General features: G+C 44.8%; 2 protein-coding genes and 2 pseudogenes across 9 annotated transcripts; 1 reads left to right on the top strand and 3 right to left on the bottom strand.

The window, feature by feature from the left end:
- Positions 1–26,133: 26,133 nt before the first annotated feature.
- On the bottom strand, positions 26,134–30,499 carry LOC135543037 (otolith matrix protein 1). Its single transcript, XM_064970138.1, has 10 exons — positions 30,325–30,499; positions 29,997–30,133; positions 29,673–29,775; positions 29,510–29,588; positions 27,643–27,749; positions 27,365–27,539; positions 26,960–27,027; positions 26,615–26,799; positions 26,294–26,453; positions 26,134–26,217 (listed from the first exon to the last, which is right to left on the bottom strand). The coding sequence occupies exons 1-10, from the start codon at positions 30,401–30,403 to the stop codon at positions 26,207–26,209; spliced, it is 1,104 nt and encodes a 367-aa protein (XP_064826210.1). The 5' UTR covers positions 30,404–30,499; the 3' UTR covers positions 26,134–26,206.
- Positions 30,500–36,061: 5,562 nt separating this feature from the next.
- Positions 36,062–38,183, bottom strand: LOC135543036 (uncharacterized; annotated as a pseudogene).
- A 564-nt stretch (positions 38,184–38,747) lies between these two features.
- On the top strand, positions 38,748–51,721 carry LOC135543428 (activin receptor type-1-like). Of its 8 annotated transcripts, none has more exons than XM_064970681.1 (12): positions 38,748–38,882; positions 39,658–39,741; positions 43,514–43,623; positions 44,117–44,187; positions 44,280–44,534; positions 44,662–44,873; positions 44,962–45,061; positions 46,175–46,321; positions 48,103–48,378; positions 48,566–48,763; positions 48,909–49,039; positions 49,256–51,721. In XM_064970681.1, exons 3-12 carry the CDS (start codon positions 43,601–43,603, stop codon positions 49,385–49,387), a joined length of 1,545 nt encoding a protein of 514 aa, XP_064826753.1. In that variant the 5' UTR covers positions 38,748–38,882; positions 39,658–39,741; positions 43,514–43,600; the 3' UTR covers positions 49,388–51,721. The 8 variants fall into 8 exon arrangements, with proteins under 8 accessions (XP_064826753.1, XP_064826754.1, XP_064826748.1 ...); XM_064970682.1 differs by having other exon boundaries at positions 39,624–39,741; positions 43,514–43,547; XM_064970676.1 differs by having other exon boundaries at positions 39,624–39,741.
- Positions 51,722–54,698: 2,977 nt separating this feature from the next.
- LOC135543427 (D-2-hydroxyglutarate dehydrogenase, mitochondrial-like) lies at positions 54,699–58,357 on the bottom strand (annotated as a pseudogene).
- Positions 58,358–71,896: the final 13,539 nt, after the last annotated feature.

Genomic DNA, 71,896 nt, shown 5'->3' with positions numbered 1-71,896 from the left:
TTTTAACCGTGTGTGTGTGTGTGTGATGAACATCTACTGAGCTCTTCAGCAGATACCACTGCTGTGGTTGAGCCCAGAGGTGAGTGTGGTTTGACCATGAAAACCAAGGCTGCTCAGCTCTGGTCTGAGTCTCTGTGTACGCCGTTGTGTGTATGCACGTGTGTTTGTGTGTGCGAGCATGTGTGTGTGAGTTACCGTTAAGGTATCTGATATAGAAACATTTACACAACATCGGGAAGTAAAGTAAGAACAGTCTAGATTTCAGACCCTTTTTACTTCAGACACTATCCAGTCTATATAACATGGTGTAATGGAACCTAACAGATAAACTATTATCAGTCTCCTCTCACTCTCTCTGTCTCTGCTCTCTCTCTCTCTCTCTCTCTCTGTCTCTGCCTCTCTCTCTCTCTCTGTCTCTGCCTCTCTCTCTCTCTCTGTCTCTGCCTCTCTCTCTCTCTCTGTCTCTGCCTCTCTCTGTCTCTGCCTCTCTCTCTCTCTCTCTCTCTCTCTCTCTCTCTCTCTCTGTCTCTGCCTCTCTCTCTCTCTGTCTCTGCCTCTCTCTGTCTCTGCCTCTCTCTCTCTCTCTCTGTCTCTGCCTCTCTCTGTCTCTGCCTCTCTCTCTCTCTCTCTCTCTCTCTCTGTCTCTGCCTCTCTCTCTCTCTCTCTCTCTCTCTGTCTCTGCCTCTCTCTCTCTCTCTCTCTGTCTCTGCCTCTCTCTCTCTCTCTCTCTCTGTCTCTGCCTCTCTCTCTCTCTCTCTCTCTCTGTCTCTGCCTCTCTCTCTCTCTCTCTCTCTGTCTCTGTCTCTCTCTCTCTCTGTCTCTGCCTCTCTCTCTCTCTCTCTCTCTCTCTCTCTGTCTCTGCCTCTCTCTGTCTCTGCCTCTCTCTCTCTCTCTCTCTGTCTCTGCCTCTCTCTCTCTCTCTCTGTTTTGTGCATTATTAGATGTGTTATAAATGTTCATAGCAGTTTATAGCTCCTTATGCATTACATGCAACCATTCATAGTGCATTCTGCACACTGACTGGAAAGTCATAGAAAGTTCAACCGCCATAACAAAGTCTGTGTCAAAGTTTGACTGGGGAAACGAAGCACACTTGAGGGACTTTTTAATGAAGGCTATTTCTTCTTCCCGATGTGTCTGAAGTCCTGAGAGCTCTGGAGAGTTTTAGAATAATTAGACTTTCTGTGACTTTTTCTGCTCAGGCAAATCTTAAGACCCCTCAAATGGACCCCTCATCACACAATTGACCAATCGGCTTAATTTCACCCTTATCTTCATACAGCCAAGTATTCCCCTCTCATCTCGTTGAAGATCACTATGTCTGAGGGATGGTGCCCCTCCCCCTTCCTTTGTTTCTCTCTCTTTCTGATGTCACTTGATAATAATGTTGTTTGATACAGTTTCTCTTTGAAGTGTGTGTGTGAGTGAGTGAATTTGTTTCTCTTTGATGACAGGCCCAAAAGTTCCATAAAGAGGTCCGTTGTGGGGTTGGTTCTTTGACGTCGCTGTAATGAGGTCTGGACCTTGGAGCCTGGGGGTCTACGGGTCAAGTGGCAGTTTTTTGCCCCCAGGGCAGTGAGCCCAGCCGGGCATGGGAGGCCTGGGAACCCCCCTCTCTCTATGGAGGAGAACAGGCTAGTGCTTTAAGGGCTGAGAGACTGCATGGAGACCACAGAGAACTGATAAGATTGGGTTATAAGAGTAATATGTAGGACTGAGTGTGGGAATGAAAGATTGAAAGGAAGAAGGATTAAGAAAACCTGGTCTATGAGGCAGAGAAATGAGCTATTCAGAGGTTTCATTAAAATACATTCTAATCAGATGATTGGGACATACACTGCGTGTACAAAATATTAAGAACACCTGCTCTTTCCATGACCTAGACTGACCAGGTGAAAGCTATGATCCCTTATTGATGTCACGTGTTAAATCCACTGCAATCAGTGTAGAGGAAGGGGAGGAGACAGGTTAAAGATGGATTGAGGCATGGATTGTGTATGTGTGCCATTCAGAGGGTGAATGGGCAAGACAAAAGGTTTAAGTGCCTTTGAACGGGGTACAGTAGTAGGTGGCAGGCGCACCGGTTTGTGTCAAGAACTGCAGCGCTGCTGAACTTCATCTGGAGCTCTGGGGTGTTTGAAGATGAGAAGAGAGCAGTTTTGTTATTAACTTGTCACTCTTGTCTGGTTTTGCTGTTGCTATCCTGCTATCTGTTGTACTTCTCGCCACCATTCTAATCTATACAGAAATCTTCAGTCAATTCCTCTCTTTCTTTCTTTCTTTCTTTCTTTCTTTCTTTCTTTCTTTCTTTCTTTCTTTCTTTCTTTCTTTCTTTCTTTCTTTCTTTCTTTCTTTCTTTCTTTCTTTCTTTCTTTCACTCTCTCTCTTTCTTTCTCTCTCTCTCTTTCTTTCTTTCCTTCTCTCTCTTTCTTTCTTCAGTCTCACGCGTTCATCCCGTAATCTGTGGAGGGATGTGCTGTTCTTGTCAAAAGGAAGTCATTGTGTGCTGATTTCTGAAGCTGTTTTCTGTTTCGAACGTGGTATTTGGAGTCTGTGACAAAGGGGGGAAAAAAATGTTTTGGAGCAGTTCCCAAAACACTGGTTTTAATGATGAAAATGGACCAAAAGCGTCTTGCATCTCTTTAACCCTGGCTGAAAGACTGTAGATATGATTTAGAATGAGTTGGCTGTTCGTTGAAGAAGGGAATGAAACATTAAACAAAACAATAAATAAAGTTGAATTGACAGAATACAATTGTAAATATAAAGGAGGACAGTTTGATGTTTCGGTCTTTATCTAAAGCATTCTTGCATGCTGGCGTCACCACAAACTATTTCTCCTCTATTTCCCCTCTTTCCTCGACCTCTCTCTCTCCTTCATCTTCCTCCAACATATATCTCTCCCTCCTATCCTCTGTCTCTCTTTCTCTTTCTCACTCTCGCCTCCCCATTAATCTTCTTATCCTATGTTTTCTGGTCACGTCCTTTCTTCTCTACCTCTCCTCTACCTTTTCTCCTCTCTTTCTGCCCTCTCTCTCAGTCAACTCTCCTCCCCACGCGGGCAGCAGAAACACTGCAAATCACCAAGATCTCTTCCTAATCCCTCTCCTTTTGTCCTCCCTCCTCCATCACCACCCCCCCTTCTCCCCCTCTCTCCATCCTCCCCCTCCCTCCATCCTCCCCCTCTCTCCATCCTCCCCCTCTCTCCATCCTCCCCCTCCCTCCCTCTTTCGCTCTCACCCCATCCATCTCTCTCCCTTCCCATCACTTTCTCTCCCCAATCCCTCTCTCTTGCTCCATTTCTCCATGCATTCTCTGTGTCTGATCATGTTTGTGTGTGTGTACTGAACCTGCGCTCCACAGTGGCCATAAGATGCAGTATGTGAGGATCTTCCACAGAACAGTGGAATGGCCGTACTATCAGAGTAGGTTTGCCATGGCAACAGCAGAATTCCAGGACAGCCTGCATGACAGAAGGCACAAACAGAAGCTAAGCCCTGCAAAGTGACAGTGTGTGTGTGTGTGTGTGTGTGTGTGTGTGTGTGTGTGTGTGTGTGTGTGTGTGTGTGTGTGTGTGTGTGTGTGTGTGTGTGTGTGTGTGTGTGTGTGTGTGTGTGTGTGTGTGTGTGTGTGTGAAAAACAGAGGTGCAGCCCTGCCAAGTGACAACATCACAGAGGATGATGACGCCTACATGAATCCAGCCAAACTGCTCCCATCTCACCACCAGGGGCTCAGTCTGATTGAAAGAACAAGTGAGGTGGCGTAATGGTTGAACATTTTATCATGCATGAAAACAGTTGTGATAAAGGCCTGAAATGCAAGCGACAGGCACACACACTCCCTCCAAGTAGGATCACTCATAGACCCTTGTTTTAATAAGCACACACACTCCCTCCATGTAGGGTCACACATAGACCCTTGTTTAATCAGCACACACACTCCCTCCAAGTAGTATCACTCATAGACCCTTGTTTTAATCAGCACACACACTCCCTCCATGTAGGATCACACATAGACACTTGCTTTAATCAGCACACACACTCCCTCCATGTAGGGTCACACATAGACCCTTGTTTTAATCAGCAAACACACTCCCTCCATGTAGGGTCACACATAGACCCTTGTTTTAATCAGCAAACACACTCCCTCCATGTAGGGTCACACATAGACCCTTGTTTTAATCAGCAAACACACTCCCTCCATGTAGGGTCACACATAGACCCTTGTTTTAATCAGCAAACACACTCCCTCCATGTAGGGTCACACATAGACCCTTGTTTTAATCAGCACACACACTCCCTCCATGTAGGGTCACACATAGACCCTTGTTTTAATCAGCAAACACACTCCCTCCATGTAGGGTCACACATAGACCCTTGTTTTAATCAGCAAACACACTCCCTCCATGTAGGGTCACACATAGACCCTTGTTTTAATCAGCAAAAACACTCCCTCCATGTAGGGTCACACATAGACCCTTGTTTTAATCAGCACACAGTTTGGTCCCATGCATCTTTATTATGGTCTTATTATGAACCACCCACTTCATATATGTGTGTGTGTGTGTGTGTGTGTGTGTGTGTGTGTGTGTGTGTGTGTGTGTGTGTGTGTGTGTGTGTGTGTGAGAGAGCCACGTGTAGGCCAGACTACCTCCCATGCATCTTTCTTTTTCTTTATTATAATGAACGATTTGTATAGGACCCCTGTCTCCGTGACAAATGAACACCTTGTTCTCTGTGATCCGCTGTTTGTTGTAATGCACCAGAGCAGTGCTTGAAAAATAGCCCCCTCTGAAATAGGTCTTCTACCTGACCTGGGAGAGTTACTGTATTCACACAGGACTACTCTTATTGTAATCTATTCCTATGGGGTTGAGTAGGAATAAGTTGGTTTATTACATTTTTTATTTAACCTTTTTTTAACTAGGCAAATCAGTTATGAAGAAATTCTTATTTACAGTGATGGCCTACACCGGCCAAACCCGGACAACGCTGGGTCAGTTGTGTGCCTCCCTATGGGACTCCCAATCACGGCCAGTTGTGATACAGCCTGGATTCGAACCAGGGTGTCTGTAGTGATAACTCTAGCACTGAGAAGCAGTGCCTCAGACCACTGTGCCACTTATATAACCTTTAAATGATGCGTTGTCCAAATTAACAATTGGATTGAATCCCCATAGCTTCAGTCACCAGAAAAATAGATAATTGTGTAACGTTGGTTTCCTGACCTATAACCTTCATGTTCTACATAATAAGACATTCTGGTTCCTGTCCATGTAAATGAAAGGTTGTCTTTATAAATAATAACTCAATAATTTCAACTTTATAGTTTGGACCTACTGTGGTCATTGTGGAGAGGGAGGAAGAAAGAAGAGAGAGAGACAAAGAGAGAGAGAGAGAAACGAGACAGAGAGATAGAGATATACAGTTGAAGTCGGAAGTTTACATACACCTTAGTCAAATACATTTAAACTCAATTTTTCACAATTCCTGATGTTTAATCAAAGTCAAAATTCTGTGTCTTATGTCAGTCAGGATCACCACTTTATTTTAAGAATGTGAAATGTCAGAATAATAGTATAGAGGATGATATTTTTCAGGTTTTATTTCTTTCATCACATTCCCAGTGGGTCAGAAGTTTACATACACTCAATTAGTATTTGGTAGCATTGCCTTTAAATTGTTTAACTTGGGTCAAACGTTTCAGGTTGCCTTCCACAGGCTTCCCACAATAAGTTGGGTGAATTTTGGCCCATTCCTCCTGACAGAGCTGGTGTAACTGAGTCAGGTTTGTAGACCTCCTTACTCACACATGCTTTTTTAGTTCTGCCCACAAATTTTCTATGGGATTGAGGTCAGGGCTTTGTGATGGCCACTCCAATACTTTGACTTTGTTGTCCTTGAGCCATTTTGCCACAACTTTGGAAGTATGCTTGGGGTCATTGTCCATTTGGAAGACCCACCTACGACCAAGCTTTAACTTCCTGACTGATGTCTTGAGACGTTGCTTCAATATATCCACATAATTTTCCCACATCATGATGCCATCTATTTTGTGAAGTGCACCAGTCCCACCTGCAGCAAAGGACCCACAACATGATGCTGCCACCCCCGTGCTTCACGGTTGGGATGGTGTTCTTCGGCTTGCAAGCCTCCCCCTTTCTCCTTCAAACATAACGATGGTCATTATGGCCAAACAGTTCTATTTTTTTTCATCAGAAAATAGGAAATTTCTCCAAAAAGTATGATATTTGTCCCCATGTGCAGTTGCAAACCGCAGTCAAGCTTTTTTATGGCGGTTTTGGAGCAGTGGCTTCTTCCTTGCTGAGCCATTCAGGTTATGTCAAAATAGGACTCGTTTGACTGTGGATATAGATACCTTTGTACCTGTTTCCTCCAGAATCTTCACAAGGTCCTTTGCTGTTGTTCTGGGATTGATTTGCACTTTTCACACCAAAGTACGTTCATCTTCAGGATTCAGAACGCGTCTCCTTCCTCAGCGGTATGACGGCTGCGTGGTCACATGGTGTTTATACTTGCGTACTATTGTTTGTACAGATGAACGTGGTACCTTCAGGCGTTTGAAAATTGCTCCCATGGATGAATCAGACTTGTGGAGGTCTACAATTTTTTTCTGAGGTCTTGGCTGATTTCTTTTGATTTTCCCATGATGTCAAGCAAAGAAGCACTGAGTTTGAAGGGATTCCTTGAAATACATCCACAGGTATACCTCCAATTGACTCAAATTATGTCAATTAGCCGATCAGAAGCTTCTAAAGCCATGACATAATTTTCTGGACTTTTCCAAGCTGTTTAAAGGCACAGTCAACTTAGTGTATGTAAACTTCTGACCCACTGGAATTGTGATACAGTGAATTATATGTAAAATAATCTGTTTGTAAACAATTGTTGTAGAAATTATTTGTGTCATGCACTAAGTAATGTCCTAACCGACTTGCCAAAACTATAGTTTGTTTACAATAAATTTGTGGTTGAAAAATGAGTTTTAACGACTCCAACCTAAGTGTATGTAAATTTCCGACTTCAACTGTATAGAGAGAGAGACATTACAGTAGTATTTCCATTCACCATTTAAATACAATATGGTGTACAATTATGGTCTAGATCAGTGGTTCCCAAACTTTTAGTCTCGTACCCCTTCAAACATTCAAGCTTTTGTTTTTTATTTAGCCATCTTACATATAAAACATTATTTGTTCAACATAAATTGTGAATAACTCACCACAGGTTAATGAGGGTGTCCTTGAGGGTTTGCTTGAAAGGATGCACATAACTCTGCAATGTTGGGTTGTACTGGAGAGTCTCAATCTTAAATCATGTTCCACACACAGTCTGTGCCTATATTTAGTTTTTATGCTAGTGAGGGCCGAGAATCCACTTTCACATAGGTACGTGGTTGCAAAGGGCATCAGTGTCTTAACAGCACAAGTTGCCACGGCAAGAAACTCTGAGCGCAACCCTATCCAGAAATCTGCCAGTGACTTCTGATTAAATTCAATTTTCACAGAACCACTTGTTGCAATTTCGATGAGGCTCTCTTATTCAGATATCGGTAAGTGGACTGAAGGCAGGGCACAAAAGGGATAACGAATCCAGTTGTTTGTGTCGTCCGTTTCGGAAAAGTACCTGCGTAATTGTGCACCCAGCTCACTCAGGTGCTTCGCTATATCACATTTGACATTGTCCGTAAGCTTGTTCATTTGCACACACAAAAATCATACAATGATGGAAAGACCTGTTTGTTGTCCTTGTTAATGCAGACAGAAAAGAGCTCCATCTTCTTAATCATAGCCTAAATTTTGTCCCGCACATTGAATATAGTCCCTGTAATCCTAGATTCAGATCATTCAGGCGAGAAAAAACATCACCCAGATTGGACAGTCGTGTGAGTAACATCATGCAAGCGGTCAGACAAGTGAAAATTATGGGCAGTAAAGAAAACTTTAAGCTCGCCTCTCAATTTAAAAAAACGTGTCAATACTTTGCCCCTTGTTAACCAGCGCACTTCTGTATGTTGTAAAACTGTTACATGGTCGCTGCCCATATCATTGCATAATGCAGAAAATGCACAAGAGTTCATGGGCCTTGATTTAACAAAGTTTTCACTGTAGTGTCCAAAACATATTTCAAGCTGTCAGGCATTCCCTTGGCAGCAAGAGCCTCTCGGTGGATGCTGCAGTGTACCCAAGTGGCTACGGGAGCAACTGTTTGCATGTGTGTTACCACTCCACTATGTCTCCCTGTCATGACTTTTGCGCCATCAGTAAAGATACCAACACATCTTGACCACCAAAGTCAATTTGATGTCACAAAGCTGTCCAGTACTTTAACAATATCCTCTCATGCTGTCCTGGTTTCCAGTGGTTTGCAGAAGAGGATGTCTTCCTTAATTTACGTAACGGACATATACCAGGAGCTGTGCCAGGCCCGCCACGTCTGTTGACTCATCCAGCTGTAACGCATATAATTCACTGGCTTACATCTCCTGCCATGTTACTGATGCGTCGTGAAACAGTGTTGTTTGATGAAGTCGTTGTCTGTATAGTTTTTTGGGCCTTTTCCCCCAGAATTGTCCAAGCCATATCGGCGGCAGCAGGAAGAATTAAGTCCTCCACATAGTATGGGGCTTGCCTGTCCTAGCCACTCAGTAGCTCATCTTATAAGACGCTTCTAGCCCCTTCTTATTAATGATATCTGTTGCTTTTATACATTTCTTACTACTCGAAAGTCATCTTTATTCTCGCTCAAAAATCTCCCGTGGCTTATTTTTCAAATGTTCATGTTTCGTTTCTAAATTTTGCGCAAGAGTGAAGGTTTCCCGTGAGAGAGTAATGGTTAATGTGATTGGATGTTAATTATTTGACTACACTACCTGTATTTGACATTGTGTTGTTATTTCGCTGAACACTAGATGGTTTAACTTGATTTTTGGCAGTGAGACGAGGCTACTCAGGTGAGAAAAAACCTCACCCAAATGTATAGCCCCGTTGGAAAATATAAATGTACTGTTTGAAAATGTGAATCACATTTTTATTTGGCGTACCCCCGAAGGCATTGCACCCTGAGGGTACCTGGTCTAGATGGTTTCTGCTAAAGATAATTGTATTGTCATTCATTTCAGAAACATTTATTCTAAGACTTGAATATAGAAATTATATGTAATTTCTCCTGTGTGCAGTTCCACTACCAGCGAATCGGATGGTAGCATTATAATGTATATATTCTATATAGAACCAGTGGCCATTTTAGCATGTAAATCTTGGTGGGGCAAAACAAATAATTGTGGGATGCATGCCAGCAAAGCCACTACACAACACTAAACTAAACAATACATTAATTGCACTATAACGGTAACAAATAGTGCTGTTAGGGCCTACAGTAGAGTCCCAACACCTTACCACCGTTAAATCTGGCTATCAGCGGAGCCTTGTCTGGCAGCCAAACAGTTAATTCAGCCTCATTTACTGCCTTTAAAAAAACATAGCTGATACTTGTTGTTTCTATTGACAATTGGGATGTACAAATTATGGCATAAGGTGACGACAAGCGGATAAGAGGCAATCCGTAATTTCAATTAAAACATTAATGAGCGAGCTTGGATGGACGTAGTCAATATAACTATTTGTTCAGCACTTTTGAAATGTACAGCAACGGAATTCAGGACATGGACCTTTCTTACAGTGTTCTCCCTGTACACCAAGTTAGAACCGTAGGATAAATAAATGGGGCTATATAAATAGACAATGAAAGCTCTTAGAATATTCAATGATTACATTTCTCTTAAACAGGTTATAGGCTATTTGTGCACCACTAAGTTTGAACAGTAGGGGAAATTAGGAGGTGAAAATAGACCAAATTATTAAACACATTGAACGCCGTTTGGGTCTTTGTGTGTCAAAAAGAAACACATCATATAACACTATTTGATGCGTTAAATAATCTTTTAATGTGACATGTCAAATAACACAATTCTATTATAGAATGTTGAGTCTGCTGAATTTACACGTGCAAGCCAAGCACCACAACTACAAACGTTTGTCACGTTCGTTGTATGGATGAGACCAAGGCGCAGCATGATGTGAATACATTCTTCTATTTATTAACGAAGAAATACTAAACAAACTATACAAAACAACTAAACGAACGTGACACTATATATAAACAAGTGCAGACACAGGCAACTAACCATAGACAATAACCCACGAAATACCCAAGGAATATGGCTGCCGAAATATGGTTCCTAATCAGAGACAACGATAAACAGCTGCCTCTAATTGAGAACCAATCTAGGCAACCATAGACATACATAACACCTAGACTAGTAACACCCATAGAGATACAAAACCCCTAGACAGGAACAAAAACACATACATCACCCATGTCACACCCTGACCTAAAGGTGCGGACTCCCGGCCACACACCTAAGCCTATATGGGAGGGTCTGGGTGGGCATAACTCCGAGGTGGAGGTTCTGGCTCAGGACGTGGACCCCGCTCCACTTCTGACTCGTCACACTTACTTAATGTCTCTGGAGCGGGAACCCTCACCGCCGACCACGGACTAGAGGACTCCACTGGACTGATGGTTGAGTCTGGAGTGAGTGGCGCCTCTGGATTGGAGGGAGATTCTGGCGGATCCGGACTGGATGAGATTCTGGCGGATCCGGACTGGAGGGAGACTCTGGCGGATCCGGACTGGAGGGAGACTCTGGCGGATCCGGACTGGAGGGAGACTCTGGCGGATCCGGACTGGAGGGAGACTCTGGCGGATCCGGACTGGAGGGAGACTCTGGCGGATCCGGACTGGAGGGAGACTCTGGCGGATCCGGACTGGAGGGAGACTCTGGCGGATCCGGACTGGAGGGAGACTCTGGCGGATCCGGACTGGAGGGAGACTCTGGCGGATCCGGACTGGAGGGAGACTCTGGCGGATCCAGACTGGAGGGAGACTCTGGCGGATCTGGACTGGAGGGAGACTCTGGCGGATCTGGACTGGAGTGAGACTCTTGCGGATGTATCTATATTCCCTCCGCAAAGCAATCAAACAAGCTAAGCGTCAGTATAGAGACAAAGTAGAGTCGCAATTCAACGGCTCAGACACAAGAGGTATGTGGCAGAGTCTACAGTCAATCACGGATTACAAAAAGAAAACCAGCCCCGTCGCGGACCAGGATGTCTTGCTCCCAGGCAGACTAAATAACATTTTTTACCCGCTTTGAGGGCAATACAGTGCCACTGACACGGCCTGCAACCAAAACCTGCGGACTCTTCTTCACTGCAGCCGACGTGAGTAAAACATTTAAACGTGTTAACCCTCGCAAGGCTGCAGGCCCAGACGGCATCCCCAGCCGTGTCCTCAGAGCATGCGCAGACCCGCTGGCTGGTGTGTTTACGGACATATTCAATCAGTCCTTATCCAAGTCTGCTGTTCCCACATGCTTCAAGAGGGCCACCATTGTTCATGTTCCCAAGAAAGCTAAGGTAACTGAGCTAAACGACTACCACCCCGTAGCACTCACTTCCGTCACCATGAAGTGCTTTGAGAGACTAGTCAAGGACCATATCACCTCCACCCTACCTGACACCCTAGACCCACTCCAATTTGCTTACCGCCCCAATAGATCCACAGACGACGCAATCGCAACCACACTGCACACTGCTCTAACCCATCTGGACAAGAGGAATACCTATGTGAGAATGCTGTTCATCGACTACAGCTCAGCATTTAACACCATAGTACCCTCCAAACTCGTCATCAAGCTCGAGACCCTGGGTCTCGACCCCGCCCTGTGCAACTGGGTACTGGACGTCCTGACGGGCCGCCCCCAGGTGGTGAGGGTAGGTAACAACATCAGCACCCTGCTGATTCTCAACACTGAGGCCCCACAAGGGTGCGTTGTGAGCCCTCTCCTGTACTCCCTGTTCACCCACGACTGCGTGGCCCTGCACGCCTCCAACTCAATCATCAAGTTTGTGGATGACACTACAGTGGTAGGCTTGATTACCAACAACGATGAGACGGCCTACAGGGAGGAGGTGAGGGCCCTCGGAGTGTGGTGTCAGGAAAATAACCTCACTCTACGTCAACAAAACAAAGGAGATGATTGTGGACTTAATGAAACAGCAGAGGGAGCACCCCCCTACATCGACGGGACAGTAGTGGAGAGGGTAGTAAGTTTTAAGTTCCTCGGCGTACACATCACAGACAAACTGAATTGGTCCACCCACACAGACTGCGTTGTGAAGAAGGCGCAGCAGCGCCTCTTCAACCTCAGGAGGCTGAAGAAATTCAGCTTGTCACCAAAAGCACTCACAAACTTCTACAGATGCACAATCGAGAGCATCCTGTTGGCTGTATCACCGCCTGGTACGGCAACTGCTCCACCCACAACCGTAAGGCTCTCCAGAGGGTAGTGAGGTCTGCACAACGCATCACCGGGGGCAAACTACCTGCCCTCCAGGACACCTCCACCACCCGATGTCACAGGAAGGCCATAAAGATCATCAAGGACAACAACAACCCGAGCCACTGCCTGTTCACCCCGCTATCATCCAGAAGGTGAGGTCAGTACAGGTGCATCAAAGCAGGGCCCGAGAGACTGAAAAACAGCTTCTATCTCAAGGCCATCAGACTGTTAAACAGCAACCACTAACATTGAGTGTCTCCTGCCAACATACTGACTTAACTGCAGCCACTTTAATAATGGAAATTGATGGAAATTGATGTAAAGAATGTATCACTAGCCACTTTAAACAATGCTACTTAATATAATGTTTACATACCCTACATTATTCACCTCATATGTATATGTATATACTGTACTCTATATCATCTACTGCATCTTTATGTAATACATGTATCACTAGCCACTTTAAACTATGCCAATTTGTTTAATACCCTACATTACTCATCTCATATGTATATACTGTACTCGATACCATCTACTGCATCTTGCCTATGCGGTTCTGTACCATCACTCATTCATATAACTTTATGTACATATTCTTTATCCCTTTACACTTGTGTGTATAAGGTAGTAGTTGTGGATTTGTTAGGTTAGATTACTCGTTGGTTATTACTGCATTATCGGAACTAGAAGCACAAGCATTTCGCTACACTCGCATTAACATCTGCTAAAATGTGTATGTGACAAATAAAATTTGATTTGATTTGATTTATAATTTCTCTTCATTATTTCTCTTCTTCATATGACAAGGATTAAAAAGGATTTGCCAGTAGATTGTCGACAAGTGATGATGACTGCTAGCTAAGACTTTGAAAGGAAGTTGTTGACAGTCCAATCAAAGCTACTCTAGATATAGCGTGATTTGATGTCATTCTATCTGTTGCCAATCACCTTGAGCCTTCTTGGATGGGCACTTCAAATATAACTATAGCAGAACCCAATTGGGGATGACGTACTGTCCCATGAGTGACAAAACACTGAGCCAATCAGGCACAATGCTCTGTATTTTCTGCTGGCCAGCCCCACCACCACAGAAAGCACTGAGCTGGGCTGAAACGCCTGCATTTTGGAGCTGCTTTACTCAAGAAAGCAAAAAAAGAGACCATGTTTGTATGCGGCTTTACTAAGTCAGTGATTTTTTTAAACATTGTTTGCAAACTGATATGTGACAGGTATTAATGCCTAAATAAAAAGCCAAACAGGCTCTCTATTTTCCCCAACTGCCCTGAATGACAGGTTGCCACTATATAGAACAAAGATAAATAGATGAGGAAATAGTGAGACCAAAGGACAACAAATTGCTAGGTGAAAAGGAGCGAGGAAGGGAGGTAGAGATGGAGGTAGAGATGGAGGAAGAGGGCGGGAAGGGGACAGGGCGCAATACTGAGGGGCGCTGAGGCAGTGAAACAAGTCAGATACACTGAAGTCAAATACAATTTCTTTGACCTGATTTGCTAGTTTGTTTTAGTTTAACTTCGTGAAAATATGTATGTTTTGATTTATATTACGTTATTATAGTTACATTTTTAGACAGTGGGAGGCTAGGAGACATTTGTGTTGAATCGTCTTTTTTGTCATGCCACTTCCTGCCACTGGGGGAAGTAATAGATAAGGTGATGAATCAGGTTATTGGTTTGGTCAGGTTTCAATTTTAAAGTCAATCTTTGTGTGACTTGGATTTAAAAGGAATAACGACAGGTGCAAAACATATGGTGGAGGGAAACTCGATCCAATGCTTTTTAACTGCAGCAGTCACTGATTATTTAGACAGATAATGAATTGGCAGGTGTTAGCATCTTTGGAATTTCAGAAGGGGAGGGGACATTCCGCCTATAGACATGCCCGTAACGTGCAAAGATGGAGGATGGAGGTCCTCGTTCCAGTTCCACTCCTCGTTCTAGCATCTCTTCATCGCTTCTCTTAATATGTATGGACCCAGACGTTAATTGAGCAGCTGACCAATTACGCAAGGATTTCGTCCTGAGTTAACTGAGACTAGCAAAGCATTTATCTGGCGGAACATAATTCATGATGGTTTTTATTTGAGAGTCACAGATAACATTTTCAGTATAGTTTTAGTTTTTCAAACAGGTTTGTTAATTATTTTATTTTGTCTTACAACATATTTTTTTATGATGAGGTTTTTGTTTCAGTTTTAGTTTACTATAATAACCTTGACAGACACACACACACACACACACACACACACACACACACACACACACACACACACACACACACACACACACACACACACACACACACACACACACACTGACACAACACTTTTGTTCAGAGGAAAAAAATTCAGGGTTCAAGGGTTCAAATGATAACAGATAACACACTGTCCTGCTTTTCTTCCTTTCCCTCTCTCTTTTCTCTTTTCTTTCTATCTTTTTCCACCCCTCTTTCCCCCATCTGTGTTTTATCAGTGACCTTGGCCGTAGAGCCACCAGGTATATTAAAACATTTATAGCCAGCAGCCTGGGAGAGTCCTGAGGGGCAAGTAGAGGTTTATAGGCCTAAAGCAGTCCACACACACACACACACACACACACACACACACACACACACACACACACACACACACACACACACACACACACACACACACACACACACACACACACACACACACACACACACACACACACACACACACACACACACACACACAGAGAGACACAGAGAGGCAGACACAGACAAACAGACACACAGACACGCACACACAGCAAACACGGACACACAAACAGACATGCGCGCACACACACACACACACACACACACATACTGTACCAGCATACGAGCATGAGCACTTGGACAGAACAAGGGCCCTCCTCTCACCTCCTCCCCTCTTTCACCTTACCCCTCCTCTCTCTCTCTGCACCTCTCTCTCCCTCTCTCTCTCTCTTTCTGTAAAGGTTATAGTAGCTCTGTGAATAAGCTGTAGATTTATTAACCTGCCAACTCCCAGCAATCACTGTGACCGGGCACACACACAGACACACTCAGAAACACTATGGTAATGAAACCAAAGCGACACTGTGATAGTATGGGGGCCGTATACAACAGCTGAAGGTTATTGATGAGGTACCCGGCTGGTAAAAGACACACAGACACATAGCTGATGAACACTATGATAATGATAATAGTTTATCCTGTGAATATTGACTAAACTATACATACTCACACACTCAGCTCTCCTCACTCCATCTCTCTCCTTTTTCTCACACCTAAAAACTCAGTGGCAGGGAGCCTCCTCACCCCTTCTCCACCTCCCCCTCCCTGTATGTGTACTCCCCCTCCTTGCCACCCCTTAACATTCCTCCTCACCCTCCTCCCCTCACTCCCCCTCCATGGGTGTGTACTCCCCCTACACCCCTCCTCCTCTTCACCCCTCTCCTCTTCTCTTCACCCCTCTCCTCTTCTCTTCACCCCTCCTCCTCTTCACCCTTATCCTCGTCTCTTCACCCCTCTCCTCTTCTCCTCACCCCTCCTCCTCTTCACCCCTCTCCTCTTCTCCCCAACCCCTCCTCAACCCATCTCCTCTTCACCCCCTCTCCTCTTCTCCTCTTCTCCTCCTACCTACCCTCCTCCACTTCACCCTCCTCCTCTTCGCCCCTCTCCTCTTCTCCTCCCCCAGCCTACCCACCCTCCTCCACTTCACCCTCCTCCTCTTCGCCCCTCTCCTCTTCTCCTCCCCCAGCCTACCCACTCCTCCTCCACTTCACCCTCCTCCTCTTCGCCCCTCTCCTCTCCTCCTCCCCCAGCCTACCCACCCTCCTTCTCTTCGCCCCTCTCCTCTTCTCCTCCCCCAGCCTACCCACCCTCCTCCTCTTCGCCCGCCCCTCTCCTCTCCTCCTCCCCCAGTCTACCCACCCTCCTCCTTTTCGCCCCTCTCCTCTCCTCCTCCCCCAGCCTACCCACCCTGCTTCTCTTCGCCCCTCTCCTCTCCTCCTCTCCCAGCCTACCCACCCTCCTTCTCTTTGCCCCTCTCCTCTTCTCCTCCCCCAGCCTACCCACCCTCCTCCTCTTCGCCCCTCTCCCTCTCCTCCTCCCCCAGCCTACCCACCCTCCTCCTCTTCGCCCCTCTCTCTCTCCTCCTCCCCCAGCCTACCCACCCTCCTCCTCTTCGCCCCTCTCCTCTTCTCCTCCCCCAGCCTACCCACCCTCCTTCTCTTCGCCCATCTCCTCTTCTCCTCCCCCAGCCTACCCACCCTCCTCCTCTTCGCCCCTCTCCTCTCCTCCTCCCCCAGCCTACCCACCCTCCTTCTCTTCACCCCTCTCCTCTTCTCCTCCCCAGCCTACCCACCCTCCTTCTCTTCGCCCCTCTCCTCTCCTCCTCCCCCAGCCTACCCACCCTCCTTCTCTTCACCCCTCTCCTCTCCTCCTCCCCCAGCCTACCCACCCTCCTCCTCTTCGCCCCTCTCCTCTCCTCCTCCCCCAGCCTACCCACCCTCCTCCTCTTCGCCCCTCCCCTCTTCTCCTGTATATGTATTCAGTTCTCCTCTCCTCCTCCCCCAGCCTACCCACCCTCCTCCTCTTCACCCCTCTCCTCTCCTCCTCCCCCAGCCTACCCACCCTCCTCCTCTTCGCCCCTCTCCTCTTCTCCTCCCCCAGCCTACCCACCCTCCTCCTCTTCGCCCCTGTCCTCTTCTCCTCCACCAGCCTACCCACCCTCCTCCTCTTCGCCCCTCTCCTCTTCTCCTGTATATGTATTCAGTTCTCCTCTCCTGATTCAGAGGTGTTGGGTAAAATGCGGAAGACACATTTGAGTTGAATCAAATCAAAATAAAATAAAATGTATTTATGTAGCCCTTCATACATCAGCTGATATCTCAAAGTGCTGTACAGAAACCCAGTCTAAAACCCCAAACAGCAAGCAATGCAGGTGTTGAAGCACGTTGGCTAGGAAAAACTTCCTAGAAAGGCCAAAACCTAGGAAGAAATCTAGAGAGGAACCAGGCTATGAGTGGTGGCCAGTCCTCTTCTGGCTGTGCTGGGTGGAGATTATAACAGAACATGGCCAAGATGTTCAAATGTTCATAAATGACCAGCATGGTCAAATAATAATAATCACAGTAGTTGTCGAGGGTGTAACAAGTCAGCACCTCAGGAGTAAATGTCAGTTGGCTTTTCATAGCCGTTCATTAAAAGTATCTCTACCACTCCTGCTGTCTCTAGAGAGTTGAAAACAGCAGGTCTGGGACAGGTAGCACGTCCGGTGAACAGGTCAGGATTCCATAGACGCAGACAGAACAGTTGAAACTGGAGCAGCAGCATGGCCAGGTGGACTGGGGACAGCAAGGAGTCATCATGCCAGGTAGTCCTGAGGCATGGTCCTTGGGCTCAGGTCCTCCGAGAGAGAGAAAGAAAGAGAGAAAGAGAGAATTAGAGAGAGCATACTTAAATTCACACAGGACACCAGATAAGACAGCAGAAGTACTCCAGATATAACAAACTGACCCTAGCCCCCCGACACATAAACTACTTCAGCATAAATACTGGAGGCTGAGACATGAGGGGTCAGGAGACACTGTGTCCCCATCCGATGATACCCCCGGATAGGGCCAAACAGGAAGGACATAACCCCAACCACTTTGCCAAAGCACAGCCCCCACACCACTAGAGGGATATCTTCAACCACCAACTTACCTTCACACTCCTGGGCCAGACTACACTCAATCATATGATCCACTGAAGAGATGAGTCTTCAGTAAAGATGTAAAGGTTGAGACCAAGTTTGCGTCTCTCACGTGGGTAGGCAGACCATTCCATAAAAATGGAGCTCTATAGGAGAAAACCATGCCTCCAGCTGTTTGCTTAGAAATTCTAGGGACAATGAGGAGGCCTGCGTCTTGTGACCGTAGCGTACGTGTAGGTATGTACAGCAGGGCCAAATCAGAGAGATAGGTAGGAGCAAGCCCATGTAATGCTTTGTAGGTTAGCAGTAAAACCTTGAAATCCTAGCCTTAACAGGAAGCCAGTGTAGGGAGGCTAGCACTGGAGTAATATGATCACATTGTTTTGGTTCTAGTCAGGATTCTAGTAGCCGTATTTAGCACTAACTAAAGTTTATTTAGTGCTTTATCTGGGTAGCCGGAAAGTAGAGCATTGCAGTAGTCTAACCTAGAAGTGACAAAAGCATGGATTAATGCTTCTGCATCATTTTTGGACAGAAAGTTTCTAATTTTTGCAGTGTTACGTAGATGGAAAAAAGCTGTCCTTGAAACAGTCTTGATATTGTCACGTTCTGACCTTTATTTCCTTTGTTTTGTCGTTATTTAGTATGGTCAGGGCGTGAGTTGGGGTGGGCAGTCTATGTTTTTTTTTCTATGATTTTGTGATTTCTATGTTTTGGCTTAGTATGGTTCTCAATCAGAGGCAGGTGTCGTTAGTTGTCTCTGATTGAGAATCATACATAGGTAGCCTGGGTTTCACTGTTTGTTTGTGGGTGTTTGTTTCCGTGTCTGTGTTTGTCGCCACACGGTACTGTTTCGGTTTGTTCACATTTATTGTTTTTGTATTCATAGTGTTCAGTTTATGTTTTTAAATAAACAACCATGGACACTTACCACGCCGCATCTTGGTCCGATCCTTGCTACACCTCTTCAGAGGAAGAGGAAGAAGTCAGCCGTTACAGAACCACCCACCAACCAAGGACCAAGTGGCGTGGTAAAAGGCAGCAGAAACAGCAGCAGCAGGAGAATCAGCGATACCTGGAGAGATGGACTTGGGAAGAGATTCTGGACGGCAAAGGACCCTGGACTTAGCCAGGGGAATATTGCCGTCCCAAAGCAGAGCTGGAGGCAGCGAAAGCAGAGAGGCGCCATTATGAGGAGCTAGTACGGCAGAGCGGCTGGAAGCCCGAGAGGCAGCCCCAAAAATTTCTTGGGAGTGGCACACGGGGAGTGTGGCGAAGCCAGGTAGGAGACCTGTGCCAACTCCCCGTGCTTACCGTGGAGAGAGAAGGCGTTGTACTGGTCAGGCACCGTGTTATGCGGTGGAGCGCACGGTGTCCCCAGCACGCGTTCTTAGCCCGGTGCGGTCCATCCCAGCTCCTCGTATCGGCTGGGCTAGGTTGGGCATCGAGCCCTCCGGTGGCAGCCTCCCGCACCAGGCTGTCTCTCCATCCTTTGTCTACAGGTGCTCCCGCCTGTCCAGCGCTGCTAGAGCCTTCCTCCTCTCCAGCGCCGCCAGATTCTCCCGTCTCTACAGAGCCGCCAGTCTGTCCAGAGCTGCTAGAGTCTCCCGCCTGTCCAGAGCTGCTAGAGTCTCCCGCCTGTCCAGAGCTGCTAGAGTCTCCCGCCTGTCCAGAGCTGCTAGAGCCGCCCGCCTTTCCAGAGCTGCTAGAGCCGCCCGCCTGTCCTGAGCTGCTAGAGCCGCCCGCCTGTCCTGAGCTGCTAGAGCCGCCCGCCTGTCCTGAGCTGCTAGTGACGCCCGTCTGTCCTGAGCCGTCAGTCAGCCAGGAGCTGCCAGAGCCGTCAGCCAGCCAGGACCTGCCAGAGCCGTCAGCCAGCCAGGACCTGCCAGAGCCGTCAGCCAGCCAGGACCTGCCAGAGCCGTCAGCCAGCCAGGACCTGCCAGAGCAGTCAGCCAGCCAGGAGCTGCCAGAGCCGTCAGCCAGCCAGGAGCTGCCAGAGCCGTCAGCCAGCCAGGAGTTGCCAGAGCCCCCAGCTAGCCAGGAGCTGCCAGAGCCGCCAGCCAGCCAGGAGCTGCCAGAGCCGTCAGCCAGTCCTGAGCTGCCCTTCAGTCCGGAGCTGCCCCTCAGTCCCGAGCTGCCCCTCAGTCCGGAGCTGCCCCTCAGTCCAGTGGGGCCCTTTAGTAGGGTTGCCAGTCTAAGGTCGGTGGTGAGGGTCGCCGTTCCTAGGAGGACACTAAAGCGGACAAAGACTATGGTGGAGTGGGGTGCACGTCCTGCGCCAGAGCCGCCACCGCGGACAGATGCCCACCCAGACCCTCCCCTATAAGTTCAGGTTTTGCGGCCAGAGTCCGCACCTTGGGGGGCGGGGGGCACTGTCACGTCCTGACCATAGTTCTTTTGTGTTTTCTTTGTTTTAGTGTTGGTCAGGACATGAGCTGAGTGGGCATTCTATGTTGTGTGTCTAGTTTTCCCGTTTCTATGTTTGGCCTGATATGGTTCTCAATCAGAGGCAGGTGTTAATCATTGTCTCTGATTGGGAACCATACTTAGGTAGCCTGTTTTGTGTTGGGTTTTGTGGGTGATTGTCTTCTGTCTTCGTGTGTCTGCACCAGACAGAACTGTTTCGGTTTTAAACAGTAGCTATAAAAAGTGATTTAGTAGGCTGCATAGAGTTCATGACTAGAAGCTCAAAAGACAAAAGCATCTTTTTTTTGTAAATTGAAATTTGCTATCGTAAATGTTAGCAACACCTCCGCCTTAGCGGGATGCAAATGTATTCAGTTGTGCAACTGACTAGGTATCCCCCCCCTCCTCCCAGTGTGTGTACCCTGTCCCAGAGGGGTTGGTTCATAGTGAGGTCAACCTCCAGTTAAACCATCTCGATGAATATTTCACCAGAATATTTAATCACATCCGTCTTCCCCGTGTCACACTCTCTTCTAATTACCCCTCTCTCTCTCTCTCTCTCTCTCTCTCTCTCTCTCTCTCCTCTTCCTCCTTGTCCCTCTATCTTTCCCCCCTCTTTTCCATTGACCTAACTCCTTTGTCACCTTGTTGATCATACACTCTCTCATGGTTGTTCTCTATCAAGCTCCCAAGTAGTGCAGCAGTCTAAGGCACTGCATCTCATCTCATCTCTGGTTTGATTCCAGGCTGTATCACAACTGGCCGTGATTGGGAGTCCCATAGAGCGGAACACAATTTGCCCAGCATTGTCCGGGTTTGGGTTTGGCCATGGTAGGCCGTCATTGTAAATAAGAATTTGTTCTTAATTGACTTGCCTAGTTAAAAAAAGGTTAAATAAAAAAAAAACATGCAACATGTTGACAGATTGTCTCCAAACTAATTTGGAACAAAAAAAATAATTTGAATTAAAATACAAGAAATAGTATACAGAAGCCTCCCGGGTGGCGCAGTGGTTAAGGGCGCTGTACTGCAGCTCCAGCTGTGCCATCAGAGACTCTGGGTTCGCGCCCAGGCTCTGTCGTAACCGGCCGCGACCGAGAGGTCCGTGGGGCGACACGCAATTGGCCTAGCGTCGTCTGAGTTAGGGAGGGCTTGGTCGGTAGGGATGTCCTTGTCTCATCGCGCACCAGTGACTCCTGTGGCGGGACGGGCACAGTGCGCGCTAACCAAGGTTGCCAGGTACACGGTGTGGATGGCTTCCGGGTTGGATGTGTTAAGAAGCAGTGCGGCTGGTTGGGTTGTGTATCGGAGGATGCATGACTGTCTCTCCTGAGCCCGTACGGGAGTTGTAGCGATGAGACAAGATAGTAGCTACTACAACAATTGGATACCATGAAAAAGGGGTAAAAAAAAATAAAAAATTGTATAAAGAGCTTAATTGATTTAAAAAAAACTAGTTTAATATATTTGACAAGTAGACACTATCATAAGGAAACTTCCTGTTGATTATCTGGTTTGATACAGTATATAGCATGAATTAATGAACCACAGTGGTCTGCTTCCTGTTTGTCAAAACCACAGCACCTCTCTACCAATACCTTCTGATGTCTTCTATCTGATCTCCTTCAGTAGGTCACACACACACACACACATTTTCAGTAGTAGTCTCAGTCAGTGAACTCTGTCTGACCTGACTGATAACTGGTTTCACCCAGCTACGACCTTACACACTCTAGTCTCACCATCACACCCCTGTAGAGTAAGACACACAGAGGCAGACACACACACACACACACAGAGGCACACTCACACACACTTTGCACGCTGTCGTGATCTCCAGTCCAGTTAACTGGTGTCAGAGTTGCATCACACTAGACAGTATTCATCTCTTTTTAATCACAGACGGAGACTGTGAAAGAAAGACAGAAAGAAAAAAAAGAGACAAAGAGAAGAGATGAGAGGCGAGATGGTACAGATCTAAGCAGCCATAAAGCCAGTCAGCTGAGATGTCCTGTCAGTATGAAGGAATGTGTCTTTAGAAATGATGATGAAACACCTCAAATGTCTCTCTCTCTCTCTCTCTGCCATGTTTTAGAGAAGAGATATTGAAGGAGGGTTTAACAAAGAGACTAAAAGAGAAGGACGAGGGTTGACAGAGGGGAGGGGAAGGGAGGGGGAAGTACTGTAGGGAGTGTGTGTGTGTGTGTGTTTGTGTAATGGCTGTGTGTGTTGTCAGGCCGATAACACGCTCTCCATTAACAGCTCTGATTTTCTCTATATTTCCAGTGAATATGTTTAATTAATAATGAAAAGCTCAATCTCCAAACCGCACACATGAACACACACACACACGCATGTGCACCACACACAAACGCACGCACACGTACACACACACACTTACAAAGAGAGAGACAAAGGGAAACACAGAAAGGTTAAGAGGAAAAGAAGGGAGGAAGGAAGGAAGTGGTTGAGAAACGGAAGAATAGAGGGATAAACAGAAAGGTGATTAGAAATAGGTAGAAAACAAGAGAGGGGGGGTGACAGGAATGGGGAGATTAAAGGAAGGCAGGAAAAGAGAAATGGAGGGATGGAAGGAATGACAGATAAAGGTTAAGAAGGATTTCTGTCATAAATGTTCCTTATTCCCTCCATCCAGTCTTAATAGTGGTTTTACCACTTCGTGACGTAACCTAGGTTACCAAACAGTGTAGTTTGACAGCAGGATACAACTATCTCTTGGCACACACACACACACACACACACACACACACACACACACACACACACACACACACACACACACACACACACACACACACACACACACACACACACACACACACACACACACACACACACACACACACACACACACGCACACAGAGTCCCCGGGTTCCAGTTAATGTAGCGTCAGTGTGATTGCTGGGTGGGAAATGTAACAACACTATCATTCCCAGGTTGTGTGTGTGTGTGTGTGTGTGTGTATTCTGTTATTATTCCTAAACTCATCATACCCAGGCAATTTCCGGCTCTAGCTCCTGCAACGGTGCACACACACACGCGTGCGCCCCCACATGCGCATGCCACACACACACACACACACACACACACACACACACACACACACACACACACACACACACACACACACACACACACACACACACACACACACACAAACACACACACACACACACACACACACACACACACACACACACACACACACAAACGCACACGTTTAGTAATGGCCCTAGGGTGACATCTAGTGTCTAAACTGTGTGTGTGTGACAAATACATAAATAATACATCTCATGTCTAATCTGACTCATATTCTCACTGTAAGCTGTGGAGGAGAGAGGGAAGGAGATATACAGAGAGAGAAAGAGAATGTGACTTAGGGGTAAATGAACAGGGAAGGGGAAGAGAGGTGGGGGTATGATTAAGGGAAGGGTGGGGAGGGAGAGAGAGAGAGGTTATGAAAAAGGGAACAGTGGGAAGAAGGAGGGAGAGAGATTTTAGGGTCTACTGCACTAAAAGCATATGGAAACACAGTGCCAAAGTCATTATCCACACACACTGTACACACTTCCCTTGACTAAGCAGAACTGACCCTTCAATACAGCCAAACACTTACCGCAATGTGTGCGCGTGAGCGTCTGTGTGTGTGTTTGTGTGCGTGCGTGCGTGTGTGTGTGCGCGCATGTTATCAGTAGTGTAAAGGATGGGTGGTAATTGAATAATGACAGTACAGATCCTGATGGATCACCTGTCACTACTCCGTCCTCCATCCCTCCATCCTTGTCAACCTCTCCTTTCTTTCAATACCTCCATCCACAGCTTCAAGTCAAATCAGCTCTAATTTGAGCCGTCAGCAGTGTAAGTAGGCTAAAGGCTTAGGGGTGTGTGTGTGTGTGTGTGTGTGTGTGTGTGTGTGTGTGTGTGTGTGTGTGTGTGTGTGTGTGTGTGTGTGTGTGTGTGTGTGTGTGTGTGTGTGTGTGTGTGTGTGTGTGTGTGTGTGTGTGTGTGACCCCCCTATAACAGCTCCCAGAATCCACTCCTTCCAAAGCAAAGACGCCTTTGCCAACATTTTTGTCATCATTTCTTTAATATATTTAAAGAGGTTGCAGAACTACAAATACAAGCAGATGAAGGATATTTACACACAGGTCTCTTTAGAACAATTTAAATCCTGAAGACAGACAGAAAATACTGTAGTGTCACAGCACCAATATACCTCCGTAGAGTGAGTAACTCTACGGGTACAACATTAACAAAATATAGACGTCATAAGGAATTGTTTTGATAGAGAGAACATTCTCCAGAAGAAATGATAGAAAAAAATTGAAATTCCTGTTCATTCAATGGTGGCAATGATTAGTACAAACATACAGTACAAACATAATTTCAGTGGCTTCAAACATCTTATTGTATTATCACCAATATTCCAGCACCTTCAAGGTCAATCAAAACACTCTGAATACATGGTTTAATGCAGTGTGAGTTGGCATTTGTTTTGAATTGCTGTGTATAGAGTGTCATGGATTACTGCTCTGGGTAGAAGTTCCTATTTTACACAGATCTAGGATCAGCTTACCTTCCCAAAATGGAACATTAACCACCAAAACATTAACCTGACCTTAGATCAGTGTCTGGTGGCGATTTATAGCAGTAATCCCCTCTCTGTCAGGTGTAGAATGACTAGCATGGTGGTCTGCTATGCCAACCGTGGGAACGCAGTGAACCATGGGTGCACGCACGCACACACGTACACACACACGCACACACATACACACACACACAGAGAGAGAGATTGTGATTCAGTGAGTTAATGACATTGATATTTTTTATAGGAGGATAAGTGACTACTGGAACTGTGTGGGAGGAAAGAAACACTCCGAATATCTACCATACCATCACACAGAGGGAGGGAGGGAGGGAGGGAGGGAGGGAGGGTGGGAGGGAGGGAGGGAGGGAGGGTGGGAGGGAGGGAGGGAGGGAGGGAGGGAGGGAGGGTGGGAGGGAGGGAGGGAGGGAGGGAGGGTGGGAGGGTGGGAGGGAGAGGGGGGAGGGAGGGAGGGTGGGAGGGTGGGAGGGAGGGGAGGGTGGGAGGGAGGGACAGAGGGAGGGAGGGAGGGAGGGTGGGAGGGGTGGGAGGGAGGGAGGGAGGGAGGGAGGGAGGGAGGGAGGGAGGGAGGGAGGGAGGGAGGGAGGGAGGGAGGGGGAGGGAGGGTGGGAGGGTGGGAGGGTGGGAGGGTGGGAGGGAGGGAGGGAGGGAGGGTGGGAGGGAGGGAGGGAGGGAGGGAGGGAGGGAGGGAGGGAGGGAGGGAGGGAGGGAGGGAGGGGGGGGTGGGGAGGGAGGGAGGGAGGGAGGGAGGGAGGGAGGGAGGGTGGGAGGGAGGGAGGGAGGGAGGGAGGGAGGGAGGGTGGGGGGTGGGAGGGAGGGAGGGAGGGAGGGAGGGAGGGAGGGAGGGTGGGAGGGTGGGAGGGAGGGAGGGTGGGAGGGAGGGAGGGAGGGAGGGAGGGTGGGAGGGTGGGAGGGAGGGAGGGAGGGTGGGAGGGAGGGAGGGAGGGAGGGAGGATACAACATGGAGGGAGGGAAAGAAAGAGGTGGAGAAATAGTGAGGGAAGAGATGGAGAGGATGCTGGTTGATTTCTTTCTAGAAGGATCAGCACAAACCTGTAGGGAAGAAACACAAGACATGAGAGAATGAAACCATACCGTCTCTCTCTCCTCTCTCTCTCCACTCTCTTACTTTCACACTCGAAGGCCTGCAGGACCGTGGTGTATGAGGGACCCAACCAGGAAGTGTAACTACCCACAACCCTGAGCAGGTGGTGGGTGGAGTCAGAAAACAGGAGATCTGATTGGGTGTAGCCCACTGAGCTGAACATGGTGGTGTTCCCAAACGCATTCTATAGAGAGAGAAGAGAGGGGGTGAGATGTCAAACATTTTAAATGCTCACATACATACGCAGGCACACACACGCACACACACACACACACACACACACACACACACACACACACACACACACACACACACACACACACACACACACACACACACACCTACCTGTAAGCGTTCCAGGTATTTCCAGACTCTACACTTGTCCTCTAGGCGTACCACCACAGCGTTAGCTGGTACCACAGCCAGGTGACACGTCTCATGGTCAAACGGCCCGGCCTCGCTGCCATCCGGGCACAGCAGCTTCAGGTCCTCCAGTTCCAGGTCCATGGCCCATGATTCCATATTGTTGCCTAGGGTAGAGTAGAAGTTGGTGAAGTGATGTGGAGGAGGCTGATCAGAGAAACTATGAAATACTGACACCTAGTGTCTCGAGCGAGAAATGCTGAAGTTTGCTAAGAGAGGTGACATTCTGAATGTTGGTCTTTGGTTAGATTTAGATCAGACTCTCACCATCCATGTTGTCAAAAATTGTGGTGTGTTTGACAAATGCCACATCGCCCAAATTCTCAGCCACACACCTGGAAGAAAGACTCAAGTCAAACACAGCTAGTTAAATAAGACACTGTTTCTCAAACCAGTCCTTTGGGATCCACAGCAATTCTACCCGATTCAACTAATCAAGGCCTTGGTGATTCGTTGACTCGTTCAATTTGTAGACTGGTGTTGGAATATATATATGGTTAGTGGTCCCCATGGATTGGTTTGAGAAACTTTCAATTAGGAGAAACAGCTCCTCTCCTCCTCCCCCTCTCCTCCCTACCTCAGTGCCCCAGCCTCTCCTCCTCTCCTCTCATTTCTCCTCCCTACTTCAGTGATCCAGCCTCTCCTCCTCTCCCTCTCTCCTCTCCTCCCTACCTCAGTGCCCCAGCCTCTCCATAGTGTCTCTCTCGGTGATTGTTAACACATATATGTCTCTCGTTGTCGTCTCCTATGCAGGCTTCACACAGGTTCTTAGGGTTACTTCCTCTGGGGTCGTGTTCTCTGTCCTTTACTCCTGGTACACAGCTGTAGCCAAAGAAGTCCCCCACCGCTGGAGGGACACACAATGACACCAACAATACACACAGAGTCAGGGCCACATACACACCACACACACCGAGTCAGGGTCAGACACACACACACACAGGTCTCACCTTTAGGAAAGTTGCATTGTTCATCGACACTGATCTGTGAGGTGTTGACCAGGAATCCAATAGGAACAGTCCAGCCCACCGTGGTACGGATCCCTGGGTGACAGGAGCTACAATATCCAATCAATCAATCAATGAGTCAATCATTCAAATCGCAAAGTTTGTGTGGAAGAGACAACATTTTTTTTCTCTGTCTATAAGGACACGCCACATGGTACCAACAAATTGGATGGTAAATTGTTGAAGCTGGACTCCCCTTTGACACAGCTTCAATTTAAGCCTAGAAGACAGTATGTGCCCTTAGGTCTGGAGGAAGGAAAGGGTCATTCCGCTATCCAAAGCACCCTTTAATGGTTCAAACAGCCGACCAATGAGCCTGTTCCCGGTGCTTAGCAAAGCACCCTTTAATGGTTCAAACAGCCGACCAATGAGCCTGTTCCCGGTGCTTAGCAAAGCACCCTTTAATGGTTCAAACAGCCGACCAATGAGCCTGTTCCCGGTGCTTAGCAAAGCACCCTTTAATGGTTCAAACAGCCGACCAATGAGCCTGTTCCCGGTGCTTAGCAAACCACCCTTTAATGGTTCAAACAGCCGACCAATGAGCCTGTTACCGGTGCTTAACAAACTTTATGAAATTATCGTGTTTGATCAAATACAATGTTATTTTACCGAAAACTACCATTCAAAAGTTTGGGATCACTTAGAAATGTTCTTGTTTTTGTCCATTAAAATAACATCAAATGGATCACTGTAGACATTGTTAATGCTATAAAGGAATATTGTCGCTGGAAACGTCTGATTTTTAATGGAATATTTTAAAATATATTTTTTTATTTTATTTAACTAGGCAAGTCAGTTAAGAACAAATTCTTATTTACGCCAACGTCAACAGAAGAGGCGACTCCGGGATGCTGGCCTTTGCAGAGTGGCAAAGAAAAAGCTGTATCTCAGACTGGCCAATAAAAAGACAATACACTAGACAGAGGAACTCTGCTTAGAAGACCAGAGCTCTCTTCACAGTCCCCAGCCCCAGAACAGAGGCTGGGAAACACACAGTATTAAATAGAGTCATGATTACTTGGAACTCTCTGCCACCCCAGGTAACTCAAGCTAGAAATAAGACCAGTTTAAAAAACAAGACACCTTACACAGGGACTGTGAAGAGACACAGACATTTTTATATATTACATATTGTATTATGTATTGTATTATGTATGGCATATTGTATTATTTATTATGTGTTGTATTAAGTATTGTATTATATAGTATATTGTATATTGCATTATATTATGTGTTGTATTAAGTATTGTACTGTGTATTTTATTGATTTTTTCCTTTATTTAACTAGGCAAGTTAGTTCAGAACAAATTCTTATTTTCAATGACGGCCTAGGAACGGTGGGTTAACTGCCTTGTTCAGGGGTAGAACAACAGATTTTTACCTTGTCAGCTCAGGGATTCGATCTTGCAACCTTGAGGTTACGCTCTAACCACTAGGCTACCTGCCACCCCGTATTGTATTATGTATTGTAATATGCATTGCATTAAGTGTTGCATTAAGTATTGTATTTTGTATTGTATTAAGTATTGCATTAAGTATTGTATTTTGTATTGCATTATGTGTTGTATTAAGTATTGTATTATGCATTGTATATTGTATTAAGTATTGTATTATGCATTGTATATTGTATTAAGTATTGTATTAAGTATTATAGTGTTATGTATACTATGTATTTTATTTGTTGTGTTGCGTTTCCTGTTTGGACCCCAGGAAGAGCAGCCACTGTCTTGGCAGCAGCTAAATACGGATCCTAATAAAAAAAAATGAAAAATTGAACAAACAATCAATCAATTTGTCTATCTGTTCTCACCTGCGTTCATGCATCTCCAACAGGGACAGGTCACTGGAGGAGCGACGAGCCAGAGCTACAACATAGTAGCTGATACCATCTGAGAGAGCAGACAGGATAAGGTAAGACAGGTTCAACTTTTACACACGGTTTCCTTCTCCCCGTCTCCCCCCTCCTCACTCACCCACTCCGTTGTAAGACTCTCCAGCAGCCAGTTCTAGTCCAAAGCACCAGCCAGCTGTGTAGATGTCATCAGCAAACATGGATGCTGCATCCGCTGTACCATTCTGAACAGACATAGGTCATTTAACTGATTAAAGAAGCAATAAAATCATTGTTGCACAATTCAACTACCCTTTCTCTACAGGTTGTTTTAAGGTTGCACAACTCTGGTAACTTTCCAGAAATCCTGGTTGGAGGGTTCCCAGATTTCCTGCTTATTCTCTTGTAATTCCGTGGAATCATCCAACCAGGATTTCTGAAGCCGTAAGGCTGTTTTGCCACACACCTTGATCTTCTCCATGCAGTCTGTGGGACTCTGGCCACGGACACACAGCAGCGTTCCTCTGATATTCCGAGCTGTAGCACTCCCAGCCAGATCCAGACATTTCTGCTCCTCTGCCTCCGACACCACACACCAGGAGACTGGGAAAGACAAGGAATGTTGAACTGTTTTCAACTGTATTCCCACTGGAGGAAAACAGGTACAATCATTGCACCTATGCACCTGTTGCAAATGCTACAGAAATTCTCAATAGCTTTCACATTATGATGAGGTTCACCGTAACCAAGGTGAAAACACAGAATACATCTGACCTGAAGACTCCCAGACTTACTTGAGGTTTTCTGAGTGGAGAACGAGATGAATGAGAAGAGGAGAAGAGTCACTGCCAGCCTTCTGTCCAGACGATCCATGTCGACTGACAAAATCAGAGAAATCTTCTCTCTCTCAAACACACACTGTGAATACGAAATCTCCTCTCACACACGAGACACACTCCAACTGAATGCTACAGTGGAGAAACCAGTAACCTGAGGTTTTATGGGAAAAAAATGCTTTCACATCGACCCCCTCTTATACACTTGTCCTCTGGAACCCTCAAGCGGAGAGAAGGATGGGGGAAGGGGGGAGAGGGAGGGGAGGGGGAGGGGGTCAGGTAAGAAGAAAACATTTCATTATTCTCCTCCATTCCAAAAATTTTAACCCCTGGTAGATAATCTCCCGATAATTGAAAGAGAAACGTTAGACAGCTATCCTGTTAGCTTTAGAAAGTGAGAGGGGGGAGAGAGAGATGGAAGGAGATGGGGGAAGAGATGGGGAGGGGAGAGGAAGGGAAAGAGAGAGGATAGAGTGATGTAGAGGAGGGGAGTTGATGGAGAGAGAGAGAGAGAGAGAGAGAGAGAGAGAGGGCAGGGAGAAGAGAAGGTGAAGAGATGGAGGAGAGGTAGAGGAAGGAATGGGAGTTGATGGAGAGGGCGAGGGAAAAGAGAGAGAGGAGGGAGAGGAAAGGGAGAGTAGTAGAGGATGGGGATAGGGGGGAAGGGGAGGCAGGTTGGCTACTTAGCTTGGCGTACCCACTCCAGTACACCTGGAGCCCAGCAATCTCTCTAATTAAAAGAGTGATGCAGACAGAGTGTCTCTGTGTGGAAGTCTGGTGTGAGGCTTTGCCAGGGAGAGTGGATACTCCCTGGGTCCCGCTCCGCCTGGGCTGAGATTAAAGATGTAGCCTGGCCACCATAACAGGCTGTGTATTGTTCAGGTGTACAGTAGCCAGTCAAGGAAAACGTATTGGCTATCTGATACCTCTTACCGCTCTCTCTGGGTCTCAGCTCACAAGCAGGCAGGTACACATACACGCACAGACACACGTACATAATGTCTAGCTCTACCTTGATTTAAGAGATTTAATATCTTGGAATAGGCCAGTAGAAACAACAGTACCATAAAATGATGTGTTTGCTTACCCAAACCGCTTTAACTATTGCATCCAGGGGTGCAACTTTCACTGGGGACGGGGAGGGGGGGCACATTCTGAAATTGCATTTTTGTCCCCCCAGTTTTATCATTGGAATGTGATACAAAACGAGGCAACGGTGTGCTTTAGGACCGTGCGGACGCCTCCGAGGGGTCGGGTAGGCTGTTTGGAGTGTTTATCCGACTGATAAAATTTAATTAAAAAAAGTTATTTCGATGATCAGAGGCAGTGTAGCTGAAGTAGTAGACTGAAGGCACCTGAAGCACAGGGAAAGAAGGGAACAACCTTTTAATTTGTGGCCACAAGATCTTTTGGTTGTAGCTAGTGGGGATGAGCTAAGATGAGGAAAATGTCAGTCAAAGCTGCAGTTGAGCTTAATGGAGGGAAGAAGCTCTAATGCAAACATGGACATATACAAGTAAAATAGCACAATTGATATGGATGCAGTCCATATTGATCAAAAGTCTAATGTCAAAGCCTCTATAAAGGGCCTAATGGTTGAGGCCAGGGGTCGGTTTGATATTGGGCAGTACGTTTAGTAAAAGTAGGCTACCTGTATGTTGGCGGTAAGGCATTGCCTATATTGGTGAAGACTTTGGTGTAGATCTGGTTTCAGAACTGAAGGGTCCTACTGCTCCTGAATCAGTCAAAGCCGCATAGAAGGCCACCTTCGGTCCGTCTGTGAACACAGGAGAGAAAGTATACTTATTTAGGACAATTCACTGAAAACACTCAGAAATTCCGATTTAGAAAAGATCTTTACTTATTAAACCTACTTAGTTTCTAATGAGGTGTTTTTTGAAAGTGAAGAGAAATTCTCCAATACCATAATTGAACAACATGGGGACAAGTGAAGTTTTCAGACAATGTTTCACCTCTCTTTACCTCCTCCTCCTTGCCCTTCATTTTCATTCTATGATACAATGAGGAACAATATACACTATTCCAATTTGTGGGGGCCCAAAAAATACAGATTTTTATTTCAACTAAAATCTGCATGCAGCATCTTTCTTTACATTTGTACTCAACGTGTATTTCATTGCTTTCTATAAAGGCATGTTCTGTCATATTAAATAAAATACATTGCCAGTATTCTTGGTATTTAGCTCCTCCACGTTCCTCTCACTGGCATTCAGTCTTGTGTAACAGTATAAGTTTAGACCGTCCCCTCGCCCATACCCGGGTGCGAACCAGGGACCCTCTGCACACATCAACAACGAAGCATCGTTACCCATCGCTCCACAAAAGCCGCGGCCCTTGCAGAGCAAAGGGGAACTACTACTTCAAGGTCTCAGAGCAGGTGACGTCACCGAATGAAACACTATTTAGCGCCGCTAACTAAGCTAGCCGTTTCACATCCGTTACACTTGCTGCCAATGCTAGAATGATATCAGCAGAAACACTGGTTACCTCACAGTTAAAACAGAGAGACACATTACATGACCAACCCACTGTAGAACGTGAACTGATACACATGATCATATTAGCACTTTCACTCTCATTGGCAGTCAATCCAATTCAACTTTATTAATCATATTGATTCTCCCGCTAATTCAAGAATAAGCTTTTCTGCACAAGCTGCATTCTCACTTTCACTGGCTTGCAGTCTGGCTCCCAAATTCCACAGCTCCACTCTCTGTTCAACCACCATGTCTCTCAGCGCTCTCAGCTCAGCCCAGACATCAGGTGGTGTGGTCGTGCGTTTGCCTGTCGTGCCTGTAGCTTCAGTTCTTTGAGTCTCTATCTGAAATACACTCACCATATTCTGTTCCCCTGTCCGTTGAGTGATGTCATTCTCTCTGCCCCCTCCACTCTCCTCCTGAGTCCCTGCCCCTAGACAGACAGAACACCCTCCACTCTCCTCCTGAGTCCATGCCCCAGACAGACAGAACACCCTCCACTCTCCTCCTGAGTCCATGCCCCAGACAGACAGAACACCCTCCAGTCTCCTCCTGAGTCCATGCCCCAGACAGACAGAACACCCTCCACTCTCCTCCTGAGTCCATTCCCCAGACAGACAGAACACCCTCCACTCTCCTCCTGAGTCCATTCCCCAGACAGAGAGAACACCCTCCAGTCTCCTCCTGAGTCCATGCCCCAGACAGAACACCCTCCACTCTCCTCCTGAGTCCATGCCCCAGACAGACAGAACACCCTCCACTCTCCTCCTGAGTCCATGCCCCAGACAGAGAGAACACCCTCCACTCTCCTCCTGAGTCCATGCCCCAGACAGACAGAACACCCTCCACTCTCCTCCTGAGTCTGTGCCCCAGACAGACAGAACAGCAACACAAGCAGAGCTACAGCACCCCTCATTCTGATACAATGCTATCTCAGATATGATAGTCTACAGAGCTCAGTTCCCTTCCTTATACACATATCGTAGTGAACCACATGGGACACAAGCTGCACGTGTTCTCAAAGGTGAAGTCTAGACAATAATAAAACCAAAGACTGATAACATAGAAGACAATTGAGAAGGTGTTTCCTTAAAGCAGGTCATTTCGATCAATGAGGCTACGAGACTGCTTGTTGTCATTGTCTGCCAGTCGCCAAGGTCATCAGATTTCAGGTTGAAAACACTGCTCCAGATAATGGGGATAATGCTAAGATGATAGGACCTGAAGGGGCATGGACAAACACAGAGCAGTGTTCATGGATGAGATCTACGGTGCCCTCCTAACTTATTTAAATTAGGCCCTTACAATGTCACAATTGTGGGTAGGTTCCCGCTGGGGCCACCCATAAGAAAATGTATCCATGCACTACTGTAAGTTGCTTTGGATAAAAACATCTGCTAAATGTCATATTCTGTGTTATTATAGCGTAGGCGTTAATTAGGGAGAAAGAGTGCAAAGTTGTCTGCCCAAGTTATTGTACCGATCAAGCGTGCATGTATTAAATTACTGAAGAGGAGACTGAAGTAAAAACATATATTGAAAAGCAGTGTGATAAAAGCTGATCAAGGCATCTGTGTCCAAAGACCTTTATTTGACTTTGATTATTTATCCAATGAAATTGCTTTCTAATAAAGCAACAAAAAGTGTTGCCGTCTGTCCAGATTTTTATTTATTTATTTATTTATTTAACCTTTATTTAACCAGGTAGGCAAGTTGAGAACAAGTTCTCATTTACAATTGTGATCTGGCCAAGATAAAGCAAAGCAGTTCGACACATACAACAACACAGACTTACACATGGAGTAAAACAAACATACAGTCAATAATACAGTATAAACAAGTCTATATACGATGTGAGCAAATGAGGTGAGATAAGGGAGGTAAAGGCAAAAAAGGCCATGGTGGCAAAGTAAATACAATATAGCAAGTAAAACACTGGAATGGTAGATTTGCAATGGAAGAATGTGCAAAGTAGAAATAAAAATAATGGGGTGCAAAGGAGCAAAATAAATAAATAAAATACAGTAGGGAAAGAGGTAGTTGTTTGGGCTAAAATATAGGTGGACTATGTACAGGTGCAGTAATCTGTGAGCTGCTCTGACAGTTGGTGCTTAAAGCTAGTGAGGGAGATAAGTGTTTCCAGTTTCAGTGCTTTTTGTAGTTCGTTCCAGTCATTGGCAGCAGAGAACTGGAAGGAGAGGCGGCCAAAGAAAGAATTGGTTTTGGGGGTGACTAGAGAGATATACCTGCTGGAGTTGCTTTGGATAAAAACATCTGCGTGTGCTACAGGTGGGAGATGCTATGGTGACCAGCGAGCTGAGATAAGGTGGGACTTTACCTAGCAGGGTCTTGTAGATGACATGGAGCCAGTGGGTTTGGCGACGAGTATGAAGCGAGGGCCAGCCAACGAGAGCGTACAGGTCGCAATGGTGGGTAGTATATGGGGCTTGGGTGACAAAACGGATTGCACTGTGATAGACTGCATCCAATTTGTTGAGTAGGGTATTGGAGGCTATTTTGTAAATGACATCGCCAAAGTCGAGGATTGGTAGGATGGTCAGTTTTACAAGGGTATGTTTGATACCGGAGGGCACAGTAGTCCTTCTAAGGCCACTACCAAGAAGTAAAGACTTTCTCTCTAGAACTCCCTACTGTATGTCCTTGGATCCATACTGATAAACAGCCAGATACCAACACGATCAGATGGATAGTAACATTGCCGGTAACCAATTTAGTTATATGGGTGATTTCATTGGCAACTATCTCAGGGGGCAGAGTTGCACTTGTTTCTTTCCCCCCAGATGAAAATAAAACAGGTCACAGGTCTAATAAAACTATAAGGAGTATGGTATTGAGGTACAGTGTAAATTAAGAGTTCTCTGTTCAGACTTCGAGTTTGTGTTTTACTTGGTGTTAATGATAGGTACATTTGGAACTTGTGGACAGACTATGTCATGACTCTATAATGTAACCTAATCATCCATCCCAAACCTTCTTCCCCTTCTTCCCACCAACCAGAAACACTGTGCTACTGTCATATTGAACTAATTAACACATTAAATTAGGATGTCATACAGACTGCAAAACATAAATAATACAACATTCTGCTTTTATTGATGCATTTATTTATACGGGAGCCATTTTGACTCCAAAAGGCCCTGACATACACTCTTCACTAGAGACCATTCATTATGTTTTCACACAGTGAAGAGCAGGAAGCCACTGAAGATGTGATTATTTGAGTTATCATGGAGCCGGTTGCTTGCAGGGATGTGCATGTACACCACGTCTCCCTCCTCCAGCTCTTGACGGACCCCATCAGACAGTGTCTCATAACCGCCAGCATTATATCCCTGACTATACATGATTTTCTGTCCATTCTTATGCATGCATAAAAGTAAAACGAGGTCTGGACACTCATGGCAGTGAAGCTAATGTAGTAGAGTCATCTCACTGGTGCTGTGAAGACACCTGCATCAGAGGAGAGTAAAGAGGAATCAACACTTTCTGTTTCGCATGTTCTCATTTGGCATGCAACAAAATCACACAAATCAACAGAATGCCATTGACGCCCAATAGCTAAACAAGAAAAGTTATAACTTTGTAGCTACAGTAAGTACCAGGCTACTTAACCTCCTAGCCTAACAGCCATAAGAGCAACTGGCCTCAGAAGCCCAGGCCTATGAAGGAGGGTTTGGAAGGATGGCCACGCAAGACTAAAGAGCAACAAATACATATCACATTTTCAAGGGGCTTTCAAAAAGGGACAGTGTTGGTTTGAAATCAGGCCAGAGATCAGTAAAAGTAGATTGCCTGTAGCTGGGTTGAAGACCTTGCGCAGATTTGAGTGTTTACCAGTGTGGTTTCAGCATCAAAGGGTCCAACAGTTCCTGAATCAGTCAAACCAGCAGAGAAGGCCACCTTTGGCCTGTCTGCGAACACAGGAAAGATAACATACAGATTGAATGACATACTGCACTTCTAGTATTCTCAAGTCCGCAGTGAAAGCTGCATTACACCCTCTGGCAAATAATTAAACGTTAATAAGCGTCTATGTATGAATCAGTGTTGCAGAGTAAAACAGCATAATGATAATGGTTGGAGCTTTGAGTGAGATCTCAGGGAGAGTGATATCACCACATGACAGAACTCCTCTACTGTGGCAGATGTGAACTATCTGGGAGTAGGGGGGAGCTGAATACAGCCAAACTGGGCGAGAGTGGAGAAGCTTTGTGGTGTTTGGATAGATTCAAAACTGAACGGAGCAGGCGAATCAACTGTTACATTTTCAATTGTGTGTGTGTGTGTGTTTTGTAGAGTTTAAACTGAACTGTGACGTCACCCTTCTAAGATCGAAGACATAACTGTGGCTCTCAGCGTGACAAGCTAATGTTTTGCTAGACATGTGTATGTTTGACGCGTTATCAAGGCAATCATCTGTTTTACCTGCAGTTGCCCTCTTCAGCTCCTCCACCTGGCGCTCACTAGCACTCAGTCTGGTCTCCAGGGCTGAACAATCATTAAAAAGTCATGACTACTCGTATGTATAATGCACTTCCTATGAACAGTAAGGTTAAGCACAGTAGCACTTATAATATACATTATGTAAACATACCTGCAAGACACCACATATTCCATAGAATTATTACAAGTACATATTCAAGTATTTCTGTCATTTAGGTGAACTGTCCCTTTTTAAACAACCAGTAAATCGCTCTCACTTATTACCTGCATTATCAGCCTCACTAGCTGTCTCTCTGTCCCGAAAGGCTGATATCTTACTGCCACTCAATCCAGCTGTCAGGTCTAGAATGATAGAAATATGAAAAACAGTTAATGTTGACCTTGCTTGTGGAAAGAGGGGTCTGAATCCCAGGACAGGAAATATGGTGGGACATCGTGGAGGCCTTATGTGCCTCTTGGCGTAATAAGGCCTAAGTACAGAAGTGCCTTACAATCTAAACTGAAATAAATGTCCAGCCAGAATGTTGAATGTTCATTATTTCCACTCTCACTGACAATCAAATGTAACTTTAGTTGACTCTTGACTGTAAAGCAATAAATAATAAGCTTAAATGACCTGCATTCTCTTTCTCCACTTTATTCTTGGTGACCATCAGCGCCACCCTAAGATCGGTCACTGTTTCTCTGCTCCTTTGCCTCACTGGCTGTCGCTCTGACCTCCATGTTCCTTAGCTTCTCGCTCTGCTCCACCACAATGGTTCCCAGGTTGTGCACTATGTCTCTCAGCTGCATCTCAGTCCATATGTCAGGTGAGGTGGTCATCTGTTCGTTGGTTGTCTCTGAAGCGCAAGTCATTTGGCCCGCTCTCCCTGCACTGTGACCCTTTGAGTGATGTCACTCTCTCTGACCCCTCCACTCTCCTCCTGGGAAGGGAGGGTAGTGCATTGCAGTCGTAGGCGATGAGGGGAGGTCAGGTTTGGAGTTTAGCCGTTGGACAGAGGGTAACACCCCTAGACTTGTGATATGGGAGTAGGGTGTTGCCCTTAAAATATGTTCTTGGGTGAGTTTTGCATTATTCCAACTAATGATTATGATCGGGGAGGGGACGCTGATCCTAGATCTGTACCTAGGGGGAACTTCATCCCAGAGTTTATGATAGGCATGATTGACCATTGTCAGATCTCATCCATGTAGGCTGGATCTAAGCATTATGGTGAAGGTTCAAGCATTCCAGGCAAAAGGGAAGGTTACGCCATACTGCTTCTCCACTGATCCAGAGTGTTTCATATCTGCCTTCTGTAAACACAGAAGGGGAAGGACGAGGTCAAGGGACCACGAAAGCTGAGAAAGAATGAGTTTGGCGGACTGGGATACCCACAATGCATTATAATGGGAACGTTGTGACGTCATTTTGTTGCGCTAGAACTGCACGAACCAACAAGAAGCCTGTGGGTGGTGGTCGATTCGTTCAGCCTTTTTTACAGTAAAAAGCAACTGAATTAACTGGCACGCTAATTTGGAGTAGCACTACCTAAATCAGTTAATTAAGCCCAGGTAAGCACCATTTCGCAAGCTTTTGGGGAGCTAGCTGTTACTAGCCAGCTAAGGGCATTCTAACGAAGCTGAGCTAGAACAAGTAAACTGGTTCAATGTTAGCGTAGCTCAAATTTACAACAGCTTTTAGTGAATTGCAAACTAATAAACCCGTAAGTAAACGTTGGCTAACTAGAAGTTGATACAATAATACAGTGCATTCAGAAAGTATACTTTTCCACATTTTGTTACGTTACAACCTCATTCAAAATTGATTAAAATTTTACCTCCCCCTCAATCTACACTCAATAATGACGAAGCCAAAGGAAAAACTGGATTTTAGATTTTTGCAAATGTATAGATAATACATACTGAACTATCACATTTACATAAGTATTCAGACTCAGTACTTTGTAGAAGCACCTTTGGCAGTGATTACAGCCTCGAGTCTTAGGTATGACGCTTGGCACACCCGTATTTCGGGAGTTTCTCACATTCTTCTCTGCTGATCCTCTCAAGCTCTGTCAGGTTGGATGGGGAGCGTCGCCTCACAGCTATTTTCAGGTCTCTCCAGAGATGTTAGATAGGTTTCAAGCCCAGGCTCTGGCTTGGCCGCTCAAGGATATTCAGAGACTTGTCCCGAAGCCACATTGTCTTGGCTGTGTACTTATGGTTGTTGTCCTGTTGGAAGGTGAACCTTTTCCCCCGTCTGAGGTTCTGAGCAGGTTTTCATTAAGTATCTCTGTACTTTGCTATGTTCAGCTTTCCCTCAATCTGCTGAAAAACATCCCCACAGCATGATGCTGCCACCACCAAGCTTCACCGTAGGGATGGTGCCAGATTTCCTCCAGCTGTGACGCTTCACATTCAGGCCAAAGAGGTACATTTTGGTTTCATCAGACAAGAGAATCTTATTTCCCATTAGGTGCCTTTTGGCAAACTCCAAGCAGGCTGTCATGTGCCTTTTTTTACTGAGGAGTGGCTTCCATCTCTACCATAAAGGCCTGATTGGTGAAGTGCTCTAGAGATGGTTGACCTTCTGGAAGGTTCTCCTATCTCCACAGAGGAACTCCGGAGCTCTGTCAGAGTGACCATCGGGTTCTTGGTCACCTCCCTGACCAAGGACCTTCTACCCCGATTGCTCAGTAAGGCCAGCTCTATGAAGAGTATTGGTGGTTCCAAACTTCTTCCATTTAAGAATGATGGTGGCCATTGTGTTCTTGGGACCTTCAATGCTGCAGAAATGTTTTGGTACCCTTCCCCAGATCTGTGTCTTGACACAATCTTGTCTTGGAACTCTACAGACAATTCCTTCTATCTCATGGCTTGGTTTTTGCTCTGTCAACTGTGGGACCTTATATAGACTGGTGTGCCTTTCCAACTCCTGTCCAATCAGTTTAATTTAACACAGGTGAACTCCAATTAAGTTGTAGAAGCATCTCGAAGAAGAATGATCAATGGAAACAGGATGCACCTGGGCTCAATTTCAATAATGAATGACGTGGAAGGTGTGGAACTAACCTTCCATGGAGTTGCATTATTTTCCAGAGAACTCATTGAGCCCCGAGTTGATTATCCCTTTCATACCATGGTTATAATTGAACACGTTTGCCGCAAGGAATGTGTTAAACATCCAGTTGAAATAATGCACGCTCTAGAATGAGCTTCAAGAGTATTCAACAATGCCATGGTAAAATTTAACAATACGGCTTGAGGGTGTGTGGTATATGGCCAATATACCACTGCTAAGGGCTGTTCTTAGCCGTGGTATATTGGCCATAAACCTCCGCCTTCGTGCTATTATAAACTGGTTAACAACGTAATTAGAGCAGTAAAAACAAATATTTTGTCATAGCCGTGGTATATCAGTCTGTCAGCCAATCAGCATTCAGGGCTCAAACCACCCAGGTTATAATGCCCTTTATAAACTGGGTGGTTTGAGCTCTGAACACTGATTGGCTGACAGCCGTGGTTTATCAGACCGTATACCACGGATATGACAAATTTATTTTTACTGCTCTAATTGCGTTAACCAGTTTATAATAGCAATAAGACACCTTGGGGGTTTGTTGTATATACTCAATATACAGCGGCTAAGGTCTGTATCCAGGCACTCTGCGTTGTGTCGTGCGTAAGAACAGCCCTTAGCTGTGGTATATTGGACATATACCACAACCCCTCAGACCTTATTGCTTTAAATAACGCACAGTAAAGCAGCATGGTAGAATTCGATGGCTTTTAGTTCATTCTTAGATGTTCGAGCTGCTTTTGAAAGCAAAAGTTTAATTGAAAACATTATTCTCATTGCTGAATTAGATTTTCAAAATAGCAAGCCAGGACTAATGGTTTGGTTAGCTAAACTAGCAAGTCTGGTTACCAAGTCAACTACTGTAGCTATCTAGTAAACTAGCTAGCTACTGGATGTCAAACACATTTATAGCAGCAAATGTGTTAAATTATAGCCATGGTATGAAAGAGATAATGAACACGGGGCTCTATACATTCTCTAAAAAATAATGCAACTCTGTGGGAGGTCAGTTCACTCCTCTAGCGCGTTGTGGAACACACCTTCACCGTTCATTATTTTCCATAGAACTCGTTGATTATCCCTTACATAATGCACGCACTAGAATGCCCTTCAAGCCAATCAGAAAGGAGTATTCAACAATGCCATGGTATAGCCAGTTGGCTAGCCAAGTTGTCTGCCTGCGTTAGCGAACAGTAGCTAGCTAGTTGGCCGAGGAGAACAGACGTGTGTAGAGAGATTGCTTGCCAGTTAGCTTTCGCTAAACCTTCCAGGGCATGACACAAATCATGTCTAGCCAACTAGCTATCTAGAACATTTTCACTAGGTTGCTAACGTTATTGTCTAACTAGCTATATGTGTTTTATGGTTGACTGAAAGAGTCAAACCAGTAACTTTACTACAGTGTTGGTTTTGTACTTCCTAGACTGATGTACATCACATCATTAATGTGTTGTACAGTCGTGGCCAAAAGTTTTGAGAATGACACAAATATTAATTTCCACAAAGGTTGCTGCTTCAGTGTCTTTAGATATTTTTGTCAGATGTTACTATGGAATACTGAAGTATAATTACAAGCATTTCATAAGTGTCAAAGGCTTTTATTGACAATTACATGAAGATGATGCAAAGAGTCAATATTTGCAGTGTTGACCCTTCTTTTTCAAGACCTCTGCAATCTGCCCTGGCATGCTATCAATGAACTTCTGGGCCACACCCTGACTGATGATAGCCCATTCTTGCATAATCAATGCTTGGAGTTTGTCAGAATTTGTGGGGTTTTGTTTGTCCATCCGCCTCTTGAGGATTGACCACAAGTTCTCAATGGGATTAAGGTCTGGGGAGTTTCCTGGCCATGGACCAAAAATATTAATGTTTTGTTCCCCGAGCCACTTAGTTATCACTTTTGCCTAATGGTAAGGTGCTCCATCGTGCTGGAAAATGCATTGTTCGTCACCAAACTGTTCCTGGATGGTTGGGGGAAGTTGCTTTCTGAGCACGTATTAGTACCATTCTTTATTCATGGCTGTGTACTTAGGCAAAATTTTGAGTGAGCCCACTACCTTGGCTGAGAAGCAACCCCACACATGAATGGTCTCAGGATGCTTTACTGTTGGCATGACACAGGACTGATGCTAGCGCTCACCTTGTCTTCTCCGGACAAGCTTTTTTCCCGAATGCCCCAAACAATCAGAAAGGGGATTCATCAGTCCTCAGCAGTCCAATCCCTGTACCCTTTGCAGAATATCAGCCTGTCCCTGATGGTGTTCCTGGAGAGAAGTGGCCCTTCTTGACACCAGACCATCCTCCAAAAGTCTTCGCCTCACTGTGCGTGCAGATGCACTCACACCTGCCTGTTGCATTCCTGAGCAAGATCTGTACTGGTGGTGCCACGATCCCGCAGCTGAATAAACTTTAGGAGATGGTCCTGGCGCTTGCTGGATTTTCTTGGGTGCCCTGAAGCTTTCTTCACAACAATTGAACCGCTCTCCTTGAAGTTCTTGATGATCCGATAAATGGTTGATTTAGGTGCAATCTTACTGGCAGCAATATCCTTTCCTGTGAAGCCCTTTTTGTGCAAAGCAATGATGACGGCACGTGTTTGCTTGCAGGTAACCATGGCTGACAGAGGATGAACAATGATTCCAAGCACCACCGTCCTTTTGAAGCTTCCAGTCTGTTATTCGAACTCAATCAGCATGACAGAGTGATCCTCAACCTTGTCCTCATCAACACTGACACCTGTGTTAACGAGAGAATCACTGACATGATGTCAGCTGGTCCTTTTGTGGCAGGGCTGAAATGCAGTGGAAATGTTTTTGGGGGATTCAGTTCATTCGCATGGAAAAAGGGACTTTGCAATTAATTGCAATTCATCTGATCACTCTTCATAACATTCTGGAGTATATGCAAATTGCCATCATACAAACTGAGGCAGCAGACTTTGAAAATGTAATATTTGTGTCGTTCTCAAAACTTTTGGCCACAACTGTACATTGTGCAGTTGAGAAACTTGTCTATAAAATAAGCAGTAATGCATGTATGATGGCTACCTGATATGAGAATGTGTCTAACTGAATCCTGCTACTGTTTGTGCTTCTCTCCTGTCCCTTCCGGAGATTTGTAGAGGCCAGACTGGCATCCCAACTGGACCGCTACAAGTAAGATCTGCTAGTAGTAAGCCCATATCTGACCAGGGTTTTGGTCAGTTCCAATGCAATTCAGTCTATTCAGAGAGTGAGTAGCAATTTCAATTCAGTTTCAATTCCTCTAAATAGAAATTAAATTGACCCAATCCATGCTCTGATGTTGGTCTTACATTCTGTCCTTTTATATTATGCTATTTTGTAAACAATTTGAATGTTTTATTTACCCTTTATTTAACTAGGCAAGTCCGTTAAGAACAAATTCTTATTTACAATGATGGCCTACCAAAAGACAAAAGGCCTCCTGCGGGGATGGGGGCTGGGAATAAAAATATAGGACCAAACACACATCACGACAAGAGAGACACCACAACACTACCAAAAGAGACCTAAGACAACAACATAGTGTGGCTGTGTATTTTTCCCTGTCAACATTGCGAGTTGCAGCCCAGTTTAATTCACTCACACACGCTGCAGAGGATCGATCAATTGAGACAAAAGACATTGTGTCCCTTAAAGAGAGGAAATAAAATGACTGTGACCAGCCCTGTTCTGAGAGCTGACCGTCTCCCTCTCCCCTACAGTGCAGTGAACCAAATGGGTCGTTGTGTCTTTCTGTTCCTGCTGCTACAGACCCTGCAGACATTGGCCGAAGGTAGACATGAAGTATATCTACCATTCTCTCTCATATGGCCATTTGTTTTGTATGTGTGTTAACTCTCTCCCCTTCTTCTCTCTCTCTATTAGATGGCCAGTTGCTGTGCGTGTGTGAGGGCAGCGGCTGCCTCAACTCCCCCCAGTGCGAGGGCTCTCAGTGCTACTCGTCGGTGGCGGTCAGTAGCCATGGGGCCGTAGTAACACGGGGCTGCCTGCAGGGATCAGAGAAGACCCGTTTGATCTGTTCTACGGCCTCCTCCCTCAGCCATGCCCTGCTCTGCTGCTCCAGCTTCATGTGCAACCGCAATACTACCGCCAGCTCACTACTGCCCCTCCTCACTACAGGCGGGGACTGCACCCCTTAAACTACTTTAAGAAAAGCAAAGACTTTGGCTTGTTTCATGGCATGCTGGGTCCAGTTATAGTGATGTGACATTTTCTCTCTCTCTCCTCCGCCTTTCTCTCCCTCCAGCTCCAGAAGAAGAGCCTGTGAGGTATCGTGTGGAGACTCTGGCCCTGTTTGTATTGGGTCCAGTAGTGATCCTAACCCTCCTGTCAGTCCTATCTGTGTTGGGCTGCAGGAGGCTGCACCACGGCAGGCTACAGCGACTACAGGAGTTTGACCCAGAACAGGATGCGATTGACGGACTCATCACCTCTAATATTCGGGACGGCACTCTGGCTGTAAGAAGAAAAGACTTGATGAGTTTGTTTGCATGTATTTTATAGAGATGACCCTGATGACCTCTGTCTCTCCCACTTCTCTCTATAGGAGCTGTTGGACCACTCCTGTACGTCAGGCAGTGGTTCAGGCCTGCCCTTCCTGGTCCAGAGAACTGTGGCCAGACAGATCAGCCTGATGGAGTGTGTAGGTGTGTAGAAACGCAACAATTAGTTCAGCCTGATGGCGTGTGTAGGTACGTAGAAACGCAACAATTAGTTCAGCCTGATGGCGTGTGTAGGTACGTAGAAACGCAACAATTAGTTCAGCCTGATGGCGTGTGTAGGTACGTAGAAACGCAACAATTAGTTCAGCCTGATGGCGTGTGTAGGTACGTAGAAACGCAACAATTAGTTCAGCCTGATGGCGTGTGTAGGTACGTAGAAACGCAACAATTAGTTCAGCCTGATGGCGTGTGTAGGTACGTAGAAACGTAACAATTAGTTCAGCCTGATGGCGTGTGTAGGTACGTAGAAACGCAACAATTAGTTCAGCCTGATGGCGTGTGTAGGTACGTAGAAAAGCAACAATTAGTTCAGCCTGAAGGAGTGTGTAGGTAGCACGCGCTCCAGCAGGTGTATCTCACTGATCATCCCTAAAGCCAACACCTCATTCGGCCGCCTTTCGTTCCAGTACTCTGCTGCCTGTGACTGGAACGAATTGCAAAAATCGCTGAAGTTGGAGACTTTTATCTCCCTCACCAACTTCAAACATCAGCTATCTGAGCAGCTAACCGATCGCTGCAGCTGTACATAATCTATTGGTAAATAGCCCACCCATTTTCACCTACCTCATCCCCACAGTTTTTATTTATTTACTTTTCTGCTCTTTTGCACACCAATATCTCTACCTGTACATGATCATTTATCACTCCAGTGTTAATCTGCAATATTGTAATTATTCGCCTACCTCCTCATGCCTTTTGCACACATTGTATATAGACTCCCCTTTTTTTCTACTGTGTTATTGACTTGTTAATTGTTTACTCCATGTGTAACTCTGTGTTGTCTGTTCACACTGCTATGCTTTATCTTGGCCAGGTCGCAGTTGCAAATGAGAACTTGTTCTCAACTAGCCTACCTGGTTAAATAAAGGTGAAATAAAAAAATAAAATAAAATAGGTACGTGGAAAGGCAACAATTAGTTCAGCCTGAAGGAGTGTGTAGGTCCATAGAATCACAACACATATAACAGACAAACACATATAATACAAATGTAAACAGGGGTGTTGTAACAAATGAGGTCTCTCTCCCCTTGTCTTTAGGTAAGGGGCGTTATGGAGAGGTCTGGAGGGGTCAGTGGCAGGGGGAGAACGTGGCTGTGAAAATCTTCTCCTCCCGAGACGAGAGGTCGTGGTTCAGAGAGACTGAGATCTACAACACAGTGCTTCTGAGACACGAGAACATACTGGGTGAGTAGGAGTCCATCTCTCTCTCTAACCCACATCCAGCTCCCACACGCTATATTGGACACAAGCACACAACAGCATATTGAACAATGTTATGATATGAAATGGTAATATTCAAATAATATTTAATGATGGTCAAGGTTCTCCTCAAATAATGTAAGAGCGGTGGTGTTATCATATACAATGCCTTCGGAAAGTATTCAGACCCCTTGACCTTTTCCACATTGTTACTTAACAGCCTAATTCTAAAATGGATCAAATCGTTTTTTCCCCTCAATCTACACACAATACCCCATAATGACGAAGCAAAAGCGGGTTTGTTGAAAAAATATGAAATATCACGTTTACATCAGTTTTCAGGCCCTTTACTCAGTATTTTGTTGGTGCACCTTTGGCAGCGATTACAGCCTCGAGTCTTCTTGGGTATGATGCTACAAGCTTGGCACACCTGTATTTAGGTAGTTTCTCACATTCTCCTCTACAGATCCTCTCAAGCTCTGTTAGGTTGGATGGAGAGCGTCGCTGCACAGCTATTTTCAGGTCTCTCCAGAGATGTTAGATCAGGTTCAAGTCCGGGCTCTGGCTGGGCCACTCAAGGACATTCAGAGACTTGTTCCGAAGCCATTCCTATGTTGTCTTGGCTGTGTGCTTAGGGTCCTTGTCCTGTTGGAAGGGGAACCTTCGCCCCCCAGTCTAAGGTCCTGAGCAGGTTTTCATCAAGGATCACTGTACTTTGCTCCGTTCATCTTTCCCTCAATCCTGACTAGTCTCCGCCACTGAAAAACATCCCCACAGCATGATGCTGCCACCACCATGCTTCACCGTAAGGATGGTGCCAGGTTTCCTCCAGACGTGACGCTTGGCATTCAGGTCAAAGAGTTCAATCTTGGTTTCATCAGACCAGATTATCTTGTTTCTCATGGTCAGAGTCCTTCAGGTGCCTTTTGGCAAACTCCAAGTGGGCTGTCATGTGCCTTTCACTGAGGAGTGGCTTCCATCTGGCCACTCTACCATAAAAGGCCTGATTGGTGAAGTGCTGCAGAGATGGTTGACCTTCTGGAAGATTCTCCCATTTCCACAGAGGAACTCTGGAGCTCTGTCAGGGTGACCATCGGGTTCTTGGTCACTTCCCTGACCAAGGCCCTTCTCCCCCGATTGCTTCCTAGAGCATCCAGCTCTAGGAAGAGTCTTGGTGGTTCCAAACTTATTCCATTTAAGAATGATGGAAGCCACTGCAGAGATTTTTCTTTTCCGTGCCTCGACACAATCCTGTCTCAGAGCTCTACAGACAATTCCTTCAACCTCATGGCTTAGTTTTTGCTCTGACATGCACTGTCAACTGTTGGACCTTATATAGACAGACGTGTGTGCCTTTCCAAATCATGTCCAGTCAATTGAATTTACCACAGGTGGACTCCAATAAAGTTGTAGAAACATCTCAAGGATGATCAATGGAAACAGGATACACTTCAACTCCATTTCGAGTCTCATAGCAAAGGGTCTGAATACGTCTGTATATAATTCTCTTTATTAATACATTTGCACAAATGTCTTACCCCATAATGACAAAGCGAAAACAGGTTGATGTGGGCAGATTGAGGGGGGAAAAATAGGATAATCCAATTTAGAATCAGGCTGTAACGTAACAAAATGTGGGAAAGGTCAAGGCATCTGAATACTTTCCAAATGCCCTGTAAGACCATTACGTACTGAGCAGCACCCTGATGGTAATAATAAAATAATATATATTCGTTAAGATATTTGACCTCTCCGTTTCCCTCCAGGCTTCATGGCGTCAGATATGACGTCTCGGAACTCCAGCACCCAGCTCTGGCTTATCACACATTACCATGACAACGGCTCGCTCTACGACTACCTCCAGAGGGTTCCCGTGGAGACGGGGGAGGGCCTAGCGATGGCGACGTCAGTGGCGTGCGGTTTGGTGCACCTGCACACGGAGATCTTCGGCACTGAGGGGAAGCCGGCCATCGCTCACCGAGACCTGAAGAGCAAGAATATACTGGTGACCAAGGAGCTACGCTGTTGTATAGCTGATCTGGGTCAGTAGTGTGTGTGTCTGAGTGTCTGTCTTCACATGCTACTAATTAGCTTCGGTACCTAAATCCAGTCAGAGATTGATAGACGCAGAGCCATATAAGAAAAAAAACATGGCACTCACAGTCACACAGAGTAGCCATTTTGTGCCAGTACTGACCAGTTTCTCTCCTCTCACCCTGTTCCCAACAGGCCTGGCGGTAACCCACTCCCAGTCAGACAACCAGCTGGATGTAGGAAACAACCCCAAGGTGGGCACCAAGCGCTACATGGCTCCTGAGGTGTTGGATGAGTCCATCCAGACAGACTGTTTTGATGCCTATAAGAGAGTGGACATCTGGGCCTTCGGTCTGGTGCTGTGGGAGATCGCTAGTAGAACCTACAGCAACGGTGACGACTAATAATGTTTTTATAAACCTTAAATAGTTCAGGAACCTCTGGCATCAAGTGGCTTCTTCTCCTCGTCCCCTTTCCTTCACCTAGCCCATGCAACCCTTGACCCTAACACTAGATGACCTCTTACCCCTGTGATCAGGTATTGTGGAGGAGTACAAGCCTCCGTTCTATGACCAGGTGCCTAACGACCCCAGCTTTGAGGACATGAGGAAGGTAGTGTGTGTGGAACAACAACGACCGTTCATCCCCAACCGCTGGTTCTCCGACCCTGTGAGTATGACCACTACTTTACCGTTAAATGACCACACCCACTGGTAGCATGACCTTAACGGTAACACTAAATGAAGGTAATCTGTTCTCAGGTTTCTGTGTTTCAAACCCTGTCTTCTTGTATATCAACTTACAATGACCCTCTCCATCTCTCCCCCTCTCCTCTTTCTCTGTTCCTCTCTCTCTCTCTCTCTCTCCCACCCTCTCTCTCTCTAGACCCTGTCTGCCCTGGTGAAACTGATGAAGGAGTGTTGGTACCAGAACCCCTCGGCTCGCCTCACAGCCCTGCGCATCAAAAAGACCCTGAACAAGATCCATAGCTCCCTGGAGAAAGGAAAGAAGTCGTGAGGAGAGGAAAGGAGGATGACTGCCAGAGGAGAGATAGAAAGAAGGCAGGGAAGTAGAGATGCCAGATCAGATGGACACAGCTGCTGCTACTGAACATGAATGTTGTTTTCCTTATTGGCTGAATGCTGAACTGAACTAGCTGGTCACTCAGTGTGAGAGATGGTGGTACCGTAGCCTTCCCCTGCTTTAAAGGCCTGTGCACGCTGCATGGGTCAAGGCTGGGGCTCAGACCCTCTACACACACGCACTTCTGCCCATTTGTCATTCAATGTTCAGCCAATCATATTATGTTGCTCTACTCAGACAATCAGATGTGTATTCCAATGTAGCTACACACATGAACGAACACACACACACACAAAATATTGAGTTCAGTTACACAGGAACAGAGCCAATAGGATCAAATGAACGCTGTGGTTGTGAACTCTATAGTAAAATATTTATGTAATGTGCTTTATGTGTAGGGTGGGACTATGATGATTTGTAATGTTATGACTAGGAGTTTGGGAGTTGGTCATGGTAAGGAAAAACTGATTACATTACAAGGAAACTTTATGTACCCATGTAAATGCAGTTTTTTTGGGCTGGTAAGATATTGTGTATTTACAAAGGAAGTCAGGAGACATGCCTCCACATGCTTTGAATTGTGAGCTGTGAATGCATTACAGTTAGAAATATAGGAACCACATACTGATTCACTGTTGTATGCTTTGTAGAATTCCACCCAGTGCTCTTGATTTAGCTCACACCCGCGCCATGTTGGCAGAGTTTTCACCTTGGGGCCAATTGACTGGTTTCAAAAGCTATAAACTCTGCCTACCCAGAGTGCAGGGCCGGCTCTAGCCTTTGAGGCCCTAAACCAGATGTGGTTGTGGGGCCCCCCACCTCGCGACAAAACATTTTAGTGGGCCCCATCTTCGCGGCAGAGAGAGTTTTTTTTAAACATGATTTTCCTGTGTTCTATATATTTCCACAGTATGAGGTTGGAATAATACTGTGAACATGATGATAATGCCCTTTTAGTGTAGTAGCTGTTTGGGATTTTGGACAGTTTTGGTGGGAGGACGTTTTGGCCTTCCATGGTAACATCATCATGTGGTAAATTAGTTAATAGACCAATAAGAAAGAGTTCCAAACCTCTCTGCCAATAACATTTTTAGTTGTCCACTCCCAGACAGTGCTAGTAAAGTTTTTTGCCTTAGAAATTACTCTTACTAAGAAACTATTTTTGTTTGTTTTCAATTAAAATTGTCAAAAATAATCACAGGTACTTAAAGGTATACTTCTGTATTTTAGCAATGAAGTCCTTTATCTCTTTCCCCAGAGTTAGATGAACTGGATACCATCTGTATGTCTCTGCATCCCGTATGAAGTCAGTTGTATCTGCTAGCATGTGCTAGTATCCACGAGTTCATCTGACTATGGGGATGTAGAAAAGGTATGAAATTGTATGCACTCACTACTGTAAGTCGCTCTGGATAAGTGTCTGCTAAATGACACACAAAAAGGGCCTTAAATGTTACCCAGAAAGTATTTGATATTGACATAAAAACGGCTACATTGAACCTCAGAAGTTTTGGGGCAGAGAAAAAACATAAACATTAACACATTTTACAAATTTTGCCATGGGGTGGAGATATTTTTGCAGTTATAAAGCTAATTTCCTGTAATTCTACACATTGAAATGACTTTAAAAAAATCAAATGGGGCCCCCTTGGAGGTCAGAGACCCTGTGCATGTGCCCTCGGTATTTGGCCAAGTTTAGATCGCTGGCTAGACTAGCTACCAATCTAAACACTGTTAGCTGACATAGTTAATTGAGTGACTGACATAAGAGAAACTGCTGTTGCACAACACATTTTTAAATTGCAGCTGGTATATTCTTCTATTCTTACTCTCAATAAGTCAAGACCAGGCTGAGTTCCTTTTCTGGGGGGAATCATAGGCCCTAAGTGACCACTTATGCCTGGAAACGGAATTGCAGGAGTGTCAGGCAAGTTTATGATTCTGCTCACCCCAGGACCTTACCTGATCAGGATTAGTGGACAGGATCGCCAATGCATAGGAAACAGACTCGTTCCTTTTGAGAGAATGTTTTACAAGGACAAGGCCAGGATTAAATCCAATCTGCAGTAGCCTGGTTAGCTGAAAAAACACATTGCTCGTTTTGGGGATCGGATGTGTAACTGCTTTGATTAGATTGAATCCTGACCTTAACATTTACATTACATTTAAGTCATTTAGCAGACGCTCTTATCCAGAGCGACTTACAAATTGGTGAATTCACCTTCTGACATCCAGTGGAACAGCCACTTTACAATAGTGCATCTAAATCATTAAGGGGGGGGTGGGAAGGATTACTTATCCTATCCTAGGTATTCCTTGAAGAGGTGGGGTTTCAGGTGTCTCCGGAAGGTGGTGATTGACTCCGCTGTCCTGGCGTCGTGAGGGAGTTTGTTCCACCATTGGGGGGCCAGAGCAGCGAACAGTTTTGACTGGGCTGAGCGGGAACTGTACTTCCTCAGTGGTAGGGAGGCGAGCAGGCCAGAGGTGGATGAACGCAGTGCCCTTGCTTGGGTGTAGGGCCTGATCAGAGCCTGGAGGTACTGCGGTGCCGTTCCCCTCACAGCTCCGTAGGCAAGCACCATGGTCTTGTAGCGGATGCGAGCTTCAACTGGAAGCCAGTGGAGAGAGCGGAGGAGCGGGGGTGACGTGAGAGAACTTGAGAAGGTTGAACACCAGACGGGCTGCGGCGTTCTGGATGAGTTGTAGGGGTTTAATGGCACAGGCAGGGAGCCCAGCCAACAGCGAGTTGCAGTAATCCAGACGGGAGATGACAAGTGCCTGGATTAGGACCTGCGCCGCTTCCTGTGTGAGGCAGGGTCGTACTCTGCGGATGTTGTAGAGCATGAACCTACAGGAACGGGCCACCGCCATGATGTTGGCTGAGAACGACAGGGTGTTGTCCAGGATCACGCCAAGGTTCTTAGCGCTCTGGGAGGAGGACACAATGGAGTTGTCAACCGTGATGGCGAGATCATGGAACGGGCAGTCCTTCCCCGGGAGGAAGAGCAGCTCCGTCTTGCCGAGGTTCAGCTTGAGGTGGTGATCCGTCATCCACACTGATATGTCTGCCAGACATGCAGAGATGCGATTCGCCACCTGGTCATCAGAAGGGGGAAAGGAGAAGATTAATTGTGTGTCGTCTGCATAGCAATGATAGGAGAGACCATGTGAGGTTATGACAGAGCCAAGTGACTTGGTGTATAGCGAGAATAGGAGAGGGCCTAGAACAGAGCCCTGGGGGACACCAGTGGTGAGAGCGCGTGGCGAGGAGACAGATTCTCGCCACGCCACCTGGTAGGAGCGACCTGTCAGGTAGGACGCAATCCAAGCGTGGGCCGCGCCGGAGATGCCCAACTCGGAGAGGGTGGAGAGGAGGATCTGATGGTTCACAGTATCGAAGGCAGCCGATAGGTCTAGAAGGATGAGAGCAGAGGAGAGAGAGTTAGCTTTAGCAGTGCGGAGCGCCTCCGTGATACAGAGAAGAGCAGTCTCAGTTGAATGACTAGTCTTGAAACCTGACTGATTTGGATCAAGAAGGTCATTCTGAGAGAGATAGCGGGAGAGCTGGCCAAGGACGGCACGTTCAAGAGTTTTGGAGAGAAAAGAAAGAAGGGATACTGGTCTGTAGTTGTTGACATCGGAGTGTAGGTTTTTTCAGAAGGGGTGCAACTCTCGCTCTCTTAAATTTGTAAGGAACTGTCTGGAAAATACATGTCTTTGTAATAGGGTTGTACTAGTAACAAGGTTTTTAAAGTTGAGCCCCCGATAACTGTAAGGTGATCTGTTTTCACACTGGTACACAAGCTAACCAGGTGTCGCTCAATTAAGGTTCCAGGTAGAAGTTTCCCCTAACCACAGATCTATAATCAGATTACCATACTACCCACATCCTAACCTTAACCACTACGGGGATGACATATCAGACCCTGTATCAGGCAACTTCTACCTACTCAAGGAGGTCAGGAGAGAAAATGTGTTTTAAGGGTAGATTTGTGTATTTCTAGGGCCTGGGTTAGATCCGTATCGCGGAAGATCCATGTGTTAGCTGGATTGAAATTTAAAGGCAACGTCCCTGAGTTCTCGGAGACTGTATTCACGGTAAACGCCATTGTCTCACGTCAGATGGCGTCACTCGTCCCTCAACCAATATCAGTGCATGCCGAATCGTCTCCCTATCCGAAGTAAGACAATGCGTTAAACGCTGCATATTTCGACTCAATCGGAAATTACCTTTACATTTAACTTGGATCTACCACAATAGGGAATTAATACAGCCCTTATTCGGAGGGCAGCTAACAAATGTGATTGGTTATGTTAAAGCAAGAAATATGAATGGGGTTAGAAAACATCCACACTGAGATGTGAACATCAGGGCATCAACAAGATCAGAAGGCGACCTTCTGGCCCCTGTACCTAGTCCATTGCGTCACTAGGGGGAGCCATCAGTCTTTTTACCGCACATATATAAAGCTGTTCAGTCCGTCTGTCAGAATGACAATAGATTTGGGAATGGTGATTGGTTAAGTATGTTGGGTTAGTGAACTGAAACCACACTGGGATTCGAACCAGTGACCTTGTGTGTCGAAACTAATTTTGTACACCCTCTACCGCATTGGTCTAAGGCACAGCATCTCAGTGCTAGAAGTTTCACAACAGACCGGGCTTGGCCGGCGTGGGCCGTCATTGTCAATAAGAATTTGTTCTTAACTGATTTTTTAAAATATGTTTTATTTAACTAGGCAAGTCAGTTAAGAACAAATTCTTATTTACAATGACGGCCTAGGAACAGTGGGTTAACTGCCTTGTTCAGGGGCAGAACAACAGATTTATACCTTGTCAACTCAGGGATTCAAACTAGCAACCTTCCGGTTACTAGTCCAACACTAACCACTAAGCTACCTGCCGCCCTTTAAAAAAAAGGTGGAATAAAACACGTTTTACCACCTAACAAGCCTTCCTTTATTTGCCATTCACCTGTAGCTGCAAACTCTGCCAACATCCAACCATTTATTCTCCCCTCAGAACAAGATCGAAAAAGGAAAACTCCACTGAGCTTTAAACATCAGAGGGCAAGGTGGAGCTACCACCATATTGTTTATACCACTCCAATCCTTTCAGACCTACACAAGTATATAGTGTAGGGGTCAGGGGCAGTTTGTAATTGGGCATCTATGAGTCCCTTTTGGAAAGAGCATGCACAATTATTTACATAAAAAGAACCAACCGTACATCTAGTTTTAGAGAATCCGTATTCATTCACAAAATGAGTTTATTTTGTTGCTGTACATTTTTTATTACATGTAATAAAACTATCTGCACTGTTACCAAACACCATCTGCTGTCTTCAATTCTGGTGGTAAATAACAAATTGATTTACGTAGAAAAATATAATCAGCTCTATTTACAATGAATTTACACAGATTATGCTTACATTAGAAGTTGATCAGACACTTGTACAATGAGAGAACTATGGCCATGGTTAGCCCCCTAATCAGACTGGTCTACTGGGGCCTCATCAGTGCAGGGTAGAGTTGAGTATCAGAGGTAGTTCACTAGGGCCGGGACTCAATCCGATCGCAGATTTGGACAATGCACCACCTAAAGGTCATTTCCGATTGAGCAGACATATGCAGGGTATACTGTGAATGTGATCTCTGTGAACTCGTAAATATTGACTTTAAAACGTGCACTGCCGAGCGCGATCAGATTGAATCCTAGCCTAGACAAGCCTTACAGTACCTTTACACAACAATAACACCCTACCAGAGACCTGGGCCCAGATTCACAAAACACTTCTTATGCAAAAAAAAAAGCAAGACATTTCTTGTTAACCCTGGAGTCAGCAGTGGAGGGGGTCAGGAGTCATTGGTCATTGCAGGTAATCCGGCAGGTTCTTATAAGGGTTGAGAATGCCTTTGGGGTCTAACATGGTTTTAATGTTCCCCATCAGAGAGACAGCCAGGCTGGCTTTACTGTAGTAAATATAGTCCCTCTTCTTCAGGCCCAGGCCGTGCTCTGCGCTGATGCTGCCCTGGAAACGGCCCATCCACTCATAGACAAAGGGTTCGATGGAGGTCGGGGTCTTTGGTAGGAGAGGTGATGTTCAGGTGGAGGTTACCATCACCTGGTGGGAAGAGAAGACACACACAGAGTCAGGCACGCATACACACACACACAGTTAGACAGTCACACACACTTATGTGAGATATTGTAGTATTCCAAATAAATTAGACAAACAAAAATAAACAGAAACACACACACACACACACACACACACACACACAGAGAGATAGTCTTACCAACGTGTCCGTATCCCACCACACTCTTGGCCCTGTCTCCCAGGTGTTCTCTCATATCTGTGACCAGCTGGTAGATCCGTTCTACAGGAAGTGAGATGTCGTATTTATATGTGAAACCATCATGAGTTAAAGCCTCTGTTACCCGCTCGCGCAATGACCAGAGAGCCTAAACACACACAGTAACACATACAGGAACACACACAGGAACACATACACACAGAAAACACACAGAAAACAGAATGAGGCAACATGTCTTGCATCCTCAAATGTCTGCTAGCACCTACACACAAATACACACACAGAGTATTGGTGCTGTCCTTTATAGTTAGTTGAATTTCAACAGGCATAGCCCCCCACCCCTACTGACCACCTCTAGTCCTAATACTGTCCCTCGTAGGGACCCATAGCGTAGCAGCCTCAGCCCTCCAGCGTTAGTGGCCACGTTGCCTCCTATATGGCAGCTTCCCTTTGCCCCCAGGTCCAGAGGCATGATGTAGTTCCTGTCCTCTAGGTAAAGAGACAGGCTCTCCAACACACAACCTGTTTGGCATGACAGAATACCTAGCGGGAGAGGAAGAGGGAGAGAGAGAGAGAGAGAGAGAGAGAGAGAGAGAGAGAGAGAGAGAGAGAGAGAGAGAGAGAGAGAGAGAGAGAGAGAGTCTACTGTTAATTTTTATTGTTTATTTCACTTTATATATTATATACCTTACTTGCTTTGGCAATGTTAACATATGTTTCCCATGCCAATAAAGCCCCTTGAATTGAATTGAATTGAATTGAGAGAGAGAGAGGCTCAACTGGATTGGACTGTAAAACACTAGGGTAAAACTTTGAGAATTGGAACAGGGAGTTTGACGTGTAACTGACCAATGAATACTGACAGTTACCCTAGAATTACAGACGATACTGACCGGAGACAGAGTCGAAGTTGAGGATGTTGTTCATGAGAGCGGTAGAGAGGATGATCTCATCATAGACAGGAACACTGCCTCCCACCAGCCCTGTGTTACCACCCTGAGGACTCACTGCCAGGTTACGACTGTTACAGTACCTACAGGAGAAACACAACACAACATTATAACACAGGAACACTGCCTCCCACCAGCCCTGTGTTACCACCCTGAGGACTCACTGCCAGGTTACGACTGTTACAGTACCTACAGGAGAAACACAACACAACATTAGAACACAGGTACACTGCCTGCTACCAGTCATGTAACACTGCAACAGTAGAGGAAACCTGGCTTCATACACTAGAAGACTGGAGAATAATACCCAAGGATCTGAGAAACTTCCTCTGTAGTCTGGGGCCTCAGCAGAACCTCACTGAAACCTGCACAGACAGAGAGAGGAGATCAACACATCAACTCAATACAACAATAACAAGTACATAAACAGTTCCTAACAACCCTACAGAGGAGACAAAGATAGCAAGCTATTTCCCGCACAATCTCCCTCCTCTGACCTATCTTTCTACATTTCAGTTATTTAGCAGACACTCTTATCCACAGCGACTTACAGTAATGAGTGCATACATTTTCATATTTGTTTGTACTATTTGTTTCTCTCACTCACTCCCTTTCTTTCTCACAGACTTGAGCCAGTCCACATTACTGGCCTCCATCTCCACCCTCTATCTGGGTCAGTGATGGTCCTGTCTGGTATTATCTTGCTAAAGAAGGCCAGGTCCTCTGGAGTTACCCTGGAGAAAGGCCTCCTCTCTGGGGCAGCTGCGGGGGACAGGGTGGGTCTCTCTCCCCCAGCATGGTGCTCCCGACAGCGGACGCCACAAGATCCGGGCCTGGGTGTCTGGAGCAGGCCGCTGCTAAAGCCTGGGGGTAAAGTTCTTACCACGGCTGGAGGTGAGGCAGTGCTGAGTGGACTCAGCCACCTGAGAGCAGTCCTCAGACGCAACCTTCTGTGGGGGAGACCAGCCATGGCTGGGGAGAGAGCGGATGCCTAGAGTGGATGGGGAGGGATACTTAGTTATTTTGCAAAGTGTATTATTTGGATGTTTTACATGCACTGACTTTAAGTTTGACAAAGTATTCCTGCAGAAGTAACACCAATCAATCGAATTGTGTAAATCTAACCACAATCTAATGGTTAAAACACACATACACACCAGTAAGCTCGTGCCATGCAACAATGCAATGCTTCCCCTTGTTAACCTACTTTCGTTAACATACTGTACCTGGCACTGTAGTTCAGTCGCGTTTGTGCTTTTCTTAGCTTCTAAGAATGTGCACCATTGTCATTAGATGGCCGACGTTTTCCTTGAATACAACAGCACTGCAACTTTAGATCAGACTTGTTATGACATGGGCTATTATTAGCTAACTGGTTAGATACTAACGTTACAAGTCAACCACTGAAAAAACCAAGATGTGGCTATAACTAGCTAACATTACTTTGTATAACGTCTGCTACCAACCAATCTGGGAACGTGGTTGGATGCAAGTGTCTCTATTCGTGTCGTATAATGTCGCAAATAGTGCAAGGGCAGATGAAGCTACAACGTCAAGATTGTTGGTCAATCAATTGTTTACATCAAGGACAGATAGTTAGGAACCTTGTAAGTAAGAACTAGTGGGAGGTCAGAACCCTTTTGATGAAAACACAGTTCTGAGGAGGTGCAACACAAAAATATTATTTCTGCTTTTGAACCTTCACAATAAAAGCTTATATCGGATAAAAACTCTCCTCAAACTTTAGAATAATATTTTGACGTATTATATAACATTTCAATGGCCACTGGTCTATGAATGATATCTGGGTATAACAAAACAAATCATAACAAAGGCAAGATTTTATTTTATCAGCAGTTCATCTTCTGAATTTGATAATAAATGAATCTCCCTAGGCAGACAAGATTGGGTTGCCTACCTCCCACAATGTTAACAATGTTCCATTGCCCTAGGTCTGGGATTTCCTAGACTAATACATCATTTTAAGAAAGCATGATTTACTGTAGAAATAGGAACTCATACAGTGCCCTCCTGAATTATCGGCACCTTATGTATATATGTCTTTAATATGAACAAAAAAGGCTGAGAAAAAAATGTCATTGTTGTTTATCAGCTTGATTTTACACTCAAAATATCATATGAATCTAACCTGAGTTAAAATTGTTCAAAGAAAAAAATAATCGTCATCAAGAAATAATTATTTTATTCACAATAATTGTCACCCCTGCAATAAGTACTGTGTGCACCCTCCCTTTGCCAAGATAACAGCTCTGAGTCATCTCCTATAATGTTTGATGAGGTGGGAGAACACATAGGAAGGGAAGTGATTTGAGACCATTCCTCTATACAAACCCTCTCCAGATCCTTCAGAGTCCTTGGTCCTTGCTTGTGGACATTCCTCTTCAGCTCACCCCACAGGTTTTCAATGGAGTTTATGTCGGGGGACTGGGACAGCCACTGCAAAAGCTTGATTCCATGGTCAGTGAACCATTTTCGTGTGGATTTGGAGGTATTCTTTAGATCGTTGTCCAGCTGGAAGATTCAACAACGACGCAGTTTTAGCCTCCTGGCACAAGTTTTGACCTAAAATCTCCTGGTACTTGATGAGGTCCATGATGCCATATAACCTAACAAGGTTCCCATGGCATTTGGAAGTAAAAGAGTGTGCATTAGGTTACTTTCTGCATGGCCATGGCACTTTTTACGCCAAACCCACCTCTGGTGTTTGTTGCCAAAAATCTATATTTTAGTCTCATCAGATCATAGAACCTGATTCCAATCATAGTTCCAATGAGATTTAACAAACTCCAGCTGCTTACGTTTGTGGTTTGGTGACAGCAGAGGCTTTCTTCTGGCAACCCTTCCAAATAACTTGTTGGATTGGAGGTGGCATCTAATTGTAGTTTTGGAGACTTGATGACCCCAAGATGTAACCAAATTCTGCAATTCTCCAACTGTGATCCTTGGAGATTTTTGTTGCCACTTAAACCATCCTTCTCACTGTGCGTGGGGGCAAAATACACTCGCGTCCTCTTCCAGGAAAGTTCATCACAGCTCCAGGTGTTTTACATTTCTTAATTATTGCCCTAATAGTGGAGATGGGTATTTTCAGGAGTGTAGCTATCTTTTTATAGTCATTGATTGTTTTTTTGAAGTTCAACAATCTTTTGTCTCATTTCCTTTGTGTGTTCTTTGACCTTTTCTATGTTGATGGATGACTAAGGGAGTTTAGCCTGTGTGTCACCTCATTTATACCCCAGTGAAACAGGAAGTCTTCGACGACCACTTATTTAAAAAGGAAAATCTTAAATAATCAGAATATACATCAATTATATTTTGTTCATAAGGATTTCTAGGAGAGCCAATAATTGTAACCCGCCTGTTTTTGAATAAAATATATTTTTCTTTCAACAATTTTAACTCATGATATTTTGAGTGTAAGATCAAGCTGATAGACAACAATGATATGTTTTCACAGAATGTTTTGTTCTTACTTACATAGGGTGCCAATAATTCAGGAGGGCATCGTACACTTCCACTCATTACTTAGCAAATGTGATGGAATAAGTCTTCATTGCTGCCCTTATCTCTCTCCCTTTGACTACACACATGTAGGTTATACATCATATTCCAACATATTAAGCTTCAATGGAAAAAATGTGATTAGACAAATAATACTATTTATATGAATGATGCAGTGTTACTAAATTGAAATTCAAATAATTAAATGTTTTTGTAATGATTGCATTTGTACGAAATGTAAAAAACAAAAAAAACAAATAAGAAAACAACAAAAGCAAGGAAAAAAGAAAAGGACACATACACAGATCCAAATTCCTATTACCTTTACGAGTTGTCTATGACCATATCCAGTTCATCATATATAGAGGTTGGTCTTTCAGTACATTTTATGAAAATTAATATATATTTCTTCAGCATTTCCTAGAAAGTTGGCCATTCCAGTGCATAATGTAGTTCTATGGAGGACATCTCATAACCACATTGGAGAACCATTCTTGCTGCCTTTTATTGTGTTATCTGTAGTCTCTTGAGGTCATCAACACCTGCATTACCCCAGACAACAGAAGTTCATGTGACGATGGATGACAGCTCATGAGATTTGTTTTAGAATTCTCTCTATCTATCGCAACGGTATAAGCACAGGTAATATAAGTATAAGCACTGAATGCTCTAGCATTCCCTCTGATATGCTATGTTTGCCATTGTAGTGTCTTTGGCTATGCCGGATTAAGTGATATGACATGCTATTCTATAAAATAATTTCTCCGTAATTAATATCACCTGATTGAGCTAATCATGTAAATGTAATTAACTAGAGAGTCGGACACCACAAAATAATATTTATAGAGCTGTTATCTTCCGAATAAACTCTTAAAGACCTAGTAATATTTTACATCAATAGTAGTCAATATCAATTGTCATCTTAATTCAGTCTCATCTGAAAATTGTAAATTCTTCAGCAATATAAAATTGGGTTTAATTATTTATTTACTAAATACCTAACTAATCACACAGAATTACACATACACATAATTAAATCATAACTTGATTAAAAATTACGTCATAAAGGAAAACGTCCCTAGCGGGCGGAACAGATATGACAGCTTGGGTTTGAGTGAAGGAGCAGGAAGACTGAGGAACAAATGCGAAGCTGTGCTATCGTAAATACAGTATCTTGTGCATTCTAAATTACCACCCATATGGAAAAGGAAAATGCAATAAATATTTACTCTGAGCTGCGCTTCGGTACGTTGGTGGTAGATGGAAGGCTGTGTTGCCCAACCGAGTCCTTTGAAGAATGTCTCTGGTTGTCAATTGGATACGTTGTAGTAACGTCGCTGTGTGATAGACGGGATACTCTGTCTGTTCCTTCCTAACCCTCGTTTGCAGCGGCTATTGCTACCTCAACGGCTAGGAGGTATCACTTCTGTAGTGAATAAGAGTTCAAACTTCATACTATTCTACACCAAAGCTCACGCTGATGTTGGCTTCGTTCTGTAGTTATTATCTGAACCATTCTGACATAGGACCGTCGTCCTCACGTCCTCGGAACAGATTGTTATATTGTCGTCAAGGGCTTATATAGGAAGGGAGAGGAGGGAGTGTTTGAAAGGTTTTATAGCCCATGTCCCTTCACAGGGGCGGGCCACTGATTGAGCAGAGTCCTATCTTATGAAAACCCAAATCTCACATTTTAGAAGCTAAAATCACAAAACGTTATGTTTGGCGTAAAAGCAACACAGCACATCACCCTGACCACACCATCCCCACTGTAAAACATGGTGGTGGCAGCATCATGGTTTGGGCCTGCTTTTCTTCAGCAGGGACAGGGAAGATGGTTAAAATTGATGGGAAGATGGATGGAGCCAAATACAGGACAATTCTGGAAGAAAACCTGATGGAGTCTGCGAAAGACCTGAGACTGGGACAGAGATTTGTCTTCCAACAAAAATAAACATATCCAGGTGTTAGAATGGCCAAGTCAAAGTCCAGACCTGAATCCAATCGAGAATCTGTGGAAAGAACTGAAAACTGCTGTTCACAAATGCTCTCCATCCAACCTCACTGAGCTCGAGCTGTTTTGCAAGGAGGAATGGGAAAAAATTTCAGTCTCTCGATGTGCAAAACTGATAGAGACATACCCCAAGCGACTTACAGCTGTAATCGCAGCCAGCAAAAGGTGGCGCAACAAAGTATTAACTTAAGGGGGCTGAATAATTTTGCACGTCCAATTTTTCAGTTTTTGATTTGTTAAAAAAGTTTGAAATATCCAATAAATGTCGTTCCACTTATGGATTGTGTCCCACCTGTTGTTGATTCTTCACAAAAAAATACAGTTTTATATCTTTATGTTTGAAGCCTGAAATGTGGCAAAAGGTCGCAAAGTTCAAGGGGGCCGAATACTTTCGCAAGGCACTGTAGTTTCCCCCCACCTTCTGATGTTCCCAGAATCTCTATGTTAACCAAGGGTTTTGCAAATGTAACCTCAGTAGGGTAGAGAGAGGAAAAAGGGGGAAGAGGTATTTATGACTGTCATAAACCTACCCCCCAGGCCAACATATTACACCTATATCTCCCTGTACATCTATCCAATACATTCAAGATGTAGGAGTGCTTAGTTTTTATACTGTGTTATGCAGTATGACTTGACAAAAATCAAACAGAGTGAAAAAAATTGTATTCTCTTTTATTCTTTGTTTTTTCATTGCATGCAAAAATACAGTATCCCTTCCTTCTCTCTCTCTCTCTCTCTCTCTCTCTCTCTCTCTCTCTCTCTCTATTACCCAGTCTACTGATCCATCGTCAAGATTTCATCCCTTCCCTGCTCTTCTATCACCGTCTCAGTTCCACCTCCAGCTGGCTCCCTCTTCCTCTTCTTCTCCAGTCTCTTCCTCTCCTCTCTCCTCATCTTTTCTCTCTTCTTCTCCTCCTTTTCTTGAATCTTTCTCTCCATCTCCAAGAATGCAGCTTGAGCTTTCTCTCTCTTTTTCAGCTCCTCAGAACACTTCTTCTCTTTCTTAATCCTGTCTTTCATCATGTCATTATGTATCTTCATCAGCCCCTCTAACCTCTTTTTCTCTGCCTTTTCCTCCTCTTTTCTTTCCTTCTCTCTCATTTTCTGTTCGAACTTCTCCCTCTTCTTCTCAGCCTTCATGACTTTCTTCTGCTCTTTCTCTCTCTCCTTCATCTCTTTCTTCTCCCTCTTTTTTTGCTCCTCCTCATTGTGTTTCATCTCCTTTCTCTCTTTCTCTTCATCTTTCAACTTCTTATTCAGTTTCTTATTTTTCTCTTTTTCCTCCATCTTCAAAAATGGGATTTTCTGCATTTGGTTCATGAGCAGAAAGCCCACTCTTCCCAGGATGGTCTCTGCTCTCTCTGATGAAACCGTCCCATTGGAGCACTTGGAATGGGCACAATCCGCCTCACTCTTCAATCCCTCCCTCGGGCTCACCTCCTCAGTGACGCTCCTCTCTTCACTCTCATTTTCAATGCCTATCCAATAATCCTAACAGGAAGACATTGACTCTAGATGTAATATTGTTCCAATGTGGCACATTCAATACACAACTGAGTGATCAACATACAATGATGGCCTCATGGGGCACCCCATTAGATTTTACAATACCTATAGATGTTCTTGCTGGGTCCATACTAAAAGTAATACAAATGCTAACCCTAGTGAGGGGTGATGTTTTATACTATGAGCAAAGAGCAGCAGGGTCGGGGTCAATTCCATTTCAATTCTGGTCAATTCAGGAAGTTCTCTAAAATTCCAATTCTCTTCAACGCTTTGAATTGAAATTGAACTGACCCCCAACCCTGTAAAGTAGTAGTGTAAAATAGGACACCTACCTTTGCCTCTTCCAGGGTCAAGGGCCTGGGTTCCTCACCCTCTGAACTGCATGTGGATGCTCCAACTCTAACAGGCATTTTAGTGACCACGCAGATCAGAGGGTTGGGCAGCTCATCATTGCAGGTTGCCAGAGTTAATTTAGCATCTGGGACCAGCTGGTGAGCATGAGGGCAGATATCCACCTCCTCAGTAGTGCCCCTCCCTTTCTGATCTGGCTGCTTGTGGTCCTTGTCATGGATGCATGCCAGGCTTGGAGCAGGGCTTTTATCCAGGTCCTCTCCCTGGACAATGGATGTGCCTACAGTGATCTCTGTGGAAAGGGAGGACTCGGGTACATCCTCTTTTTCCTCCTTGGTCAGTTTGTGGTCAGAGTCACGGATACAAGGCGAGCCTGGAGGCAGTGCTGCAGGGTCAGGAGGGCGTTGATCAGCTGCCATGTCCTCTTTGAGGTGAGTGGACACATCATTGGTTGTTTCACTGGCAACTGGACACTTGTTGGTTCCCTCTACTGCCGCCCCTGGCAGTTTGTAGTCCATGTCAAAGACACGTGGCAGACTTGGAGGCAGCATTGGGACAGGGCATTTAGCTGCTGATCTGTCCACTCCATCAACAGTAGCTGTGCCTGAAGTGGCCTCTGTAGCAAATGAGACCTCATAGGCATCCTCTACTGTGTGTTCTGGAGGCATGAAGTCATCGTCAAAGACAGGCAGGCATGGAGGCAGCACTGAAGGAAGAATTCTAGCTGCCCATCGGTTCTCTCTCTTGACAGTTACTGTACCTGCAGTGGCCACTGTGGCAACTCGGCACTCCGTGGCTGAAACAGCAGGCTGGGATGTTTCAGGGACATTGAATGAGTTGCCAATGAGCCGCTGAGCCAGTGGTGGGAGGGAGAACGGATAGAATCTGTCCTCTTCCTTGATATTAGATATTGCCACTGGAGCATCTGAGTCCTCAGTGGTTCCCTCTACTGTCTGCTGTGGTGGAATGGAGTCATCGTTAAAGAAGTGTGGCAGGTATCGATGCAGCATTGAGGATAGATGTGTATCTGTCGACAAGTCCTCTCTTTTACCAGCAGATACATCTGCAGTGGCCTCTGTGGAAACTGGGCACTCAGCAGGGACAAAGTAGGAAAATACAATGAACCGCTGTGCATCTTGAGTGCGTATGGCCAATGGAGAGGGGGGATGCAACATGGTTGGTATAGGCCTTCGATTGGTGAAAGCCAGTGGTGGGAGGGAGCCAATACAGGGAGCCATGAACTCAGTGAGTGGACGGTTGGTCACATCTCTCACATTCTGCAGGAGAAAAGAAACAGACATGATGAAAGTGATCACATTCAGTACATACATTCTTTATGAGTGAACACTATGTACTTATACATCACATATACAATGCCTTCAGAAAGTATTCAGACCCTTTCACTTTTTCCACATGTTGTTACCTCACAGTCTTCTTCTAAAATGGATTAAATCATTTTTTTCGCTCATCTATCTAAACACAACACCCCATATTGACAAAGCAACAACAGAATCGTTCCAAATTAATTTCAAATATAAATAATGGGTATTTACATAAGTATTCAGTACTTTGCTGAAGCACCTTTGGCAGCAATTACAGCATAGAATCTCCTTGGGTTTTACTCTACAAGCTTGGCATGCTTGTGTTTGAGGAGTTTCTCCCATTCTTCTCTGCAGATCCTCTCAAGCTCTGTTAGGTTGGATGGGGAGAGTTGTTGCACAGCTATTTTCAGTACTCTCCAGAGATGTTCGATCCGGTTCAAGTCCGGGCTCTGGCAAGGCCATTCAAGGACATTCAGAGACTTGTCCCAAAGTCACTCCTGCGGTGTCTTGTCTTTGTGCTTAGGGTCGTTGTTCTGTTGTAAGGTGACCCATCGCCCCCAGTCTGAGGTCCTGGGCGCTCTGGAGCAGATTTTCATCAAAGATCTCTCTGTGCTCCGTTCATCTTTGCCTCGATCCTGACTAGTCTCCTCATCCACGCCGCTGAAAAAAATCCCCACAGCATGACGCTGCCACCACCGTGCTTCACTGTGCCGTAGCTGCCAGATTTCCTCCAGACTTGATGCTCTGCAATCAGGCCAAAGAGTTCAATCTTGGTTTCATCAGACCAGAGCATCTTGTTTCTCATGGTCTGAGAGTCTTTAGGCGCCTGTTGGCAAACTCCAAGCGGGCTGTCATGTGCCTTGTACTGATGAGTGGTTTCCATCTGGTCACCCTACCATAAAGGCCTGATTGGTGAAGTGCTGCAGAGATGGTTGTCCTTCTGGAAGGTTCTATCTCCACAGAGGAACTCTTGAGTGCTGTCAGAGTCACCATCAAGTTCTTGGTCACCTCCCTGACCAAGACCCTTCTCCTTCGAATGCTCAGCTTGGCCGGGCGGCCAGCTCGAGGAAGAGTCTTGGTGGTTCCAAATTTCTTCCATTTAAGTATGATGGAGACCACTGTGTTCTTGGGGACCTTCAATGGAGCAGAGATTGTTTTGGTACCCTTCCCTAGATCTGTTTCTGGACACAATCTTGTCTCTGGAACTCTACGGACAATTCCTTCGACCTCATGGTTTGGTGTTTGCTCTGACATGCACTGTCAACTGTGGGACCATACATAGACAGGTGTGTGCCTTTCCACATGTCCAATCAAGTTGTAGAAACATCTCAAGGACGATCATTGGAAACAGGATGCACCTGAGCTCAATTTCGAGACTCATAGCAATTCTTATGTAAATAAGGTATTTCTGTTTTTAAGTTTAATACATAAGCAACAAAAAAATGTAAAACAGTTTGCTCACTTTGTAAATATGGGGTTTTGTGTGTAGATTGCTGAGAATCTTTATTTGATTTAATCCATTTTAGAATGAGGATGTAACGTAACAACAGGTGGAATAAGTAAAGGTGTCTGAATACTTTCCTAAGACACTGTATAGATCTAGTGTCCTCTCAGATGCTCTGCACCAGTCTGTACCAACCCTGGGTCTTCTAGCTAACGGGTCAACTAAGTGTAAAAATACATGCACTACACCCAGCATAACATTTAACATTTTAGACATTTAGCAGACGCTTTTGTCCAGAACGACTTACAGTTAGTGCATTCAACTTAAGGTAGCTAGGTGGGACAACTACATTATCCTGATATGAAGGTCTACGAGAGATCGCTTGGTCTTCTTATTTAAAACAATTTCAAGACAAGGCAACCATAAGAACTGAGGACTATGTACATAACAATACTCAGAGATATACACAATACAACACAAGAAAAGTTATCAGACAAAATACTGTTAGCTTACATTCAATGGCATATGACACATTTTGCCCGTATATTGACATATATTTGATTTAATCAATATTGTTCAACAGAACTCTAGTCGACTTTGTCAAAGTTGGTCTTGTTACCTCCTCAATCAGGCTTGGCATTTTCCTCGTCTCAAACCAAATCCTCTTTATCTCCTTCTCCTTCTCCCTCTGGATCTGTCTCACCAGAGCCAACCTGGCTCCCAGCTCCATCATGTAGTCTGTCTGGATCTCCCTTTCCTTCAACTGACACTCAGCCCTCCTCTGTGTCAGCGTTGAACCCTCCATGTCTTCCTCCTAGCTAACAAAAACTCTGTGAAATACATAACGTTGTAGTAAGTGGTGTGTTGCTAACCAAAGAATAACACATCTCTTTACGATGTGCTCACCCTTCTTCCCCTTTACTTACAATTAAGCAAGTGACGATCCCAATCCAGAGATGATTACGCAATAGGCCTATCTGAATTACTAGTAAATTGTTGGCTACTAGAAAAGCGACCAAGTTCAAATGAATCGATTTTGGCTGTTCCTATCATTATGTGCACAATATCCTTTATGACATCTTCATTGTGATGCAAGGCGTTGCCATTGGAGATGATAAAACACAACATAGACTTTAACAATCAAACTTCAGGCTCTCTCTGTACCTTACTATTGAGCCTTATTCAACCCCCTCATGTAACGCCACTCCATATTGGTCCTGGTTCTCACAAACCACACTAATCACTTATATAATATCATTCAAAAAGGTTTTTGGGAAGAAAGTGACTCTATATCCATCATGGACCTAACTTGTTGTACAGTTTCATCTATTTTAATCTCTCCAGTCTTCTCTTTGAGTGCCTCTGAGAGCAACTCAATTTAATGAGGTCTATCAATCCAACCATTTGAAATGGATGACCATTCAATCAAGAAAATCAGATTTTTTAAATTAGATTTTGAAATGAGCAACTACAAGTTAGCCAAGTTCGCCTACTTGTTTTTACACAATCTACCCTTGTGTTACATATTTATAGAGATAATTGATTACAATGTATGTTGGGGATTAACACAGAGATGCGGTTTTCTTTCATCAATAGAATGTATTTGCCATTAGGCTGGCTGACTACAACTGTAACATGCCATCTCAGTTGTCAGGATGAACAATTTTCTCACAAAAAAATGGATTCAAGCAAATTGTCTCTCATCAATAGTTTCACTTGTCACCAGGATTGCATGTCAGGCCTACTTAAAGGGTCATGTTAGTACACAAGTCATTTAAAAAGTAGTTATTCTTCAGAAACATTGTTAAACAGTAAGTTATATTACAACCTACCTCTCAAGTAAGCAGTGTGTTCTCTTGCTAATGAAATAGGACATGAATAATCTGTCAGTGGTTAGTTGAATCAGTCTCTTTGCACTGTTCTGTTTGTCTGTGCAACAGCTAACCTCCCAGAATCAGAATCTTGTGATGTCACAATGAAGGCCCCATTGCTATGACTACCCACAGAATCAAATTGTTGACCATTCATAGTACAGGTGTTTTGCCTATTTCAAATGTAATGTGTTTTAGATTTTAGCATCCAGGTTTACTTAGGTAATTTGTTTGACCGTAGCCTTCCGCTAATGTCAGTGTTGCTCATCAAAATCTTCATCATTAATAAAATATATAGGCTATATATAAAATATATAGGCTACCTTACTACAGTAAAACAGGTCTTCTGTAGACTGTGAGTGTTCAAGAAAACATCTCTCCTCAATGGCCTCAGCTATTAGCCATATGATCAACAAGGTCAAATGTTGCACTAAAATCAAGAGGCAGCTCAACCATAAGTTTATTTTGGTCAAGTGACCTGATCCATTGATCTGTTAAAACAACTAGAGCTGTTGTAGTTGAGGGATCTTCACGGTTCACATGCTGGTAGAGAAATAAGATGTGCTGGGTGTGTAATTATCTAGGCCTGAAACATTTGATTGAAGAGTAGGTGTCCCTGAATTCTTGCATTGTAGTTCAATTTATTATTAAGGATATCAATATCAGCTGACTATCGAACGGTAGTTTTAGACCTACCAACAGGTCCCATTGTTTAAAAACTTGTTTGAAATGTTTCTTATCCATGTCTTTCCAGTTGATCTAACCAATCAGACTCAAGAGCAGTGTAATTACTGACAGTGGAACAAAGTTGAAACTGTATCCTTTGTGTGTCTTCCACTAAGATACCAGTTGCATTTACATAGAGATGTAGGTTCTGCATCAGTCACATTACATACTGTTTGACAAGTAGCCTATGTCTTGTTATAGGAATAAATGTGAAATGCAGCACTGAAATTGTTTGAATTACATTAAATGATTACCTGTCAGAGACCATCCACTGGTTCTCTATTTCTTCAGATAGTGTTGACACTGTGATTTCAGTTAAAGGGAGTAGATCAGGAATCTTTGTTGGAATGTGGCCCTCAAACTCAACTGAAATAAATAGAGCAAATAATCAGGGACCTCCATCCTAATGATTCTATTCTGTCATGGATGATAATAATTAATACTGACATTTTCAAACATATGATCATAATCCTTTTCAGTTATTCTATAATATAGGATATAATCCATGTTGATTTTATCTTGTGCAAACATTATCAAAATAATTTTCACTGTCATAACTAGTTCATCTATTAACTTCATACCTGCTCCCAAAAAGGCTCTTACATTTTCATTTTTACTTACAAATACAAAAAAATTGCATGGATGGACATTGACAGGATTAAGACCGAGTGTTGACGTGGTTGGACTGTCCTAATACACCCTCACATGGCAACTTTGATCTGCATAGATACTAATCATCTAGACCACGGTGATTGGTGGAAGTCAAGCAAAACAGTTTTTCCCGCATTCATGTAATGATGGCACTGAAGCAGACACATTGAGCACACGTTTGGTATGTCAAAGCTTGTTGTACTAATTACATATGCCACCAACAAAGGTGATGGATACAATTTGAGATTTTAACTTTCCTGACCAGGACAGTCACGCAATACTGGAATATAAAAGAACCTGAACATGTGAGTAGATATATTATTAATGAGCGAGCAATGCTGTGTGTGCGCTCATCCGGAAAACGAGTGTGGGGTGCACGTCCAACTGACCGTCAACTGGCTAGAGATCGTGTGTGGTGTAACGTTATGGGTTCAAATAACCCATTCAATGTCAGAATACAACTATAGGGATTATATTAATTCTAGGTACAATAGATTAAAGCTAGTATAAACTGCTGATTGTCTCTTATGGGAACATGTAGCACAAATCTATTGCTTCATGCTAATGCTAGCTAGGTAGGTTTTGACGTTTTGGTATTGGCGCGTCAGTTTTAGCTAGGTGGCTGTCACTGGCTAGAAATCGTATGTATGGTGTACTGATTCAAAGAAACCATCAGATGGAATTTCAGAATATAATTAATTATATGGCTAATAGATTGACGTTAGTATCAATTGCAGATCTCTTATGAGAGCAGGTAGCATTGTTAGTCTATGCTCGCTAGCTAGTTTAGCTTGCTTGCTAGCTAATTCATTTTGATGTCAGATCTACTTAGCTGGCTAGTTCTTACCAGTGTCTGGATGTCGGCGTTTCAGAGCAAGTTCAACCATCATTTAACCCCCGGGAATGATGTTCCATGGTTTTGTATCCCTAGATTAGCAATGTATGTGTGTGTAGGTGTCATACAGGTTCGATTGCATCACTATCAGAATGATATGATACAAAGGTAAAACGCAGTAACTGCAGCCAAGGGCAGGTTGAAACCAAACTAAAAGGCATTAAGTTCAGTTACTGCCATTTACCTTGGTTTCACAGTAACTTTTTGCAGTTACTGCTTATACGAACCCCATTTTCTCCAAAACACAATAGAGGCAGGATACTTGTCCACATGATTAAGCATGCATTTAATGGAACAAAAATGACAAACTCATTTTTGACCAAATGAGCAGTTACTGCCTTTTTGCTTGGGAGGGCAGAATAGTGAAGACATCAACACTATGAAGTAACACATATGGAATCATGTAGTAAGCAAAAAAGTGCTACAAAATACATTTTATATTTGAGATTCTTTAAAGTAGCCACCCTTTGCCTTGATGACAGCTTTGCACACTCTTGGCATTCTCTTAACCAGCTTCATGAGCTAGTCATCTGGAATGCATTTTAATTAACAGGTGTGCCATGTTAAAAGTTAATTTGTGGAATCTTTTGTCCTTAATGCGTTTAAGTCAACCAATTGTGTTGTGACAAGGTAGGGGTGGTATACAGAAGATTGCACTATTTGGAGAAAATTAACAAGTCCATATTATGGCAAGAACAGCTGAAATAAGCAAAGAGAAACAACAGTACATCATTACCTTAAGACATGAAGATCAGTCAATCAGGAAAGTTTCAAGAACTTTGAAAGTTTCTTCAAGTGCAGTCGCAAGAACCATCAAGCGCTATGATGGAACTGGCTCTCATGAGGACCGCCACAGGAAAGGAAGACCCAGAGT

Source organism: Oncorhynchus masou, chromosome 7 (assembly GCF_036934945.1).
Source record: "Oncorhynchus masou masou isolate Uvic2021 chromosome 7, UVic_Omas_1.1, whole genome shotgun sequence".
Lineage (NCBI taxonomy): Eukaryota > Metazoa > Chordata > Actinopteri > Salmoniformes > Salmonidae > Oncorhynchus > Oncorhynchus masou.
The sequence above is the reverse complement of the archived record's forward strand: the minus strand, read 5'-3'. Positions and strand labels throughout refer to the sequence as shown.

Bases quoted from the DNA above. Each gene is read 5' to 3' on its own strand.
- LOC135543428 (XM_064970678.1), top strand. From the start codon at position 43,601: ATGCAATTCAGTCTATTCAGAGA. The intron at 44,535-44,661 runs GCGGGGACTGCA...CTCTCCCTCCAG, and splicing joins ACTGCCCCTCCTCACTACAG to CTCCAGAAGAAGAGCCTGTG. The intron at 48,764-48,908 runs GTGACGACTAAT...CCCTGTGATCAG, and splicing joins TAGTAGAACCTACAGCAACG to GTATTGTGGAGGAGTACAAG.
- LOC135543037 (XM_064970138.1), bottom strand. From the start codon at position 30,403: ATGGATCGTCTGGACAGAAGGCTGGCAGTGACTCTTCTCCTCTTCTCA. The intron at 27,540-27,642 runs GTGAGACCTGTG...GTGTCCCTCCAG, and splicing joins ACAATGCAACTTTCCTAAAG to CGGTGGGGGACTTCTTTGGC. The intron at 27,028-27,364 runs GTAGGGAGGAGA...TCTTTCTTCCAG, and splicing joins GGAGAGGCTGGGGCACTGAG to GTGTGTGGCTGAGAATTTGG.